The sequence below is a fragment of the Rhinoderma darwinii genome, chromosome 7, assembly GCF_050947455.1.
Source record: "Rhinoderma darwinii isolate aRhiDar2 chromosome 7, aRhiDar2.hap1, whole genome shotgun sequence".
Lineage (NCBI taxonomy): Eukaryota > Metazoa > Chordata > Amphibia > Anura > Rhinodermatidae > Rhinoderma > Rhinoderma darwinii.
Window position 1 is genome coordinate 61165976 of NC_134693.1, and position 72089 is coordinate 61238064.

At 41.8% G+C, this 72089-nt stretch overlaps 1 protein-coding gene across 2 annotated transcripts; it reads right to left on the reverse strand.

Moving 5' to 3' along the window:
- Positions 1-16907: 16907 nt before the first annotated feature.
- LOC142657204 (beta-1,3-galactosyltransferase 2-like) lies at positions 16908-59753 on the reverse strand. 2 transcript variants are annotated; one of them, XM_075832253.1, is made up of 4 exons: positions 59692-59753; positions 45461-45539; positions 30522-30643; positions 16908-18093 (listed from the first exon to the last, which is right to left on the reverse strand). In XM_075832253.1, the coding sequence occupies exon 4, from the start codon at positions 18027-18029 to the stop codon at positions 16908-16910; it is 1122 nt and encodes a 373-aa protein (XP_075688368.1). In that variant the 5' UTR covers positions 18030-18093; positions 30522-30643; positions 45461-45539; positions 59692-59753. The 2 variants fall into 2 exon arrangements, with proteins under 2 accessions (XP_075688368.1, XP_075688367.1); XM_075832252.1 differs by lacking the exon at positions 59692-59753 and adding an exon at positions 59456-59529.
- Between the last annotated feature and the right edge of the window lie 12336 nt (positions 59754-72089).

A 72089-nucleotide genomic window follows, 5' to 3' on the forward strand; every position in this document is an offset into this window, starting at 1 on the left:
GCACAGGCATTTAATTAGTAACAACGCATATAATCACATAGCATACATGGTGCAGTAGTACTGGCAGCTGAAGAACATTAATTAATCCCGGGTAACTGATCAATCTGCACACCTGCAGCCCCTATCTAGGGCGAAAGAACAAGCATAACTGGGTATTATAAGACACACATCAGACCTTCGCCTCCCAAGATATAAGCAATAACAATAGAGCTTAACCGGCCTAAGCCAACTGCTGGCTGACCAAGAAACCTCTATACAGAATCACAGCGGATCAGCACGTCGCCCCCCAGGACGACGCATAGGAGAAGCGGGAGAACGACCACGCCGGCGCGGCCTTGAGCGCTGTGGTGGAAGAGGGACATACGGCCAATCACGCAGGGAAACTCACGGCACCTGGAGGGCAGCACAGAAGTCCGGGACATCCCCTGGGTCTCGAACACTCAGCAATGTCCCATCTCTGCGGACCTGTAGCTGGAAGGGGTGACCCCAGGAATAGGAGATCTCATGCTCTCTCAGCACATCTAGCAAGGGACGAAGCACTCGGCGTTTGTCCAGGGTCATCTTGGACAGGTCGGATAACAACTGGATCTTGACCCCTTGTAATAAGACTTCTCCTTTATCTCGGGCCTTCCTCATGATCTGCTCCTTCAGAGAGAAAAAATGGACACGGCATAGCACATCTCTAGGCCTATCAGGATCCGGGTTACGAGGGCCAAGAGTCCTGTGAGCCCTATCCAGTTCCAGTGGATCTTCAGCAGGACGCTCCAGCAGAGAGTTAAACAAAGACTGTAAGACAGGTATGAGTTGCCCCGAAGATATATCCTCAGGAATGCCCCGGAGCCGAATGTTGTTACGGCGATTCCGATTCTCATGATCTTCAGCCAGGTTAAATAAAGCATGAATCTGCTGGGAGTGATGATCCAGCCGTTCTGCATGAGAAACTTGCTGCTGTGTAACAGAGGAAACATCGCCTTCTATGCGCTGAACATGATCGGACAATTGAGAGACATTAGTCGTAAGAGCCTGTATCTCTGATTTATAAGTCATCTCAAGACGATTCACATAACGCTCCATGTCCTGTTTAGTGGGCAATGTGGCGAGCTGTTGTCTCAGGCCCTGTAAATCATCGCCCATGCTAGCAGAGCCATTAATGTGAGGGGAGAAATGAGGATCCAGATCCCGAGGAGACGCAGGCATTGATGCAGACCCCAGCATGCCAGAGGATGAGGAATGAGAGACCCGGGCGCCATGACTGACCCCACGTGGCAAGCAGGACGGAGCGGGAAGCGCCATGACAGTTCCAGAAGGGCCCATCTCCACCCCCGCCAGCAGGGAAGGAAACGAACCCTGGGAGCCAAAGACCGGAGAGGGGGTACTGTCGGTACCTGATGCTGCAGCCGCAGTAGCAACTCCCGAAGTAGACTCCTCTGCAAGCAGGAATCCTGGTACAGTTCGTCTCCCCTCCAACGGCGCCATCTTGGGGGACGGCCCGGCAGCAGCGTCGGTGAGAAATCGCTGAATGGAGCCGGCTGAAGACATCTGCCTCGTACAGTATGGAGTCCCCGTGGTTGCCTTAGATTTCCTGACCATTTAGGAAGGTTCAAGTGTGTCTTATAGTATGCTTATGAGCGGGTTATGAAAGTGCAGGAACGGAGCTCTCAAGCAGCACGTCTGGTCAGCGCCATGTCCAAGCCACGCCCCAAATGGATGAGATTTTAACACAGAGATTAGCGCAGAAATTGACCTGCAGTGTTTTTTTAAAATCCGCATCATGTCAATTTTAATCACGGAATGAGCACAGATTTGATGCGGATTATAAAACTTCCATAATCAAATTCTGGTGTTGCGAATTTCCTGCAGAGCCACAGCAAAATGGATAACTTTTTTTTCTTCTTCTTCGGCCAGGTTCCCACTTAGCGTAAACGCCACAAAATTTCTGCAACAGAATTCTGTGCGGAAATTTTGCAGCATTTACAGTAGCAGCAAAGTGAATGCGATTTAGAAAATCTCATTCCAACGCTGCGGAAAACGATCATAAATTGACCTGCGGTGTAGATTTTTAATTTATTTTCTGTTGTGGGTTTTCCCCATTGAATTCAATGGGGAATCGATTCCGCTGCAATAATTGCAATTTAGAAAAAAAAAGCTAATACCTACAACCGAGCGTTGTCATAACAACGCTTTTTTCTGTTCGTCTTCCAGGCCGGCTTCCTGGGTTGACGGTCCATCCCATGTGACTTCTGCAGCCAATCACAGGTTGCAGCAGTTACATGTGCTGCAGCATCATCCTGGGAAGCCAGACTGCACTTCAAGAGAGGGACACGTCGCCATGACAATGGCCGGGGTAAGTATGCCATTTTTTCTAGCGCTGCTTTCCACCACAGAAATTCTGTGGTAAGTTTTTTGGACATAATGTGCTGCTGGTTCTAGGTCGGATACGCTGCATAGTTATACGCAGTTTATCCGACTCATGGGAGCCCGACTTTAGGAAATCTGCAGCTGCAAATCCGCACAATTTGTCAAATTTATTTGAATTAGTGTGTGAAGATGAAAATTTACTTAATTTCAGAAAAATTTTAGAAATGTTTTATTTTTACAAGGAACAATCAGAAAAAGAACCCCAACATTTATAAAGCAATTTCTACAGATTACGGCAGTACCCCATATGTGGTAATATACTGGTGTTTGGACCTACAGTAGGGCTCAGAAGAAAAGGAGCGTCATTTGGATTTTGGAGCGCGGATTTTGCTGGAATAGTTTTCAGTGCCATGTCGCATTTGCAATGCACTGGAGGGACCAAAACAGTGGAAAACCCCCCCCCCCCCAAGTGACTCTATTTTGGAAACTACGCCCCTTAAGGAATTTTTCTAGGGTTGTGATCACTTTTTTAACACCATAGTTTTTTTTGCATAATCTTGTGGAAATCTGGCGTAAAAAAGAAAATGTTAAATTTTTTCACAAATGCTTCATTTATTGGGCAAATTGTTCAGAGCATGCAAGTGAAGAAAAGCACCTCAATATTTATCAGGCTATTTCTTCTGAGTTTAGAAATACCCTCAAATTGGCCCTAATCTGCTGTTGCTGGACAAATGGCAGGGCCAGAAAGTATTGGAACACCACAAGGATTTTGAGGCCTTATTTTACTTGGATAATTTTTGGGCACATGTTATGTTTGCATAGGCCTAAAAAATTGTGCAGATACAACACGATATTACAAATCCTAGGTATTCATCTAGGGGTATAATGAGTATTTTTAGTTTTCTTATGGGGGATCTTCAATTTTTAAATGGTGAAATGGTTATGGTAAATCAAAGGGACAGTGATTGTAAATGATAGGGACTATAATTATAAATGAAAGGGACAGATGAAAAGAAAATTTAGAATTCCAGAGAGGTGTGATATATCTGGAAGCACTCCTTTATACACAGTCCAGGGTGGGTGGGACAGGCGTTGCACTGGTATGACGTGTCTTTTCTTATGCCTCATCTGGCACAGACACGACACACTTTCTGGGGGCGCCTTCTTTTTTCTGTGGAAAGTGCTGCCCTGGAACTATCCTGGGGACATCAGTACTTGCAGAGGTAAAACTTTCTCCTACCTCTGCCACATTCCCAAAGGGAAGGGATTTAATCACCTTCTCCTGGTACTCCAGGTATGTCCCCTCCTGACCAGTGCTCCTGTAAGTTACAAAGGAATTGTACAATGCCATTTGGACAAAGGAAACCGCAAGTTTTTTATACCAAGTTTTGGATTTCTGCATGGCATTGTTCGGCTTGAGCATCTGGTCAGAAAGGTCCACTCACCCCATGAATTTATTATAGGCCTGGATGCAGACAAGCTGCGACATGGTGAGTGTTGCACCACGCACCGGGACAAGAGAGCAGTTGGCATCATGGATTAATGTTAGCATTAGGACATCCTTCTTGTCCCTGAATTTCAAAAATAGGACCCCTTCGCTTTGGAGCGCCCTGCTCTCCCCACGCTGCAAGGGTTGGCCGAGAAGGGTTTTTGGGAGCTGTCTCTGTTTTTTGCGGACCGTCCCACACGCCACTATTTTTTGCTCCGCCAGGCATTTGAACAGGGGTACGCTTGTATACCAGTTGCCTATATACAAGTGGTACCCCTGATTAAACAGTTAGTGCAGGAGTTCCCAGACAATCTTCCCTGTTGTGGTCAGGACGGGTGGACAGTTTGGGGGCTCAATCTGACTGTCCTTTCCCTCATATATTTTAAACGTGTGTGTTGCCCGACTCTGACTCACACAACTTGTATATCTTTATGCCATACCTGGCTCGTTTGTTGGGCAAATACTGCCTGAACTTCACCCTTCCCTTAAAATGCACCAGGGACTCGTCAATAGCAATTTCTCTTCCAGGGGTATAAGACGATGACAATTTTTGGGCCAAATGGGAAATAATGGATCTAATTTTGTCATTCAAAATTGGGGTTCATCGGGGCGGGGGGGGGGGCACTGGGAATTATCATTATAGTAAATTAACTTTTGTATTGCCTCAAAACAAGGCCTGGGCATTGTGGTGCGGTATAAGGGACAAGGGTACAGAGTATCTGTGGACCAATAGGACCTCGCTGATGCCTTCTTTGTTTGGCCCATATTCAGTACCAATCCCCAGGGCTGCAGCATTTCTGTATTGTCGGTGAGATGCCACCTGTATGGCCGGGCATAAAAACTACTGGGATTGACAGCAATAAATTGTTGAGCACAGAGATTTGTCTGCTCAACAATATTTTCCACAAGGCTGTCCGAAAATAAGAGCTGGAAAAACTCAATCTCGGACAGCCCTGCTGTCTGGACTTGGACTTGGACCCGTGCAGCAGCAGTAAAGTCAGTTACTTGGGGGGTGTAGGAGGTTGGGAGCAACCAATTAGGTTCAGGTTCAGGTGTAACTTTAACACTAACCCTTCGGCGACTGTGAGGAGGTTCCTCGGTGTCGCTTGAGGAGGGCAGAGCAAAAGCGGACCCAGCATCACTCGCAGTATCTGTGTCTGATGCGAGCATCTCCTCTGAGGTAAATGTTTTGCGGGCCATTTTTATTGTTTATGTAGAGTGAATGTATATGTTGTAGCAGTGTGGCTACTAAAGGGCAGGAGTTGGGCCCAGAATGTTATATTCAAAAGGAAAGTTACAAGAAAAAGTGTCCTTTCTCCTTATTTATTAGGCAAGAAACCTGGAAAAAGTTCTGGGTTGCTGAAGTGGAAGAGAAGTTCCACTCGATCTTCAGTACAGTCCAGGGTTTGGGCTGCCTTAGGAGTCTCATTAGCTGCCAGCTGTGAAGGCTGCTTTAACCCCTTAGTGACCAGCCCATTTTAGGCCTTAATGACCAAGCTATTTTATTCGTTTTTCTATAGTCGCATTCAAAGAGTTATAACGTTTTTATTTTTTCGTCTACATAGCTCTATGAGGACTTGTTTTTTGCGGGATTAGTTGTGCTTTTTAATGGCACCATTTTTGGGTACATATAATTTTTATATTAACTTTTATTAACCTTTTTGGGGGGGATTATAAAAAAAAACTGAAATTCCGCCATTGTTCTATGCGTTTTTAAATTGACGCCATTCACTGTGCGACGTAATTAACATGTGACCTTTATTCTATGGGTCGGTACGATTATGGCGATACCACATATGTGGAGGTTTTTTTATGTTTTACGACTTTTGCACAATAAAAACACTTTTGAACTAAAAGTATTTGTTTTTGCATCGTCGCTTTCCAAGAGCCGTAATTTTTTTATTTTTCGATCAATGTAGTGATTTTTTGGGCTTGTTTTCTGCGGGACAAGACGTAGTTTTGAATGGTACTGTTTTGGGGTACATGGGACTTATTGATTCATTTTTATTATGACTTTTTTGGGGGGCAATGGAAAAAAATTGCAATTTCGCCATAGTTTTTTGAGTTTTTTTTTTACGGTGTTCACTTTGCGGTTTAAATTACATATTAACTTTATTAATGGAGTCATTACGGTCGCGGCGATACCACATATGTGTACTTTTTTTTTTTTTTTACACTTTTACTAAATAAAACCACTTTTTATGGAAAAAAATGGTTTTATTTATTTTTTTACTGTACTTTTTATTAATAATCTTTATTTCACTTTGATGACTGATTTTATTAGTCCCACTAGGGGACTTTACTGTGCGATGTTCCGATCGCTGCTATAATGCTCTGGTATACTTCGTATACCAGAGCATTATTGCCTGTCAGTGTAAATCTGACAGGCAATTTCCCTCTGACAGGCATATGTCCAGGGCAGACCTGGGGGCTTTTATCAGTCCCCCGGCTGCCATGACACCCCATCGGAGACCCGCGATTGCATTCGCGGGCCGCCGATGGGTGACAGAGGGAGCGCACTCCCTCTGTAAACAAAGTTAAATGCCGCGGTCGCTATTGACGGCGGCATTTAACGGGTTAAATGGCCGCGATCGAAGTAAACTTCGATCGCGGGCGTTGGAGCAGGAGCTCAGCTGTCATCAGACAGCAGAGCCCCGGCTCCTGCCTGCACGGGAGACCCGTGCAGGACTTAGACTAGGCTGACGTGAAAAGGCGTCAGCCTAGCCTAAAGCCCATTAGTGAATCACGTAAAAAGGCGTATTAGTGGTCACTAAGGGGTTAAGAAAGTTGTGATCTATTCACACAATGCTCCCAGTCTGAGGAAGACAGGCATTGCCAGCCTGTGGCAGTCAGAAGTTCTGGTAAGATCGCGTTTATAGTGAGGTACTGGGCAGAAGGCCTTTCACCCTGATAGTTAGGCTCGATATGTAGAAAAAACAAAAGAGAGAGATGGCGCTCCTCTAAGGTGATAACGTACTTTGAAAGAATAGATATGTACAAGTGGATCTAGATAGACTCACCTGATGATGTTGTGCGGGATCGTCAGCACAGCTCAACTTTGATGCTTATTGGGTGAGTTTACCCTGGTCTCATCACACTGAGCAGACCCACGGTGTATAGCTCCAAAATTGGGGTTTTCTGCCGTGGTCAAATAAAATGAGGAACGTAGAAAAAATACTCCTTGTATCGGGCACTCTTGTGTGTATGGTTCAGTAAGTCCACAGGACCATTGGATGGAATTAAAACATTTATTAGTGAACATTCTAAAAAAGTTTAAAATACAACTGATGCAACACGTTTTAACCTCGCAACGAGCTCTTCATCAGGCATATAAAATGTAAACAAACATCACATTAAATAGTCATGTTGTTAACGCCCAGGTCAAATAGTCAAGGTGAAGGTTCATTATGGGAATGTGCAAGAGGTAGGTGTGGGTTACATAATGTCACTTGAAAGCTTTATTATTTTTTCTATAAATACTTCACTTTACTGGGAGTAGCCATTTATTTATTCTAAACTGTATCTATAGTTAAATGAAAGAAAGAATGGGGCGGGCTGAATGTTGTGTCATTTGTTTCACTTTCTTTTGTTTACATCTACTCTTACCACGTCCACATTACGCTGATATATAGAGATTTGATAGGTGGTTTGGTACTCACACATCTACGTCAGAGGTTTATTGGACTTGGATTGGAAGTTAATTTTCCCATGCCTACGTCACTATTGCGATGATTCTTTCTCTCATATTTCTGGCTGTCTCTTTTTTCGGGATTACTTGAATTGCCGGGTATCTATACACTCCGGAATGATCGGAAGAAGAAAAGATAATCTAAGGTATTGTTAATGATCTATTGTTACTTTTGCAGTTACCTTTTATTCTCTATATTTGAAGGGAATGTGTTGCCAGAAAAACATGTTTTGTTTTTTTTAATTAAACATTTAGTGTGTGGGTGATTAAACATTGTTCAAATTTTTTTTATTTTTTTCACGAGTCAGGAAATATTATAAATTAATTCTAATTTATAATATTTCCCATTTCTGGTCACTAGATGGAGCTATTCCCAAAATTGCAGCATTGCAAAATTGGGTAAAAAGCCCTCGCTCTAGTGAGCTCTCAGCATCCCCCCCTCCTTTATCCTGGCTAGTGTCGGGATAAACGAGGGGTTTGAACGGTGTAACCTCCTACACTGTGTGTCGCCATTTTTTGAGCTAACACACAGTGTAGTAGGTTTACATACAGTAGTAAACACACACAAACACGAACATACATTGAAATCTCTTACCTGCTCCTGCAGCCGCGGCTCCCTCCGGCCCGTCCGCTCCGTCTGCTGCCGCTGGTCCAAGTGCACAAGTCCGGAAGCCGCGACCGGAAGTAGTAATATTACTGTCCGGCCGCGACTTCCGGTCCACAGGAAAATGGCGCCGGACGGCGCCAATTTCAAATTGGACTGTGTGGGAGCGGCGCATGCGCAGTTCCCACACAGACGCCGTACACACAAGTGAATGGGACGGGAGCCGTTCGCAGTCCCTATGGGACTGTGGCTGCCGTATTCCATGTCTGTATGTGTCGTTAATCGACACATACAGAAATGGAACAAAAAATGGCAGCCCCCATAGGGAAGAAAAAGTGTAAAAATAAGAAAAAGTAAAACACAAACACACAAATAAATATAAACGTTTTTAATAAAGCACTAACATCTTTAACATATAAAAAAATAATTTGTGATGACACTGTTCCTTTAATGATTTCCGAAGGGAGTAATGTGTTATTTTTTAAAAATATATCACGCAAAATCCATTAGTGGATAGTGTGTTTTTTTTTTTTTTTTTTTTTAAAAATCACAAGTTGATGCTGGTATATTGTATCTTTATTTGGATTATATATTTTTGCTTTCTGTTAAATTAAACAGATTCTAAGTTCTCATTAAGTCCATTTGGGCTCAGAGACTCAAATTTAAAAATCCAATAGGATTCACGCTTGTTTAATGCTGATGTTCTATTGTATGTTTTTGGGTCTATTTGTTCAATCGAGGAAATTTTTATATTTTTAAAATTGGATTGGTGATTTTGCAACAGGTGTCTCGATAGGCTATGTTTGAGGAATCCTTTTTTAGCATTAAAACGATGACCATTAAGCCTACTTCGTAATGTTTGTGTTGTTCTCCCTATGTATTGCAACCCACATTCACATTCAATCATATACAGTTAGGTCCAGAATTATTTGGACAGTGACACAATCTTCATGATTTGGGCTCTGCATGCCACCACATTGGATTTGAAATGAAACAACTGAGATGCAATTGAAGTGTAGACTTTCAGGTTTAATTCAAGGGGTTGAACAAAAATATCCTGTGAATCATTTAGGAATTGCAACCATTTTACTACACAGCCTCCTCATTTCAGGGGCTCATGAGTAATTAGACAAATTAACATTACCATAAATAAAGTGTTTTTTTTAAAAACTTTGTAGAAAATCCTTTGCAGGCAATGACTGCTTGAAGTCTTGGACATCACCAAACGCTGGGTTTCCTCCTTTGTGATGCTTTGCCAGACCTTTACTGCAGCTGTCTTCAGTTGTTGCTTGTTTGTGGATCTTTCCGCCTTAAGTTTTGTCTTAAGCAAGTGAAATGCATGCTCGATCGGGTTGAGATCTAGAGATTGACTTGGCTATTGTAAATATTCCACTTCTTTGCCTGAAAAAACTCCTGGGTTGCTTTCGCAGTATGTTTTGGGTCATTGTCCATCTGTACTGTGAAGCGACGTTTAATCAACCTTGCTGTATTTGGTTGAATCTGAGCAGAAAGTATAACCCTAGACACCTCAGAATTCATCCAGCTGCTTCTGTCTCCAGTCACATCATCAATAAACACTAGTGACCCAGTGCCTTTGGCAGCCAGGCATGCCCATGCCATCACACTGGCTCCACCATGTTTTACAGAAAATGTAGTGTGCTTTGGATCATGAGCCGTTCCAAGCCTTCTCCATACTTTCTTCCTTCCATCATTCCGGTACAGGTTGATCTTAGTTCCATCTGTCCATAGAATGCTGTTCCAGAACTGGGCTGGCTTCTTTACATGTTATTTGGCAAAGTCTAATCTGGCCTTTCCATTTTTGGGGCTGATTAATGGTTTGCACCTTGTGGTGAACCTTCTGTATTTGCTCTTATGAAGTCTTCTCTTTATAATAGACTTAGATACTGATACACCTACTTCCAGGAGAGTGTTCTTCACTTGGGTAGATGTTGTGAAAGGGTTTTTATTCACCATGAAAAGTTTTCTGTGATCATCCACCACTGTATTCAATATTCATGATTCATTATATATGATTCAAGATTCATGATACATGATTCATTATTCAATATTCATGATTAATGATTCATGATAGATGGTTAATGATTCAAGGTTCAAGGTTCATGATTCATGATTCAAGATTGATGATTCAAGTTTAATGATTCATGATACATGATTCAAGTTTCATGAATTATGATTTAAGATTTATGATTCATGATTAATGATTCAAGATTCAAGTTTCATGATTCATGAATTAAGATTCATGATTAATGATTCAAGATTCAAGTTTCATGATTCATGATTTAAGATTCATGATTAATGATTCAAGATTCAAGTTTCATGATTTAAGATTCATGATTAATGATTCAAGATTCAAGTTTCATGATTAATGATTAATGATTAATGATAGATGATTAATGATTCAAGATTCATGATTCAAGATTTAAGATTCATTTTAGATTCAATATTCATGATTAATGATTCATGATTTAAGATTCATGATTCAAGATTCATAATTCAAGATTCATGATTCAAGTTTCACGATTCATAATTCAAGATTCAATATTTTATGATTGATGATTCAAGATTGATGATTCAATATTCATGATTAATGATTCATGATAGATGATTAATGATTCAAGATTTAAGATTCATTTTAGATTCAATATTCATGATTAATGATTCATTATTTAAAATTCATGATTCAAGATTCATAATTCAAGATTCAAGATTCATGATTCAAGTTTCACGATTCATAATTCAAGATTCAATATTTTATGATTGATGATTCAAGATTGATGATTCAAGATTCAAGTTTCATGATTTAAGATTCATAATTCAAGATTCAAGATTGATGATTCAAGTTTCACGATTCATAATTCAAGATTCAATATTTTATGATTGATGATTCAAGATTGATGATTCAATATTCATGATTAATGATTCATGATAGATGATTAATGATTCAAGATTCATGATTCAAGATTTAAGATTCAATATTCATGATTAATGATTCATGATTTAAGATTCATGATTCAAGATTCATAATTCAAGATTCAAGATTCATGATTCAAGTTTCACGATTCATAATTCAAGATTCAATATTTTATGATTGATGATTCAAGATTGATGATTCAAGATTCCTGATTAATGATTTATGATTAATCATACATGATTAATAATTTAAGATTCAAGATTCAATATTCATGATTCAAGTTACAAGATTCATGATACATGATTAATCATTCATGATTCAAGATACATGATTCATAATTCAAGATTAAAGATTCATGATTCAAGATTAAATGATTCATGATTCAAGATTCAAAAATTCAAGATTCAGGATTCAAGATTGAAGATTAAATGATTAATGATTCATTAAACAAGATTCAAGATTAATGATTCATGATTCAAGGATTAAGATTCAAGATTAATGATTTATGATTAAATGTTCAAGATTCAATATACATGATTAATGATTCATAATTCATGATACATGATTCAAGATTAAAGATTCATGGTTCATGATTAAATATTTAAGATTCATGATTAATGATTCAAGATACATGATTCAAGATTCAAGAATCACGATTCAAGATTTAAGATTCATGATTCATTATACATGATTCATGATTCAATATTCATGATTCATGATAGATTATTAATGATTCAAGATTCATGATTCAAGATTTAAGATTCATTTTAGATTCAATATTCATGATTAATGATTCATGATTTAAGATTCATCATTCAAGATTCATCATTCAAGATTCATCATTCAAGTTTCATGATTCATAATTCATGATTCAAGATTCAATATTTTATGATTCATGATTCAAGATTGATGATTCAAGATTCCTGATTAATGATTTATGATTCATGATACATGATTAATCATTCATGATTCAAGATACATGATTCATAATTCAAGATTCAAGATTCATGATTCATGCTACATGATTCATGATACATGATTCAAGATTCAATAATTCAAAATTCAGGATTCAAGATTGAAGATTAAATGATTAATGATTCATTAAACAAGATTCAAGATTAATGATTCATGATTCAAGGATTAAGATTCAAGATTAATGATTCATGATTAAATGTTCAAGATTCAATATACATGATTAATGATTCATAATTCATGATTCAAGATTAAAGATTCATGGTTCATGATTAAATATTTAAGATTCATGATTAATGATACATGATTCAAGATTCAAGATTCAAGATACATGATTAATGATTAATGATTCATGATTAAAGATTCAAGATTCATGATTCAAGAATCACGATTCAAGATTTAAGATTCATGATTCATCATACATGATTCATGATTAATGATTCATGATAGATTATTAAGGATTCAAGATTCAAGATTTAAGAACTAAGATTCATGAGTCATGATGCAAGATTCATGATTCATGATACATGATTAATGATACAGTGAAGGAAATAAGTATTTGATCCCTTGCTGATTTTGTAAGTTTGCCCACTGTCAAAGACATGAACAGTCTAGAATTTTTAGGCTAGGTTAATTTTACCAGTGAGAGATAGATTATATAAAAAAAAAAAAGAAAAAGAAAATCACATTGTCAAAATTATATATATTTATTTGCATTGTGCACAGAGAAATAAGTATTTGATCCCTTTGGCAAACAAGACTTAATACTTGGTGGCAAAACCCTTGTTGGCAAGCACAGCAGTCAGATGTTTTTTGTAGTTGATGATGAGGTTTGCACACATGTTAGATGGAATTTTGGCCCACTCCTCTTTGCAGATCATCTGTAAATCATCAAGATTTCGAGGCTGTCGCTTGGCAACTCGGATCTTCAGCTCCCTCCATAAGTTTTCGATGGGATTAAGGTCTGGAGACTGGCTAGGCCACTCCATGACCTTAATGTGCTTCTTTTTGAGCCACTCCTTTGTTGCCTTGGCTGTATGTTTTGGGTCATTGTCGTGCTGGAAGACCCAGCCACGAGCCATTTTTAATGTCCTGGTGGAGGGAAGGAGGTTGTCACTCAGGATTTGACGGTACATGGCTCCATCCATTCTCCCATTGATGCAGTAAAGTAGTCCTGTGCCCTTAGTAGAGAAACACCCCCAAAACATAATGTTTCCACCTCCATGCTTGACAGTGGGGACGGTGTTCTTTGGGTCATAGGCAGCATTTCTCTTCCTCCAAACATGGCGAGTTGAGTTAATGCCAAAGAGCTCAATTTTAGTCTCATCTGACCACAGCACCTTCTCCCAATCACTCTCAGAATCATCCAGATGTTCATTTGCAAACTTCAGACGGGCCTGTACATGTGCCTTCTTGAACAGGGGGACCTTGCGGGCACTGCAGGATTTTAATCCATTACGGCGTTATGTGTTACCAATGGTTTTCTTGGTGACTGTGGTCCCAGCTGTCTTGAGATCATTAACAAGTTCCCCCCGTGTAGTTCTCGGCTGAGCTCTCACCTTCCTCAGGATCAAGGATACCCCACGAGGTGAGATTTTGCATGGAGCCCCAGATCGATGTCGATTGACAGTCATTTTGTATGTCTTCCATTTTCTTACTATTGCACCAACAGTTGTCACCTTCTCACCCAGCGTCTTACTTATGGTTTTGTAGCCCATTCCAGCCTTGTGCAGGTCTATGATCTTGTCCCTGACATCCTTAGAAAGCTCTTTGGTCTTGCCCATGTTGTAGAGGTTAGAGTCAGACTGATTAATTGAGTCTGTGGACAGGAGTCTTTTATACAGGTGACAATTTAAGACAGCTGTCTTTAATGCAGGCACCAAGTTGATTTGGCGCGTGTAACTGGTCTGGAGGAGGCTGAACTCTTAATGGTTGGTAGGGGATCAAATACTTATTTCTCTGTGCACAATGCAAATAAATATATATAATTTTGACTATGTGATTTTCTTTTTTTTTTTAATATAATCTATCTCTCACTGGTAAAATTAACCTAGCCTAAAAATTCTAGACTGTTCATGACTTTGACAGTGGGCAAACTTACAAAATCAGCAAGGGATCAAATACTTATTTCCTTCACTGTAGATACAGTTCAAGTTTACAGTTCATGCTTGGCTTTATTGCATTCCAAAAATAAACAACGGCTTATCCGGCATACAAGACTTGCAGCATATAAAACAAACACCTGGCCAACCTGGGAACTAACTAAACAGCAGGTTCCTCACCTATTATAAAAGCATGAATACAGTGTTTCTTGGATCAGGATTCTCAAACTATCCTTATGTGGTTTTCCAGGCTCTGACACTGGACTAAATTCATTGCAGCTCTAAATAGCCCAGTGAGAACACCTGTACTGATTTGGGGAGGGAATGGCAAGTCCCCCTACAAATACTACCTGCCATTCGATTTTTGCATACTTTCCTGGAATTCTCATCTCACCCATCTTAGGCTGTGTTCACATCACCATCTGTGTTCCGCTGAGGGCTTCCGTCGGGTAAACCCCTCATCGGAAAGGCAAACGTAAATCTCAGCTTGTTTCCCTCACCATTTAACTCAACAGTGACAGAAACCTAGCTAATGGTTTCCGTCTGTCACCATTGTGACAGGGTTCTGTAGTTTTGACGGAATCAATAGCGCAGGTTTCCCTTTCCGTTGAGGGGTTAACCCGATGGAAAACTGCGACAGAACCCCTCAACGTAAGGGCAACGATGATGTGAACAGGCCCTTAACCAGCTAGGTGAGTAAAACATCCCCTCCAGCAGTTTTCTAGCCATAGGCTTACATTCTTCTCCAGACTGGAGGGCTGGGCACTTGCATCAGGCAATGCACTTTTGAGGGTGTATCATCATTAGCTTGTAGTTTACCCAGTCTGTGTTACAAAATTTGTGTAGCAACAAGAACTACCTAGTCACCCTAGCATTTTTCTACTTGTTTTCCTTTATCCATAACAGACAGCATGGTCTGAAAGTAGTCTAAACTTTCTACCAAGGAGGTAATACTTTAGTGATTCAAGTGCCCTCTTGACTGCCAAACATTCACGCTCAACAATTGCATATTTTTTTCAACAGCAGTCAACTACCTACTCAAGTACATGACCGGGTGTTCCTCCCCATTCACCACTTGTGACATTACCGCACCCAAACCTGTACCAGAAACTCCTTACTAAAATATGGACAACTTGCAGTTGGCATAGTTGGGTCCACGCCACCATTACTGACTTCCCATGTTTTGTCAAGTCAGCCAATGAAGCTGCAATTGATGCACAATTTGCCCAAAAATCTACGATAGTAGCCAGTGATGTCGAGAAAAGCTCTAACCTGTTGCTTTGTCAAAGGCCCAGGTTAGTTCTATACTGCCTCAATTTTGTTAACATGTGGCTTGATTAACCCTCTGCCAATGATGTACCCAAGGTATCTGGCTTCCTTTAAGCCCAATGCACATTTCTCAAGGTTTATTGTTAGGCCTGCATCACTTATGGAATCCAGTATGGCCTGAACTTTAGTGGTGACTTTTCAGTCCAAGCTAAAAATTACCACATCTTGGTAGGCCGCTGCATAGTAACAATGCGACTGCTAGATCAAAACATCAAACTCTGAAAAGTAGCAGGGGCTCCATGCAACCCTAACAGTATCACTACATACTGGAAGAACCTATCCAGGTTTGAAAAGGCAGTTGTAATGATGGGGGTAGGGAAACAGACAATGTGAGCCCTAATCTACCCGCCACTCAGTCCCTGCCTACTTGCAACGACCCGCCCTAGGCGACGGGGTACAACTGGGCGACGGTCCCTACGCTCAATAAGTGCACGACAGACAAACAGACAAGGGTACACAGAAGCAAGGGAAAAGGGGCAGTTGCCCACGGCAACACCGTGAGCTACAAGAGTGGTGAACGAGCCGAGTCAAACCAGGAGTGTACGAGGTACCAAACGCAGAGCAGGAGAGTAGTGAACAAGCCGAGTCAAACCAGGAGTGTACGAGGTACCAAACGCAGAGCAGAAGAGTAGTCAGTAAGCCAGGGTCAATATGAAGCAGGGTCAAATAGTTCAAGAAGCTGCAGCAGGGCCAGGAAACCAAACGAGAAGAATCACAAGCAAGGAGGAACAGGAAAGGCAGGTATAAATAGACAGAGGGCGGGAGCTAGCTCCGTCTGGCCAGGCTGTGATAGACTCTCCCACTCCTAAGCCTGCCATCCTGAGTGGTGGAAGATGGAGTCAGTCTCACAGACATAGAAGCAGGTGCAGACTGATTACCTATGGGCGTAGACACAGAAGCTGAGCCTGGCAGATCCTTAACAGCTGTTTTTTTTTATAAAGAGTGAATTTTTTTTAAAACCCATCCAGTTTTCTAAAGTCATTACAAAACTTCCATGTAACATTGAGCTTTGGAATTAGGACAATTGGGCTTGAACGGTGGGGTAGACAACATTAATTTACTTTAGCAGAGTGATGGCTAACAGGGGACAGAGTGGTGGCATACAGGTGGCAGAGTGATGATATATTAGGAGGCAGACTTTTCTAGAGCCAGTTGTATTTTTTCACACAACTGTCTTTATTGCTAGCTACACAATAATAGCTAGTTGTATTGAATCTTTTCCCACAAAACTATTTATCGATCTGCTTAGCTCCTCGAACTCTATAACATGCTGCCTGTAAATTGGACTGCATTTTCAAGATGACAGGTACCCTTTAGAAAACACCTGTATTTATTTATATCATTGTAAGCCTTATTGCACACAAAATATACAAAAAACAACAACAATGTGTTTAGTACATATTAGCATAAAAATTTTACTTTTCAACAAGTTATTAGACACAGGTTTGTTTATTTTTCTGTAAACTCTCCCAGCATCTGATCAGTTCACTGGGCTCGAATTGGTGGGAAGTAACTATTTGGTTGTATAGGCAGTGAGAATATGAAACTTTCCAGTGGTTGAAATCAGATTCTTTAGGCGGTGGTACAGGTGAAATCCCAAGTTTGTCTAGACATATCCCAACAAATACATCTTCTAAGTGAAGCAATTTGATACTTGCAGACACCTTTAAAATCTTCTCGGCCAGGTCCCCAGAGAACACATAGCCAGTTCCTGAGCAAAACCAAGGGTAATGTTCACCTGGGTACAATTCTGGGGACATGTACCATTTACTCTCTGTGTTACGATTGGGTTCAAAGTCTTTCATTAAATAACCAGTAAGGAAATTTTTTCGAGGTTTTTGGTCCGGTAGAAGCAGTTTATATATTAAATACTCTGTATTAACAAACATGTCACTGTCGGTCTTCATGACATAAGGAATTTTTGGACAGTATCTTGCTACCCATTTCAAACCCATCAAAGTCTTTAGTGTTAAGTTGTTGTAGGAGTCCATATAATCCTGCTGTATAATGTCATGATATTTTTGACTTTCATCCACAAGTACTTGCTCTGCATCATTAGTAGTTGTATTATCTTTCCCTAATAAAAATAACCTCAGTGTTTGAACACCAGCCAAAAGATCTTCCCTTCCCCATGTTTGCCTGATTGCTTGGCGAGCCTCAGTCTGCCATGTTTGCACTGCTATTAGCAGAATAAGAAAAGGTCTGCCCTCCTGGCATTTATTAGGTTCATTAATAATATATTTGAAGTGGTATACGTCAGGAAACACTGGGTCAACTTCTCCAGCTTGTTCTGATATTGGAGACATTTCAGAGTTCTCATCCTGTCCTGAATCATTTCTTTGACCTTTTAGGTAATTCAGGTTAAACAAATTGCCTTCTTGAAGTATATCTGTATTAGCAAATCTCTTTGGAAACCAGCTATTATTGTTTACAGTCAACAACATGAAGAACAGAAATGCCACGGTGACAAATCCGGACAGAATTCCATGGAATACTAAGCGTTTGGTGTTCAGCCTCAGCCACGCGGAGCAGCACTGACGCTTCCTAAGAAACATTTCGGAAATGTCAAGTATTTCTTTCCGGTTTTCACAGCAATGTCTTTATGTTTGGAGACACATACTGAAAAAAAACAAAGGAAAATTTAAATCTTGCACATTGACCAAACCGATATTTTTCAGATAAATGTTTATCTAATTGTAAAAAAAACAACATTCAAATCTATGGGTTCTTACTAAAACCATATAATGTAACTGCACATGTATTTCTTTCTATTTTCGTTTTTTTAATATTATTAGATGACATACATACTGTAACTTTTTATGGCTCTAATTTCATGCGGAAACAAACAGATTTTTTTCTTATGGATTTATAAGTGATCCATGAGCAAAAAAAACCAAACATGGCATGTTCCATCGTATTATGGAGATGACCTATTATGCCACAGGTATCTTGGTGCGATGTAGAGGCTCTGATCACATAGATGTGCATGATACCCAAGTCATAGGGTTAGATTTACACATTTTTAGACTGTGTAAACTTAGACCAGGCAGCCAGAAGATGAACCAAATCACAGTGGTGCATGCTGTATGATAAATTTGGTGTACCTAGCTAGGTTTGCTAGACACTTTTCTCCTTATACCACCTTTATATTTAGCTTAATTTGCGATTAAGCCAGATCTATAATACATTTAAGACATGCCCCTTCGTTAGGCCACACCTCTTTTCAGAACTTTTTTTCAAACAGGTATAGAGGTGCTAACATCTGTTCTATAATTTAATGCACCAAATTGTGGTTTATTTTTCAACACATTCTAAGCGCAGACACATTAGTAAATCTGCCCTATAGTGTCCATCCACTGCAGACATATTCTTATCTGTTAGGCCTAATTCACACGAATGTGTAATACATCCGTGTGACGGCTGTTAAAACAACAGCTGTCACACGGACCTATGTGATTCAATGGGGCCGTTCACACGGCCTTGTTTCAACGGACCATCCGTGAGAAAATAGGACATGTCCTAATTTTTCATGTTTCACGCATCCCTCCATAGACTATAGTCTATGGAGGGATGCGTGATAACACGTCCTGCAGCGCAGAGCATGGATGCCGTTCTTCACGTCCGAGATGCGCAACGCTCGTGTGAATCCGGCCTTGATTTGGAAGCAGAATGGGTTTTTCTAGTGAAGTCACTGCTTTTATTCATGAAAATATTTGAAAAAGTTCCTGAACTTTGGTAAAACTTGCTATAATTCCCATTGTATTGATGACCAGTTAGGAAGTCTGGTTTGTGCATTAAAATATCTACACCTGTCATGCCGGAACAATAGTTGGACAAATGACCACTGTTTAATAGAACACCCCCAACACTGTGCATCTTTTTTTTTCTTTTAAATTGTTTTTATTAACATTTTCAATAAGGGGTACAAAAAGTAAAAAGGGGATCATGGGGAATGAGAAGCATCCAAGGTAGTAATAAAGATAAAATAAGGGGATAAAATAAAAAACAAAACAAAAAGGGGGGGAGGGGAACAAAAACATAACAGTCATAACCATTACTATTAAGCTCGCTATATCCATAGATTCAATAGGTCAGGTGAGGGGATCTACATATCAGGCAAGTAACAGGCTCCCCCTTCCTCGCCGGGTTTTCAACCCCAGTGTGAATGAAAGCATGGGTATGGAACCAGCCAAATACCCTGTGCCAGTCCCACCGATATGTTATCCAAAAGTTTTCTCCGAGGAAGGAGATCGCCATTAAACAGATCAGAGGCGTGACCCCCGCAGGCATCATAAGAATCCGAATCCCTGACAACTCATAGTAAACACACATTACAATATAGGTGTATTCCCCAAGGGTAACTGTTCTTGAAACCATATAGTGGAGTCAAAGCAGTGTTTTATTTTCATTTGCAAATTCCGCGGGAGAAGTGAAATAAAGGATTCCCAGGTATCAAAAAATTGTTTGACCTTTTGCTCTTTATGGAGAGATGCTTCTATCCAATCCATCTTTAACCCCTTAGTGACCAGCCCATTTTAGGCCTTAATGACCAAGCTATTTTATTCGTTTTTCTATAATCGCATTCAAAGAGCTATAAAGTTTTTATTTTTTCGTCTACATAGCTGAGGACTTGTTTTTTGCGGGACTAGTTGTGCTTTTTAATGGCACCATTTTTGGGTACATATAATTTTTATATTAACTTTTATTAACCTTTTTGGGGGGGATTATAACAAAAACCTGAAATTCCGCCATTGTTCTATGCGTTTTTAAATTGACGCCGTTCACTGTGCGACGTAATTAACATGTTACCTTTATTCTATGGGTCGGTACGATTACGGCGATACCACATATGTAGAGTTTTTTTTATGTTTTACGACTTTTGCACAATAAAAACACTTTTGAACTAAAATTATTTGTTTTTGCATCATCGCTTTGCAAGAGCCGTAATTTTTTTATTTTTCCATCAATGTAGTGATTTTTTGGGCTTGTTTTTTGCGGGACGAGACGTAGTTTTGATTGGTACTGTTTTGGGGTGCATGGGATTCATTTTTATTATGACTTTTTTGGGGGGCAATGGAAAAAAATTGCAATTTCGCCATGGTTTTTTGCGGTTTTTTTTTACGGTGTTCACCTTGCGTTTTAAATGACATATTAACTTTATTAATGGAGTCATTACGGTCGCGGCGATACCACATATGTGTACTTTTTTTTTTTTTTTACACTTTTACTAAATAAAACCACTTTTTATGGAAAAAAATGATTTTATTTATTTTTTTACTGTACTTTTTATTAATAATCTTTATTTCACTTTGATTACTTATTTTATTAGTCCCACTAGGGGACTTTACTGTGCGATGTTCCGATCGCTGCTATAATGCTCTGGTATACTTCGTATACCAGAGCATTATTGCCTGTCAGTGTAAATCTGACGGGCAATCTGTTAGGACGTGCCTCCGGCGCGTCCTAACAGGAATATGTCCAGGGCAGACCTGGGGGCTTTTATCAAGCCCCCGGCTGCCATGACACCCCATCGGAGACCCGCGATTGCATTCGCGGGCCGCCGATGGGTGACAGAGGGAGCACATTCCCTTTGTAAAGAAAGTTAAATGCCGCGGTCGCTATTGACGGCGGCATTTAACGGGTTAAACGGCCGCGATCTAAGTAAACTTCGATCGCGGGCGTTGGAGCAGGAGCTCAGCTGTCATCAGACAGCAGAGCCCCGGCTCCTGCCTGCACGGGAGACCCGTGCAGGACTTAGACTAGGCTGACGTGAAAAGGCGTCAGCCTAGCCTAAAGCCCATTAGTGACTCACGTGAAAAGGCGTATTGGTGGTCACTAAGGGGTTAACAGATAAGAGAGTTTGTCAAGAAACATTTTGAAAGGCGGGGCCTGATCGTGAAGCCAGGTTTGTAGGATAGCCTTTACCCCTGCTGCTGCCACATAGTGCAGTAGTCTGTGTGCCCCGGGGGAACAGTGGTGTGTATCAGGGTCCAGGTACCCAAAGATTGCCCACAACACTGTATTAGGAACAAAGTTTGTGAGGTGTTCAGAGTTGAATAATTGTATTCTGAACCAAAAAGTTTGGATACTTGGGCATGACCATAGACAGTGATATAGGTTAGCTTCCGGCGTATAACATTTGAAGCAATGCGAGGTGTGATAGATGCCAATTTTGTGCCCTATATTCGGTGTTAGGTATGACCTATGAGGGACCTTCAATCGCATTTCCAGGAAACGTGCCGAAGGGAGACATTTATGTGCCTGTACTGTGCATCTCTTTTATCTGAGACAAAGTGAAAGTTCCCTGAAAAGCGAAGAAATAGAAAATCTTTATAGCAAAAACGTCAAAAGTTAATGTCAACTTGGTGAAAAAAAGAAGCATAAACTTGTGTCATTTATTTATACAGGACAGGAAGACAAAGAGAGAGAACATACAAAAGCCAATAGGAAACACACACGATTACAAGTATACCCTCATTGCAAAGGTAGATTTACCAATTAGGTTTAAGATCACTTATGGTATATGCATAAATTACAGAAACAGCAAGCATATCTATAGATGGCATCGGAAATGCTCTGTGCCCCCACCTTTGGAAATCAATTAACACAAGTAATAAATTGGACCTTGAATGTTCTCGTTATATTCAAGGTCTTCTAGGCTGTTGCACGAACAATAATTAACTTCTTATTCTACTCTCATAGCAAAAAACTTAAACGGTTAAAAGTATATAAATCACTGAACCACTTTCTGTTCCATCTAATATAAATTATGTTTAATGAATTGAAATACTCTGAGTCTATAAATATGCTTCATTTAACCTTTACAATTGGAGTTAATAATTAGAAAGCAAATGGGAAGATGTTCATTATCTATGACAACGTGCACAAAGTATTCCTGCTCTACTAACTAGGTCTAATATAGAACTCCTTTTGTAACTTACCCTGCGTGCAGACCTATCTGGATTTATTTGCAATGTCTCGAGTTTTCTATAACAAGATATTAAGCTATTATTAACTTGAGGTGATACATTCCCACACAGAACATTTTGATCAGAAAATGTTTAATACCCCTTTATTTTAGACGTTACCACATTTAAAGGGGTTTTCAAAATTGTTTGTTTTTTGCTGCTCTCTTATTCATAAAGAATAAACATTACATGTTTTCAAAAATATATCCTTCTTGTCTCGCTGTGACGCCCACTGTAAAAATGTCAGCGATGCTCAGGTTTGTGCATACCCTCCCCATCTCTGTGCAATGTACAGGACATCCGTACATTGCACACTGAGTGTGTAGTGTGTCCCTGCTGTAGCCGTGTCACATACTGTGAGAGTGAACTGTACGGACCTGAGTGTCACTGCAATGTTTAAATAAAGTGGCGGTCAGGTCAGCGGGCACCATAGGGAGGGAGGCCTGGCATATTTCTTTTGAAATATTATGTGATGAAATGCAAACCTGGCTTTGCTAACAATATTTAAGCTTTATTTCACATTCCTAAAATAGACATTTGACTTAAATGGGATATTTCATCTGGAAAACCCTTGTCAATATGCCCAGTAAACATAAGTCCCGTTTCCATATCAGTTTATGGGAAAGCTAGATAACAATCAAAATTGCCAACCTCAGGTTTTGTTTTTTTCTGGACAACAGCCAAAATGTGTTTGTAAGTTTGTCCAAGGAGCCCGTAGAGATAGGCCACAGAACCAACAATCGATGGGTGCGGACCCTCTATGTTGCCAACAGATTTGACGTGGGGCCAAAATGTGGAGTGGAGTCCAAGGGGATGCTAGGTTTCCACCATTTATCCTCTGTATGGATATGGGGACTTGGCCGCTAGAATCCCCAGGTTGCGACCCCCAGAGTAGTCCTCACTGGCAACAGCTGACGTGGACAGGCTAGGTATCAATGACAGATAACTAGGTGCTGGGTACGTACAAACTAAAGTCAGGGTAGGCGGCAACTCACAGTTAGCGAAGTCAGAGGTCAGGGCCGGCAACAGTCAGTCGTCACGGTAATCAGGTGATAGGCACACTGGCTTTTAAGGGAGTATGAGTTAGCGAGTGCAAACTCATGACTGGCCGAGGACCAGGAGGAGAGCAGTGGGGAGATAGACTGTGAGTAGGGTAGCCAGGTGAACGGTGTGGGACAGGTTTGTGCCGGGTGGGAGTGGAATGGGCAGGGACTCGGCCATGTCAAAGTTGTGCAAAGTAATGCATGTATATAATTCAGAATAATATTTTGAACATGTTAGCAAGGCCAGAATTACCTGAAGACTATTTAATTTAAGCAAATAAGAATGGACAAGAAGGCAGCAATTCCAAAAATATAACAGCCTTTAATTACCCATGCAACGTTTCAGTCCACCAGGACCTTTCTCAAGCATGAGAAAGGTCCTGGTGGACTGAAATATTGCATGGGTGATTAAAGGCTGTTATATTTTTGGAAGTGCTGCCTCCTTGTCTATTTTTGTTTGCCTGATATTGAGGACCGTGGACCAGGTTCTGTGGAGGAGTGCACCCTTCTGGTGGTCCAGTGCCATGGTAACTCTCTACTTTCTATTTAATTTAAGCGTCACTTAGATGAGAAAAGACATGAGAACTACTACATCAGCGGATAAATGCGTCTTAGATGTGAGAAGATATATAAAAACTACTCTAAGGCTGGGTTCACACGAGCATGTTACGTCTGTAAAGGACGGAATGTATTTCGGCCGCAAGTCCCGGACCGAACACACTTCAGGGAGCCGGGCTCCTAGCGTCATACTTATGTACGACGCTAGGAGTCCCTGCCTCTCCGTGGAACTACTGTCCCGTACTGAAAACATGATTACAGGCCGGCCCCTTGGGGTGATGTTTCATCCCAGGAGACCGCTGCAGCCTGTGATTAGCTGCAGTCACATGGAATGAAATGTTATCCCAGGAGGCCAGTCCTCTGACGACATCCAGGCCGGCCTCCTGGGATGACGTTTCATCCCATATGACCACCGCTACAGCCTGTGATTGGCTGCAGCGGTCACATAGGATGAAACGTCATCCCAGGAGGCCGGCCTGGAGGAAGAAACACAGACTTATGGGTAAGTATAAGATTCCGCCGCAAAAACGCAACAAATGCTATTTGTTGCTTGTTTTACCTCCCTATTGAATCCAATGGGGAAAACCTGCAACAAATAAGCAGCATTTACGCAAATACAGTTGACATGCTGCAGAATAAAATTCTGCACCGCAGGTCAATTTCTGAGCGTTTTTTCCGCTCAGTATTTACGCAGCGTGTGGATGAGATTTGTTCTATCTCATCCAATTTGCTGCTACTGTATTATGCTGCAGATTTTCCGCAGTGCATTCCATTGCGGAAAGTCCGCAGTATTTACACAATGTGTGAACTGACCCGAACAGCGAGCGCATGTGCCATTGTTTGAAAACGACATTTAGATGTAACAACTATGGCTAATACCACATGAGACTAGGATAGCACATCACTAAACAGCAGCAAGAGCAAACATTGGACAATGAAATTGTCAATCAGATTAAGAGGAGGCACGACTGAGAAGACATTCTCTGATTGGTCTAAGTCTAGGCAATCCGATCTATGAGGCAAACGGAGGTTATAAATACCCTTTATCAAGAACATTGTCATTAGCCCAGTTACCCCTGAGGACGCCGATGTACTGGCAAAAGATGTCGGACATATAGGGACTCATTCATTTTAAATAGTGAAACAACTCCTAAGCAAATCTATGGGTTCACACGTCGCGTAAATAATGTGAATTTTCCTCAATTAATTTAGTTGCGGATAATCCGCAGCATAATACAGTAGCAGCAAAGTGGAAGAGATTTGAACAAATCCCATCCACATGCTGCGTAGATGCTGAGCGTAAACAACACTCAGAAATGTACCTGCGATGCGTTTTTTTTAATCCACGGCATGTCAATTGTATTTGCAGAATCGCTGCGTATTTGTTGCGGATTTTCCCCATTGAATTCAATGGGGAGGTAATAGCCGCAACAAATAGCAGGTGTTTTTTTTTTACGGATAAGCAGTGATTCCGCCGCAAAAAAACACAACTCAGAGTAAATTTTTTTTATACTTACCCAGAATTCTGTGTTTCTTCGTCCAGGCCACCTCCTGGGATGACGTTTCATCCCATGTGACTGCTGCAGTTTGTAATTGGTCAAATGGGATGAAAAGTCATCCCAGGAGAAGGCGCGGACGAAGGAGCATAGAGATCTGGGTTAGGTTAGTGTTTTTTTTTTTCTGAGTTGCAATTTTTGCGGTGTAATCGTAGCGGGATTAAACGTCATCCCAGAAGGCCAGCCTGAAGGATGCCAGATGGACGCGTAACCATTGCTACGTAAGTATCAAACTTTTTTTTTATGTGCAATTTTCTGCAGGGGACATTCCGGACGAAAAACTGTATCATAATTTGGTGCGGTTTTTCGGACGGAATTACCTGCGGCGTCCAGGGCGGATACGCTGTGTGCTTTTATGCAGCGTATTCGCCCTGTGTGAAGATACCCAATATGTTACAATGTTACAATATGAGATGCAGCCCACATATCTATTCCTACAACTGCATGACAGTTGGCATTAGCACTATTGGATCTCGGCTGAGACCTAAATGAATTAAGCTAGAAATCGATGATTGTGTTTTTTTTATAAAATGTTGAATTCATATATTTAAGTTAAAATATTAATAAAACTTATATTTCAGTGGATGGGTATGTATTGCCTTTTGGCAAATTGTGAAGAAATTACTTGTAGACAAAGTAGAACTGCCCCTGTAAGTGGTCCTGGGGAAGTGGCGTCTGCTCTAGGGAAAAATGTACATATGAATACAACGTGTTCCAAATTATTATGCACATTGGATTTAAGTGTCATAAACATTTAATTATTAGTTTTTCAATTAAACTCATGGATGGTATTGTGTCTTAGGGCTCTTTGGATCGTTGTAATCAATCTCAGACACCTGTGATAATTAGTTTGCCAGGTGTGCCCAATCAAAGGAAAACTACTTAAGAACGACCTTCCACATTATTAAGCAGGCCACAGGTTTCATGCAATATGGGAAAGAAAAAGGATCTCTCTGCTGACGAAGAGCGTGAAATAGTGCAATACCTTGGACACGGTATGAAAACATTGGATATTTCAAGAAAACTTAAGCGTGATCATCGTACTGTGAAAAGATTTGTGGCTGATTCAGAGCACAGACGGGTTTGTTCAGATAAAGGCATAATGAGGAAGGTTTCTGCCAGACAAATTAATTGGATTAGGAGAGCAGCTGCTAAAATGCCATTGCAAAGCAGCATACAGGTATTTGAAGCCGCTGGTGCCTCTGGAGTCCCGCAAACCTCAAGTTGTAGGATCCTCCAGAGGTTTGCAAGTGTGCATAAAGCTATTATTCGGCCACCCCTAAACAATGCTCACAAGCAGAAACGGTTGCAGTGGGCTCAGAAATACATGTAGACTAATTTTCAAACCGTGTTGTTTACTGATGAGTGCCGTGCAACCCTGGATGGTCCAGATGGATGGAGTAGTGGATGGTTGGTAAATGACCACCATGTCCCAACAAGGCTGCGACGTCAGCAAGGAGGTGGCGGAGTCATGTTTTGGGCTGGAATCATGGGGAGAGAGCTGGTAGGCCCCTTTAGGGTACCTGACGGTGTGAAAATGACCTCTGCAAAGTACGTAGACTTTATGACTGACCACTTTCTTTTCCGTGGTACAAAAAGAAGAATCGTGCCTTCCGTAGCAAAATTATCTTCATGCATGACAATGCACCATCTCATGCTGCAAAGAATACCCCTGTGTCATTGGCTGATATGGGCATAAAAGGAGAGAAACTCATGGTGTGGCCCCTGACCTCAACCCTATTGAGAAACTTTGGAGCATCCTCAAGCAAAATATCTATGAGGGTGGGAGGCAGTTTACATCAGAACAGAAGCTCTGGGAGGCTATTCTGACATCCTGCAAAGATATTCAAGCAGAAACTGTCCAAATACTCACAAATTCAATGGATGCAAGAATTGTGAAGGTGATATCAAAGAAGGGGTCCTATGTTAACATGTAACTTGGCCTGTTAAGTTTTTTTTGATTGAAAGAGCTTTTGATTTCTGTAAATATGACCTCCTGATGCTGCAAATTCAACAAATGAAGTAATGAGGGAAATGGGGCAGCAACAAGCACTGCTTTGGTGGCGGCAGCAGGATAGACATTTGTGTAAAGAGTGAGGAGTAGGTTTGAGAAGTTGATGGAAAAGCAAGGAATCAAAGATGTATGGGAAGCAAACGCTACAGAGACAATTCATGGCTGTACGAAGTCTTCAAGGTATTAAGGGCGAGCGAGAGAAGAAACAGGAGAGTAAACTACTACATTAAAGAGAAGACGTCACCTGTAAGTAAAAACCTTTCTTATTAATGCATCTAAAAAAATGCAAATCTTAATGTTTTCATGAGGTTTAATTAACTGTGTAGAGATTGTAATATAATTAACAATGTTCAGGAGAAGGGGGGCACTAATAAAACCTTTGCACTGGGCCCACTAATGTGCTAAAATGGCCCTAAAGCTCCTAAGATCTAAATATAGTACTGTTAAAGTGGTTTTACATGGGAGGATATCGCCTGTGTTTAGCGCCTTTAATACATTTTGTAGACTGGCGCACATTTACTCCCTTCAAATGGAGCAACGACCATTTACTATGGGGATGAACGATCGTTACTACGACTGTTTGCCCCCATGTATTTGCATTATGTTTGCAGCACATCTCCCACCTAGAATGGCTTTAAAAGGAAGCGTCAGTGACATAACTGTTCATATATATCACTGGAGCTTTCAGACATATACGTTTAACATATATTGCCTAACACTGGCATCCCCCATAGGCTTGCATGTTGAAAAGACGTATACAGGCAGTATCCATTTTTTTGTGGGATCCTTCAAGCGTGAAATAGCATAGTTTAATACGCTATTCCATCCTTCAAAAAAAGGTATACCAGCCTGATGGAGACTAAAAGCCCACCCTTTTGGCCTTTGACGGGCTAATGGAGCCCTATGGACACGTTTATCATGTCCGTCGTGAGCTCTCCCGACAAACATGATAAATGTAGTTTATAAACGTGATGTTAAGAAAGCCTAACCTGTGAGAACTGTAATTGCGGCCATATTATTTGCCATTGAGCTTTCCAGTAACAGATATATTTGATGAATTGTTAAATAACATTTAAATAAAACTTGCCGGAAGGGGACATTTCAAGGACTTTATTTATTTATTATATATTTGCATTATGCTATTTAACATATTCAAGAGATAATGTCTATTTAATTTGTGTTTCGAAAGTAGCATATATGGAAGGACTGTATTATAACCATCGCTAACTGTTGTTTCTTGACACAAGTAATTAATCGGCTAAATGGACCGAATGCTGAACGTTGTCTTTTGCCTTATGTTAGTAAAATTATATGGCTGTTGTATAGTAATTATTTATTAATAGCATACAACGGCCATATCATTTTACCAAAATTAGGTAGAAGACAAGGTTCAACATTGGGTCCATTTATTTGGCCCTTACTGCTGAGCCCACTAATTACTGCTGAGCCCACTAATTACTTGTGTAATTCTATTTCCCATTTCCCATTTCTCAGTGTTAGACTATAAAGATGCTTTCATTAGGTGGTGTACGCTGTATATAGTCTCTCCTAGAATGGAGCATGCCACAATTTGTTTGGTAGGAAATTGGAGGCATACAGAGGTACAGTAAGGCCCCACGCACCTCTATGGCTGCCCAGTTACTACACAGATTTGTAATATGGCCATTCCTTTGAATGCGCTGAAAGTCAAATATGATCCTCAAGTCTGCATGTGCCCATGGTAGTCATCATGTTTACCTAAATGCAACCTAATACAATGTCTCATACAAAAGGATTAAAAAATCAGGATTCTTTTATTTGGCAGTAATGATGTCTCAAAGAATGATAGAGCTATACAATAAAATACTTCATTCATAAAGAGTGCTATTCTTACTGACTATACACAGTGTGCAATGCCAGTAAAGGTGATTTTGTTGCTAGGTGCAATGTTTATGGAAATTTGAAGATAATCCATAGTTTCCAGTAAACCAATCAATAAACTGCCCTATTTCAGTCAAGTATTTTGTAAACCTGACTATTGCATTAATATTACCAACATCTAATTATGGCAGCCATCTTCAGTAGGTTATAATTCCGACAACGGGCACAGATCACTAAATTCTAAGATAATGTTAATTTCGAATAGTGATTTAGTCTTGTATTAACAATGCTTTGTATTTTCCTTCTACAAAAGAAGAAGTATGCTTTTTCTAAACACGTAAAAGGGGAACCATCACATTGCCTTATTCTAAGTATTGTGCATGAGTTAACTATTTCCTTTCAAAATGTTTAAAACATTACACTTAATAGTTACAATATGCACAATACAAGGTAGGATTACACAGATGACTTACAATAAGGACCAAGAACAAAAGGTAAGTAATACCAAAGAAATTATTCAGAAGTCAGTATAACATTTCAAACTTTTTCTGCATTGTAATACCATAGCACATGGTGTTTGATGTCTATAGTTGTAGCTGGTATGGGAGAGGCTCTGAAAAGACAATTTCTGTGAATAGACAAATGGTTGACACAATAGAGAAGACCGGACAGGCGCTGGTTAGAAATTACTTTTACCTAAGCCATGGCAGATTTTAAAACTATATTATATGAGATTTGCTACTTCTAATTCTTAGTACTCAAGTTTAAGACATTTAAAAAGTTTTTTTTACTATTATTTTGCAGGAGCTCATTCACATTGATGTCTTTATCTACATTTAGGTGAACTGCATGCAGACATATGTAAGATTCACTGCTGTGTTTGGCTTAAAAAAAATAAAAAGTGTGAACTTACAGCTCTGTGCAGAAACCATATAAACCATAAATTTGGGAAGCGAATATTTTTTGAAAAAAGATGGGACAGAGCACTTCCTTGGATAATATTTCAGTATAGAGATGATCAAATAAAATATACATCAAGGGTGCTCACCTTGTTCTGTTGTGTAAAGACACAACCGATATAACATACACGTAGCTCATTTAAGCTATAGGTGCTGCATAGACTGGAGAACAAGACCGCTGGATTCAGAGTTGGAAATTAGGACGTTGATGCTAAATGTGAGATAATAAATGTGAGTTAATTATAAAGTTGCTACTAAAAAAAAAGTATGTTATAATATTATACAGAATTGTGTACTGCGTGGTATACTCAGAGGAAATAGAAAGATCTGCTTTTACGGTTTTAATTGTTTTTTAATTCATTTTTACAGCTTAATGCCCCATGCACACGACCATAAAAAATCCCCGTAATTGCGAAAGGTCCGCAACTACGGACCCATTAAGCACTATTGCCTGCGGATACCTTTCCGTATCACTACGGATAGGTGTCCGTGCCGTAGAACTGTACCGCAAAAGATAGAACATGTCCTATCTTTTGCGTTTTACGGGCCGTGCCCCCATACTTTGTATGTGAAAACGGGCCAAAAATGCAGGCTGCGGCCTGCGGCCAGCCGTGCCCGCAATCGCGGGCCATAATTACGGGCACGGCCAAGTGCATGAGGCCTTACCTATGTTGTTGGATAGAAAGCACAGATAAGTGGGTGGACCGGCCTTGATTGTAGGAGAGTGGTTATCACCATATGATTGCTCGTTTTATATACCTTTCTTGGTCTACCCTGTTCAGCTTGGCAAAAGCCATTTGGATTAAATGTCATTGCTATCTTTTAGCTTTTACACATGCAATAAAAAAGTCTTGAAGGAACCTGGTCTTTTTTTTGAGAGGTGGGAAGATACTTCATAAAAATCCCGGCTAATGCGCTACTTCGTAGAATGGTATAATCACGTCAAGTAGTGAAGAATATAAAATATAGCAAGGTTGCTATATCACTGATCATATCATTGAAATGTCCGGAGATAACGCATTTCAAGGTCAAAATCCCTTCATCAAATCAGAGAAAACAATACAAAAACATGAAGCAATAAATAGAAATGCAAAAACCCAACAATTTCTCAGGGTTGAAGGGTCAGAGGTCACAATACAAACATCATCGGTATTACAGCATACGTGCATCTGTAATTGCAATCCATTATAATACAGTACATTCAAAAGTTACAACAAATATACATTTCTTTAAAAAAAAAAAGGTTTAACATAAAAACTGACATGTCGTGGGGACAGTTGTTTAATGTAGAAATGCCATAAACAAACTGTCGCTAGAATGTGCGCATTAGGGATACGGCCTCTCCATCACACGTCGTTTTCGAGACGTATATACTCAAAGGCTATTGGCTCCCACACGGTCTACTGAATAGGAAGGCGCTGAGTTGCCGAGGTGACAGTGAAGTGACGGTGACATCGGCGTGTGTAACTATTCCTATGATCAGATCCAGTTCAGGGATGCTATGATACATGAGGTGCCAAGCACATTCGTACCAGCTAGGAATAGGGTTTGCTGTGACTATTCGATGCGAACAGCTGTACTAATGAACTGTTTGATAAACATGATTGTAACAAACTGTGAACTAAGAACAGACAGTATATAGAATTTTGTCAGATTGCATCTGGATGCTAAGAATGATTAAAAAATACCCTGCACACATCAGTGTTGTGTCTTATAGGTGAGCATAACAATTTGCTACCTTCTTATACTGTCTATCAGTTTTACCTGCACTATGTGGCGCCGTGCATTCTATTCTTTTTCTACAATATTGATTATCACAATAATGTTTATCCTCCTGGAGGGGTTGTCCGGGCACAGACTGTTATGACCTATCCACAGGATAGGTCATCAGTACATGATCGGTGGGGGTTTCGACACCCAGACCCCACACAGATCAGCTGTTTCGGCTGCCTCCGGGCCCTGGATGTTATGCAGTGTTCTGTGCCGGAAGCAGATGGCTCCTTACACTAAATAGCGTCCGTGCTTCATAACTGCAACTTTGCTACTATTTACTTCAATAGGAGAAGAGCTGAAGTGCTGCAACTCGGCTGCTATATTGTGACCAGCGCCATCTGCTTCCGGCATGGGCATCCGGTGACAAGAGGCACTGATCGGTGTGGGGTCCGGATGTCGGACCTCCACCGATCATATACTGATGGCCTATCCTGTGGATGGGTCATCAGTTTGAAAAACCGGTCTGTGCCCGGACAACCCCCTTAAGTGTGCAACCTCCAGTATACACTGCCACAGCCATATATTACTAGCTCAAATTTGCATGGTTACACCAGACCATTTATGATTAATAATGAGCTTCCAGGGAACTCTGCTTCGCTGTCAACATATCCCACAGGAGATTTTGACATTAAAGAGGACCTTTCACCAGGTCTTAACATCCAATTTACATATATCACCTTTAGATTGCAACTCCCTGTTTCCAGCGCTGTTTTTCTTTTTGTTCTGCTCCCCTCCCACCCGTTCCTGAGTAATGATGCTCAATACTTTAGGTGCCCGATATGATGATTCACAGTAGTTAACCAACTGGGCGTGAACTACAGTAAATTTCCCTGGGTGAAGAATCTTCACTGCCTCTGACACTGTCTAATCAGCGTGAGGCAGCTTATGACATACGTGTTGTATTAGAGGTCTTGACCAGCATGGTCTTGCTGGGAAAAGCTTTTCATATGCTCCAACACGCTGATTGGACAGCGACAGAGGCATATATAATTCCAGTACTTCAATTGGACAAACCACTTCCAATTTTTTCTGTGGATGGAAAACGGTTATCTGTAATTGTCCACCAAGACACCGAACCTATCTAAATGCAAGTGGGAGCACTTCACCATGAAATGACTTCATTCTATGTGCTAAAAAATTATGTCAGTCCTCTTCTCCTGGGTCTGCCCTTGCTTCAGAAACATTCTCCTGTCATTGTTCGGGCTCTGCTACGATTACCTGACAGGGTGATACCTGTCATCTGCTATGTCTGCCTGTCATTCGTTCCCCTACGCCTCAAGTTATGGAAACTTTCCTGGATGGATTACCTAAACCCTTTGCCTGTTATTCAGATGTGTACTGCAAACGTCAAGCAGAGACTCTTCCACCTCATAGAACGTATTATTGTGCCATTTATTGACTTGTTACCTAATTCTACTCCTCTTCGGGGTATGGTATACACCTTGTCTGTCTCAGAGACAGTGGCTATGTTCTCAAGAAAAACCTGGAGAAGGGATTCATCTGCAAGTCTTTTTCTCCTGCTGGAAATGTTTTTTCTTTGTTGAGAAAAAAGACAGAAACTTAAGGCCTTATATTGATTATCGTGGCATAAATTTAATCATGGTAAACAACAAATATCCTCTTCCGTTAATTTCTGAGCTCTTTGACCGTTTACAAGGGGCTAAGATTTTCACTAAGTTAGATTTACGGGGTACTTACAACTTAAGTCATATCCGGGAAAGAAATTGATGGAAAACCGCATTTAACACGAGACCCTTGGGCCTTCGTAATGTTCCAGCGGTCTTTCAAGAATTAGTTAATTACATTTTCTGTGACCTTTTATATGGCTATGTTGTCGTTTATTTGGATGATATTCTTGTTTTCTCCCCAGATCTCCATACCCATCGGAAGCAAGTACGTCTGCTTCTGTAACGTTTAAGGGAGAATCATCTTTATGCCAAGCTTGAAAAATATATCGAGAGATCCTGTCTGACATTCCTCGGATATATTATCTCTGATCAGGGACTCCAAATGGATCCAGTTAAACAGTCTGCAGTACTTAAAGGGAATGTGTTGTTAGCAAAAAATGTTTTTTTTTTTTTAGTTAAACAATTAGTGTGTGGGTGATTAAACATTGTTCTAATTTTTTTTATTTTTTTCACGAGCCAGGAAATATTATAAATTGGATTCAATTGGATTCTAATTTATAATATTTCCCATTGCTGGTCACTAGATGGAGCAATTCCCAAAATTGCAGCATTGCATGTGGTAAAGCAACCACATTGCTTTATGCTGCAAAATTGGGAAAAAATCCCTCGCTCTAGTGAGCTCTCAGAATCCCCCCCTCCTTTATCCTGGCTAGTGCCGGGAGAAACGAGGGGATTGAACGGTCTAACCTCCTACACTGTGTGTCGCCATTTTTTGAGCTAACACACAGTGTAGTAGGTTAACATACACTAGTAAACACACAGTAAAACACGAACATACATAGAAATCACTTACCTGCTCCAGTCGCCGCCGCTCCCTCCGGTCCGTCCGCTCCGTCTGCTGCCGCTGCTCCATGTGCACAAGTCCGGAAGCCGCGACCGGAAGTAGTAATCTTACTGTCCGGCCGCGACTTCCGGTCCACAGGAAAATGGCGCCGGACGGCGCGCATTTCAAATTGGACTGTGTGGGAGCGGCGCATGCACCGTTCCCACACAGACGGCGTACACCATAGTGGATGGAACGGGCCCCGTTCGCATTCCCTATGGGACTGGAGCTGCCGTATTCCATGTCTGTATGTGTCGTTAATCGACACATACAGAAATGGAAAAAAAAATGGCAGCCCCCATAGGGAAGAAAAAGTGTAAAAATAAAAAAAAGTAACACACAAACACCAAATAAATACAAACGTTTTTAATAAAACACTAACATCAAACTGATATAAAAATTTTTTTTTTGGTGACACTGTTCCTTTAAGTGGCCACGTCCACAAGGACTCAAAGCCATTCAATGTTTTCTGGGATTTTCCAACTACTATCGACAGTTCATATCTCATTTCTCTTCTTTAGTAGCACCTATCTCAGCCCTCACCAAAAAGGGGGTCAATGCAAAAACTTGGACACCTGAATCAGCATTTCACATACTTAAACATCCCTTCCAAATAACAATAAAATTTTAATCATGTACCCCAAAATGGTAGCAATGAAGTCCCGCATAAAGCAAGCCCTCATATAGCGACATTGATGGAAAAATGAAAAAGTTGGCTCTTGGAAAGCTGTGATGCAAAAGAAAATTATTTTAGTTCAAAAGTATTTTTATTCTGCAAAAGTAATAAAACATAAAAAAAACCTCTACATATTTGCCGTAATCATACCGACCCATAGAATAAAGGTAGCATGTTATTTTATGCCGCACACTAAGCAACGTAAATGTAAAATGCATAGAAAAAGGGCTAAATTGCTTGTTTTTTTTTAGATCCCCCCAAAAAAAAAGTTAATAAAAGTTACAAAAAAAATTCTATATATCCCAAAACGGTGCCATTGAAAAACAGAACTCATCCCGCAAAAAACACGTCCTCATACAGCAATGTAGACGCAAAAATAAAAAAATTATAGCTCTTTGAATGTGACGATGGAAAAACTAAAACAATTGCTTGGTCATTAGGGCCCAGAATGGAAGGGGTTAAATTGGCTCCGGAAAAATGGAGACATTTACTGTAAGGAGCACATCATCCCATCACTATTTATACTGACCACAGAAACTTTTTGTACTTGCAGACGGCACATCGTCTCAACCCTCGTCAAGCTGGCTGGGCCTTGTTCTTCTCACAATTTAAAGGAACCTGTGACCAGCATTTCACCTATTGAACTGTACTCACCCCTCACTGGTCGCTGCTGTCAAAAGTTCATTGCCGTTATTCCCCCACCTAAACTCCTCCTCCAACCGTAAGTAACGGCCTGCAAACATTTTGCACGTTTTATGCTTATAATCCGATGCCCCTTTGTGCGCACACAGTAGAAGAGGACGTCAATGCGCAAGCGCAGGATTTCGTGTGTGTGGGGGGACGAGGAGCTGTCAATCAAAAGTAAGAAGGCGGAGTTAACTCGGAAAGGCTTAAATGAAGATATGACTCTTTCATGCTCATTAGCATATGGAACACTAAAAAACAGAATACTAAAGGTACAGAGACTACTTCGAAGATAATTACAGGCTACATAAAAATACTTTTTCACCCACTTCCACCAGGTATTGCTGGTTTAATAGGTGAAATCCTGGTGACAGGTTCCCTTTAACTTCTTCCTCCACTATTGTCCTGCTGACAAAGACATGAAGGCTGCTTTATCTTGTCCTTTTTATTCAGATGATCAAGATTCAAAACCTCGAATTATCAATGATCCCAGTTGAATTTTATCAGTGGCACCTGCGGAAATTATCAACATTCCTCCTAGAAAATCTTTTGTTCCTCCCAGCCTACCACAACAAATTATTAATGAGGGATCATTTTATCCAAGTTCTCCGGACATCCTATCACCCGGAAAAAAATTGATCTTGTGTCTCGTCATTACTGGTGGCCTTCGCTGTCCGAGGACATTAAAGATTATGTCAATGCATGCAATGTCTGAGCACAAAATAAATTTTCCCAGCAAAGACCTGCTGGATTACTTCATCCATTGCCAGTACCAGATTCTCCTTTAACTCATATTGCTATGAAGTTTATTACTCATCGTTTCTATAACAGACTCGGGATGTCGTTTCATCAACGTGCTCTATATGGATTTAGCCTGACTAACAGTATTGTTGAGGAGTACATTCTGAGATAGAAGGAGAGCAAGGAATTTCATAATTTTCTGATTAAATGGAACTGTATGTTCCAGTCTTGACGTTTTTTTTCAGGGGACCTGCCTGTCACTCTGTGGCTGATCTACTTATCTATTATGTGATGTTATGTATGGCGATTATTGGAAAGGTGTCTTCCGTGTTTTTGGACTGGCATTTACATCTTTATATTTACATTGTGTGATATGCCTCAATTCATACGTCAGCTTTATTGGGGGATTATGGGTTCACTGGGCTATTGTTATAGTAATTCACGTATTTAGTTGTTTGCATGACTTATTTTTGCACAATTTGAGCACGCTTTTCATTAAAAAAATTTAACCCAACATTTGAGTATTTGGGTAATGACACTTATGGAACATATAACTGCCACATTTTATAATTTTGTCAATGGGGCGTTTCTATCTAACTAAATGGCAAGGGGGCGTGATATCTTCGCTCTGACACTGTCCAATCAGCTACGGACAAGGTCAGGGCGGCTTGCGCTGTGTTCCCTCCCGCGAGAACACACACAGACTGAGAGATCGCTCTCTGCAGAACCACCAGCCTGCCTGTGTATGTTCTCGCGGGAGGGAGCAAAGCGCAAGCCGCCCTGACACTGTCCGTATCTGATTGGACAGTGTCAGAGTAAAGAGATCACGCCCCCTTGCCATTTAGTTAGATAGAAATGACTCATTGACAGTTCAGGGGCTTATTTACGTATCGGGCGCCAAATATAACGGCACTGATATGTAAATAACGGAGGAAGATAGGAAAATAATTTAAAGTGAGACAGTGTTTGTGAAGCCCTGACTATTACATGCTGCACTCAGCTGCACATATATGGACAGGTGAAAGGTTCTCTTGCATTGTTCTACTGAGTGTATACCTGTTGCTGCTGATAAGTAACCTGATCTATTACTTGTGATTGTTATATACACTTGTGACATTGAACACTATTTTGCATATTGTGGTTCCCTGACCACCAACATATGTTTTTAAAGTGTGTATATCTTAGTTTTAGGTCTTGATGGGCAAATGATTTTTAGCTTTTTCTCTATAAAAGCAAAGTTTTGTTTAGTACACATGGTGTGCTTTAGGTTTTGAACAATACACGCAAGTGTCTATACATGCATTGATAGGTACTATATAGATTTTATTATAGAACCATTTCGGTCGTAATTGACCACTTCTCGAAGATAACACACTTCCTACCTCTTAGGGTATGTTCACACGCAGTGTTTTCAGACGTAATTCGGCCGTTTTACGCCTCAAATTACGCCTAAAAAAACGGCTCCATTACGCCTACAAACATCTGCCCATTGCTTGCAATGGGATTTACGGTGTTCTGTTCCCACGAGGTGTAATTTTATGCGTCGCTGTCAAAATATGGTGAGTAAAAAGACGCCCGCGAAATAGAAGTGCATGTCACTTCTCGGGATGTTTTTGGAGCCGTTTTTCATTGACTCCATTGAAAAAGAGCTCCAATAACGGCCGTAAAATATACAGCGAAAAAGCGAGTTGCTACAAAAACGTCTGAAAATCAGGAGCTGTTTTCGCCTGAAAACAGCTCCGTATTTTCAGACGTTTTTGGTCACTGTGTGTGAACATACCCTAACTGGACTCTCTTCAGCTAAATATCTGGCCACTGTTTATCAAACATATTTCCCGCTTTCATGGACTTTTTATGCATGTAGTATCCAACAGTATAGTTCACTTCAAGATTAAGTTGGACTTTTCTTCTGCCTATCATCCTCAATCTAACGGACAAGTGAATGGATAAATCAGGTATTAGAAAACTTTCTCATGAATTTTGCTTCTCCTCTGCAAGATGACTGGACCAATCTCCTTCAGTGGGTAGAATTTGAATATAATAATCATACTGGAGAATCTACACAATCTTCACCGTACTTCCTGGTTTATGGGCAACATCCGAGAGTTCCTCTACCAGTTCCATTGTGTGAGGTTCCAGTGGCTAATCTTTCCCATGCCCATTATTTAAACAACTGGCAGGAGGCCAAAGACTACTACCAAAGTAGTTGCTGTTTTAAGAAAAATCCAGACAAGAAGTGCAGAATTCCTCCTCAATTTCGTACTGGAGGTAAGGTCTGGCAGGCTTCTAAACACATGCATTTGAGAACTCCATGTTTTAAGTTTACTCCTCGCTTCTTAGGTCATTATGTCATTCTGAGACAAATCAATCCAGTCTCTTATAAACTTTGTCTACTTGAGTCTATGAAGATCCCCAATTATTTTCATGTGTCTCTCCTCAAACTGCTGATCTGGAATCGCTTCTCTAAGAAGTCTCTTTCTTCTGCTGTTACTTTTTGTCCGGACTCTGAATATGAGGTCAATAAAATTTTGGATGCCTAAAGCATACCTCCCAACCATCCCGGATCCGGCGGGAGAATCCCGGTTTCTCACCGGGGTCCCGGGCGGTCTGCAAAATGTCCCGCTGGGCACTGCAGCTGTATCAAAAAGCTGATCGCTGCTGACAGGCGCCCTGCCTGCCAGACGACTGCAGCAGCGATCAGAAGAAGGCAGGACTCTTGCATCGGCGTTCTCACTGGCATCTATGCCGGCACATGAGTGGACCAGTCCAGTCACCTGACTTGTCATCTGTCAGGTGACAGGTCAGGTGACTGGACTGGTCCACTCCCGGGCCGGCATCAACACCAATGAGAACGGTGCTGCAAGACTCCTGCCTTCTTCTGAGGGTGAGTGATGTCAAAGCAGAGAGGAGAGTGGCAGCAGTAGGCTACCTCTACTGCTCTCCGCTCTGGCGGCATTGTTGCACAAATTATAAGGGGGTTGTGTTGTGCTACCTACAGGGGGCTGTGTGTGGAGCTATGTACAGGGGGGCTGTGTGTGGAGCTATCTACAGGCGGCTGTGTGTGGAGCTATCTACAAGGGGGCTGTGTGTGGAGCTATGTACAGGGAGGCTGTGTGTGGCGCTATCTACAGGGGTGTTGTGTCTGGCGCTATCTACAGGGGGGCTGTGTGTGGCGTTATCTACAGGGGGACTGTGTGTGGCGCTATCTACAGGAGGGCTGTGTCTGGCGTTATCTAAAGGTGGGCTGTGTGTGGCGCTATCTACAGGGGGACTGTGGGGTGGTATTTACAGGGGGGCTGTGTGTGGAGCTATCTACAGGGGGGCTATGTGTGGAGCTATGCACAGGGGGGCTGTGTCTGGCGCTATGTACAGGGGGGCTGTGTGTGGAGCAATCTACAGGGGGGCTGTGTCTGCAGCTATCTACAGGGGGGCTGTATCTGGAGCTATCTACAGGGGGCTGTACTGGCACTATGTACGGGGGGCTGGGTGTGGAGCAATCTACAGGGGGGCTCTGCTGGATGAGTTTTCCATTGACCGGTAGCAGAGTTACACAACTGGAAAAAAAAAATCCCCATCATGTAACTCTGCTACCTGTCAATTGACAAGTCATCAACCACAGGGTCTCCCTCTTGACTTTCATTGTTCTCAGCCTTTCGGTTTGTCCTGCAGCTGCTGCTGCCGTGATGAGCAAATGTTATACCCAAGTTAGGAAAAGTAACATAGAGATGACATAACCAGATCCATAATATCTGTGATATCCAGACAGTCTAGAGATCCGCAGTGAGAATGTGCGCTTGTTATTTGCAGAAGGATCTGGCCGTGATTTAATTTGTTTATGTGGGATATTGGGCGTGGTTAGGGCGTGGCTTAAAAATGTCCCCCTTTTCCAAATTCAAAAGTTGGGAGGTATGCCTAAAGGGTGAGAGAGACATTATTGTACCTTGTGGATTGTAAAAATTTTGGTCCTGAGGAGAGATCCTGGGAACCTGTGGACAATATTCACGCTCCATCTCTCCTTAGGGAATTTGATTGCTTATTTTCCAACATGCCTAAAAAGAGGGGGTGTTGGGGGCGTAATATAACATTCCCTGTCGCCATGTACTTACCTGTCCCTGGCATCCTTGTACACGCTGCTTTCCTCCTTGGCATCTGGCACCTCTCTCCGCTGGCGCTCCACGATGTGTCAAAGTGCGCGTGCCAAAATTAAAATTATTAGATGTCCCGATTATAAAAGCCCTTCTCTCTCTGGACTCATTGCCAGAGAAATTTGTTCATCTAGTGATCTGGTTATTTCATCTATTGACTTCTTGAGTTTGACATTTGCCTGTTTCTTAGACCATCCATGCCTGCCCTGATCATTTGCTACCATACCCGTGACGAACCTTTGCCGCCTGTCCTGACCATTTGCTACCTTATTCGTTACGAACCTCTGCCTCCTGCCTAGACCTTTTGTCTAACCATTATTTTTTATCATAGGTCCTTAAGGGTTTAACGTAACTGTTTAAAACATTAGACCTATGTTTATTTATCCGAGTTCTCTAAATTCATCATGGTTCTCTTGATATACTGGAGTCCGCAACTACACTCCAGATATATCTCCAATACAAATATGTGAGCAAATCTGAAGAGCAATTCAGAAAGGAGGAGATGGCAAATTCAGTTCTGTTGTAACGTTCCTTTTTTATTCCTCTTAGAAATGTATGAATAAATTGGTCATTACCATTCCCCTTGTCAATAAGGTATGCCCCTATTTAGTCTGAACTACTACTCGGTCTATCAGCACTGACTGCACAATATCAAAGTATGTAGGGACACACCCTATTGCCAAGGTGAATGGTAACACCCATTTGTTAATTTATTCATACATTCCACCACAGATTACAGAAAATAGCACAATGCAGAGTTCTAAGATTAAAGATCGTGAATTAAGTTGGTATGTTACTGTTATTACACTCTTAAAACTGAAACATGCAAAACCATGAATTTAGATAGTGATTCCTAGCCCCAGAGACCTGGACTAATTCTTTGACTTTCTCCCAGAATGTCACTATCCTTGGACAAGACCAAAAACTATTGCATCAAGTCTGCTTTGACATCTTACATTCCTGTCTGTATTCTTGAAAATATTTTTCCAGGGTAATATGGAACACATAAAAGGCACAATTCATAATCTTAAATTGAATCTCCCTCCACTTCTCCGAATAACATCGCATTAATTCGTCTTAGACCTTTCCATATCGTTCTCCCCACTTATATCGTAAAGGGGTCTGATTAAAAATATTTTTTCATTTATCCATATGCCCATCTGTCATGTCCGTGGCTGCGGGTCATCAGGTTCACTCTCCCCCTGACGGCCGCAGCCATGGGTCGGCGAGAGCTGGCCCCAGTCTCCTCCTCAGGAGACGCTAGCGCTCGCTTCCACTCACCTCGGCCGGATTCCGTAGGTGATGAACTATAAATATAATATTAATGAACTATCAGCCCATGAGTGCCCTGGACTATAAGAGGGGTTCAGCGCCTTGCTTCTATGCCTGAGCGTTGTTGTTGTACCCTAAGTTTGTCTATGCGATGGTCTCCTAGTGTTTTCCAGTGTTCCTGTTACCTGTATCCTGTGCTATCCTGGTCGAGTGGCGTGCTGAGCCAAAGTCATGCTGTGCTGCATACCACGCCTGTCCTGCTTCACCACGCCTGATGTCTGTCTGCTGCCTAGTCCCAGCCGAGCCTGCCTTGCTACTGTCCGAGCTGCCACAGGTACCCTATACAAACTATAGACTTTAACCTGCGCCCTGTTGGCCAGCTGCCAGACCGCCAAGGCGGTACGGCCCAGTGGGTCCACGAACCCTATGTGACACCATACAAATTTAAATTTCCTTCTATTTGCCTAAGCATTGTATATCTTTAAGCTATTGATATCTTATCTATCCCAAAGAGATACTGTAATCCTCCCAGCTCTGCTCCCAATCAGGGATGTGAAGCTTTGATGCAATTAAAAAAAGGAAAATGTGTTTATCTGGTGACCCATAACAGCTTTGAACCTTCTTGAAACCCATCACCGATGCATCCCCTTTCTTGAGTAGTTGGTCAATTTGATTAAAGAATTTAATTTCCAAACTTTAAAAATCCAAGAGTCTATAATAGCGTTCAAACTAGGAAGTAGTGAAAGTAGTGTTTTATAATCCCCAATACTTTCCTGGTGTCCCCAAAATAACATCATTTTCTTTACAACGGATATTTCACTTTCTCTAAGGCTGGGTTCACACGACCTATTTTCAGACGTGAACGAGGCATATTATGCCTCGTTTTACGTCTGAAAATACGGCTACAGCACGTCGGCAAACATCTGCCAATTCATTTGAATGGGTTTGCCGACGTACTGTGCCGACTACCTGTAATTTACGCGTCGTCGTTTGACAGCTGTCAAACGACAACGCGTAAATTGACTGCCTCGGCAAAGAAGTGCAGGACACTTATTTGCAACGTAATTTGAGCCGTTCTTCATTGAATTCAATGAAGAGCAGCTCAAGATTACGGGCGTCAAAGACGCCTCTCATAATGCGAGGAGGAGCTTTTACGTCTGAAACGACGCAGCTGTTTTCTCCTGTAAAACAGTCTGTCTTTTCAGACGTAAAAGACAGTTCTCGTGTGCACATACCCTATCATATAAATATCCCTTCAAGGTTTGGGGTGATTCCAATTGTAGATTTACATAATCCTCCCTATCTCCCAGCAAGTTTACATATATCTGGCTAAGCAGGCTAAATTATAATTTTTAATATCCCTTTAAAGCCAGACCGCCTTCCCATACCTGTCTATGAAGCTAAGCAAAAGCTATTCTTACTCTTCTGTAACTGTACATAATTAGGGCTTTAGGCAAGGAAAACCGTACAATGTATGGTCTAGTCCGGGTGCGCCATCTGGTGAGGTTAGACAGGGCCTCTCTCTTTAAGATATTATAGGCTTAGTTGCATGCCTAAAAGGGATAGCTATGTATTTGGTCTGATTTGAGCCTGGAACTTTAAGCAATCATCTCAACAAAGAAGAAGTATTTAATTTCAGTTGTTCTACGGGTGGAGCACTGGTAAAACTCGTTGGTGTATTGTTTCTAACAATATCGTCTATTACGCAGAATGTATATGCATTCAATCTGCTTGACCTGCTAATTTAACACTTGATATAGTATATGATAAAACAGAATATAAATACAAGATAAGATACGACTCACTGCTTAGAGAGTGTCACGTATTGTAAGACTCGTAATGTAATAAAAACCTAAAATATCCAGAAAACACACAAGGGACACTGAAAACAGATAAGGGTGAGGAGAAATATGCAGACATAAATAGACCATACACAGTGGTAGTAAGAATGTCATATATACTTGATTCCATGTGGCCCCTGTATATAGTCACAGGAGTTCACCGCACTATACTCTGTTCAGGTTTTTGAACCATAATCTGTTTGATGTCATTGTCATTGCGTGACTAGAACATCTAATAATGCAACATTTAATCTCTGTAAAATCATGGGTTTTGCCCATTTTGAACTCGAAGTGAACGGAAATAGAGAACATTCTGGTAGACTTTTTGTGTTAAATTTATTTGTAACTATCGTTGTGAGCAGAATGAATGGCAATAACATTTTCTACACACTAGATTAATGTTGCAGAATGCGCTGGATCGGGCAGTATTCTAATGCATATGGGGCAGCCGGACAGAAGAAGGTTTTTTGGATTTCAAGATGCCTGATCCTTTATTCCCTGGTGTTTAGCAGGACATTATTTCCCTCTCCCCTTTGATATGAACATCCACGTTCAGCCGAGCACCTAGATGGTTGTTATGATCATAGATCCGGTTTAGGGATTGGCCTGACCTACTGATGCTTACAAAAAGCAGGGGACCAATGGGAGTATTACTGCAGGATCAGACTATACAGATTTCTACAACCATGCAGACAGATAGGTCTGCAAAAGAGCTGTATACACAAAACAGTGGGATATTTTTAATCAAGACTATTTGAAAATATGCATAATTTTTTATTTCAGATGTATTGGAGCAATAAAAAAATGGTTCCAAAATGGTTAAAAATGGCAGCGTAAAAAAAAAAGCCTCGTAAAAAGAAGTGCATGTCACTTTTTGAGCCGTTTTGGAGCCGTTTTTTAATTGACTCAACAGAAAAACAGCTCCAAAAACAGCCATAAAAAAAGCTGCAGAAAATGCAAGTTGCTTAAAAAACTGCTGAAAATAAGAGGCTGTTTTTCCTTGAAAACAGCTCCGTATTTTCAGCGTTTTTTTGTTAAGTGTGTGAACATAGCCTCAGACTGTCATCAGATCGTGCTTAAATCAGCATTTTATTTTTTTATTTCTTACGGCTCGGTTCACACTGTGTGTTTTGGTTGCACTTAACATGCATATTTTTGGGGGGGTAAACTGCTATGACTCTCAATGGAAGTTCAACAACCAAAACCAGAAAATTTATGGTAAAAACCTACCAAAAATGCAAAGTGTGAACCCAGCTTAAAATGGCTATAGATTTATACCTAGTGTAGAATGTAGTGCAGATGCACGTACAGGGCCATAGCCGAGGGACAATATTGATTATGACATGTGACTACAAGAACATCAGGACAAAAGGACAATACTTCACCTTTGAACAATGAGACGCGGGGGACGAATCCTCATGGGGTATATATTGGTATCTTCTTTTTTTAAATTGATGCTGGTTTCTGGAAAAAAATATATTTAAGTTACATCATGTTAAGGGAAGTGCTTCTTTTATGGTAATTAACCCCTTAACGCTCAGTGACGTACTATTCCGTCATGGAAACCGCCCCGTTCACGCTCCATGACGGAATAGTACGTCACGGGAGTAACGGCCATTTCGGCCGTCCTCCCGACACATACAGGAGCTGTGACAGCTGCTGTCTCGTACAGCAGCTGCCGCAGCTCCTACAGCGGGGACCGATCGCTGTATCCCCACTGATTAACCCCTTAAAAGCCGCGTTCAATAGAGATCGCGGCTTTTTAGGGGTTAAGCTAGCATCGCCGGCCTGCTACACGATAGCGGCCGGCGATGGTGACTATGGCAACCGGACATCAAACAATGGCGTCCGGCTATGCCATCGACGGAAGCCTAGTGGGTCCTGACGAAGTCAGGACCCACTATGCTTGCCGTCAGTGAGTAGCCTACAGTTCTAATACACTGCACTACGCATGTAGTGCAGTGTATTAGAATAGCGATCAGGACCTCCTGCCCTCAAGTCCCCTAGTGGGACAAAGTAATAAAGTAAAAAAAAAGTTAAAAAAAGATGTGTAAAAATAAGAAAATAAAAGTTTTTAAAAGTGATCAAAGTCCCCCTTTTTCCCTTATCAGTCCTTTATTATTAATAAAAATATATAAACAAACAAATAAACTATGCATAATTGGTATCGCCACGTCCATAACGGCCTGAACTACAAAATTATTTCGTTATTTATCCCGCGCGGTGAACGCCGTAAAAGAAAATAATAATAAACCGTACCAGAATCACAATTGTTTGGTCACTTCACCTCCCAAAAAATGGAATAAAATGAGATCAAAAAGTCGCATGTACCTAAAAATGGTCCTGATCGAAACTACAGTTCGTTACACAAAAAAATAAGTCCTCGCACGGCTTTATTGATTGAAAAATAAAAAAGTTCTGGCTCTTAGAATAAGGTAACACAAAAAGTAAATGACTTTTTACAAAATTTATTTTATTGTGCAAACGCCATAAGACATAAAAAAAAACTATAAACATCCGGTATCGCCGTAATCGTATCGCCCCGCAGAATAAAGTGAATGTGTCATTTATAGCACACGGTGAACGCTGTAAAAAAATAGAATAAAAAAACAATAGTAGAATTGCTGTTTTTTAGTCACCACGCCACTTAAAAATAGAATAAAAACGGATCAAAAAGTCGCATGCACCCCATGAAAAGTACAATGAATTCCTCAAGGGGTCTAGTTTCCAAAATGGGGTCACTGTTGGGGGGTTTCCACAGTATTGGCACCACAAGACCTCTTCAAACCGGACATGGTGCCTAATAAAAAGGAGGTCTCATAATCCGCTAGGTGCTCCTTTGCTTCGGAGGCCGGTGCTTCAGTCCATTACCGCACTAGGGCCACGTTTGGGATATTTCTCAAAACTGCAGAATCTGGGCAGTAAGTATTAAGTTGCGTTTCTCTGGTAAAACCTTTTCTGTTATAGAAAAAAATGGTATAAAAAGGATTTTCTGACCAAAAAAATTGTACATTTCACCTTTACTTTGCTCTAAGTTCCTGTGAAACACCTAAAGGGTTCATAAACTTTCTAAATGCTGTTGCAAAAACTTTGAGGGGTCTAGTTTCTAAAATTGGGTGTTTCATAGCGGTGTCTAATATATATGCTCCTCAAAGCAACTTCGGAACTGAACTGGAACCTAAAAAAAACTAAATTAGGCAATACTTTGCTTCTTACATTATACTGATAATGAGCAGTGCCCACCCCCAAGATGGCCCCAGTTTTGACCGTTTGTATAAACGGAGACCCCTATCAGACCGTTTCAGTGCCCGGTTTTCCCAAGCATACACCCCAAGAAGTGTATTTCTATTGATGAGTCCTTGGTAGATTTTAAAGGGAGGGTTCAATTTCGCCAGTACCTGCCGAGTAAGAGGGCAATGTAAGCTGTGGGAGAGTGCATCAGGGTATACCTACAAATTTAGGATATATGAAGGGAACGACAGTAGTATTCAGCCCCCAGAATGCCCCCCCCCCCCTTACTGGGAGTTAATGCAAAACTTGTGTGGGATTTGGTGCACCCACGGCTGGACCAGGGTTACCACCTCTACCTGGATAATTTTTATACCAACGTCCCACTCTTCAACTGCCTCGCTTCCAGTCCTGCGGCATGCGGCACGGCTAGAAGAAATCTGAGAGGCCTCCCTAAGACACTGCTTGGGCAAACAAGAAGGGGGGAGAGCAGGGCACAATCTAGCAGCAACATATTGTGTGTCAAGTACAAGACAAGAGAGATGTCCTTGTATTGACAACAATACATGCCCACACCAGTACCCATGTACCTGTACGAGGTACCAGTACAGAGACCCCCAAACCAGAGTGCATCCTGGACTACAATAGGTACATGGGAGGGGTGGACTTGTCAGATCAAGTCCTGAAGCCCTACAGTGCCATGCGGTGTGGTATAAGAAGCTGGCTGTGTACATCATTATCAAGAGCCTAATCTTTAGGGACCAAGAAGGGGGCATCCAGTACTTCTGGAAGCGAGGCCACACGCATCGTACCAGGGCAACACTTTCCAGAAGAAGTTCCCCAAACTGGCAAGAAGGGAAAAAGTCAAAAGAGGTGCAAAGTCTGCTATAAGAGGGGGATAAGGGAGGACACAATATATCAATGTGACACGTGTCCCGAAAAACCAGGGCTCTGTATGAAAGTGTTTTAAAATTTATCATACATCCCTTCGATTTTTAATCTACCCTGACGCACTCCGCACAGCTTATCCCCCTCATCTTTCCCTTCTGAGCCCTGCTGTGTGCCCAGGCAGCTGAGAACCCACATTACAGTTTATGGGGTGTATATCTCCGGTGGCGCATGCTGGGCACAATATATTGGACACTGAAATGGCATAGATATATAGAAAATTGTAAATCTCACACTGCACCATCTGCTGCACATTACCTTTTACACAATACCTGTGGGGTCAAAATGCTCACTGCACCTCCAGATGAATGTCTTAAGGGGTGTAGTTTTTAAAATGGGGTCACTTCTCGGGTTTTCAACTGTACTGGTACCCCAGGGGCTTCTGCATACATGACTTAGCACCAGAAAAGCTCCAGTAGGCCAAATGGTGGTCCTTTAATTCTGAGCCCTCCCATGGGCCCAAACTGCAGTTTATCACCACAAATGGGGTATTGCCGCACTCAGGACAAATTGGGAAACAAAATTTTGTTCCCTGTGAAAATAAGAAATTTTGATCAAAAATAACATCTTATTGGAAAAAATGAATTTTTTTACATTTCACAGCCCAATCCAAATACGTGCTGTGAAAAAACTGTGCGCATAAAATGGTAACAACAACCATAAATCAATTCCTTGAGGGGTGTAGTTTCCAAAATGGGGTCACTTCTGGTGGGTTTCCATTGCTTTGATACCTCTGGGGCTCTGCAAATGCGACATGGCACCCGAAAACCAATCCAGCAAAATCTGGACTCCAACAAACACATAGCGCTGCTTTCATTCTGAGCCCTCCCATGGGCCCAAAAGGCAGTTTATCACCACAAATGCCGCACTCAGGACAAATTGGGCAACAAAATGGGGTATTTTATTTCTTGTGAAAATAAGAAATTTTATCAAAAATTACATCTTATTGAAAAAATTTCATATTTTAAATTTCACAGCCCAATTCAAATACGTGCTGTGAAAAAAATGTGTAGTCAAAATGGTAACAACAACCATACATGAATTCCTTGAGGGCTGTAGTTTCCAAAATGGGGTCATTTTTTTGGGATTCCTACTGTTTTGGCACCTCAACACCTCTTCAAACCTGGCATGCTGCCTAAAATATATTCTAATAAAAAAGTGCCCCCAAAATGCACTAGGTGCTTCTTTGCTTCTGGGGCTTGTGTTTTAGTCCACGAGCACACTAGAGCCACATGTGAGACATTTCTAAAAACTGTAGAATCTGGACAATACATATTTAGTAGTGTTTCGCTGGTAAACCCTTCTGTGTTACAGAAAAAAATTGAAATTCAGCAAGAAAAATGAAATTTGCAAATTTCACCTCCAATTTGCTTTAATTCCTGTGAAATGCCTAAAGCGTTAAAAAACTTTCTAAATGCTGTTTTGAATACGTTGAGGGGTCTAGTTTTTAAAATGGGATGTTTTATGGGGGTCCGAATCCGTTAGGTCAGTGGGACTGACAGCTTCGGTGACAGCGGGTCCTGATTGGCTCTGACACAAAGAATCCAGCTGTTATTGATCACATCTAAATAATGAACATTTTGTACCTATTGCAACTATGCCAAACATAAACAATAAACATGTCCATAGGGCTCCATTAGCACGACGGAGGCTGAAAACAGGTAATTTTGGCCTCCGTCGGGCTGGTATACGTCGATATATATATATACTAATATATATATATATATATATATATATATATATATATATATATATATATATATATATACATTCCAAAGGCAAATGAACACAGCACTCCAACATACCTATATATAAGGCCATGTGCTCGTTACTAGAGGATGAATCAGTTCCCCAACTTGAATGTAGAAAAACCATAGAACAGAGTAACGGCACCAGGACTTCAGAATAGATTAAACAGGGTGGATTTATTCACCTCAAGTGAGCGACGTTTCGGTTCGTCACAGAACCTTTCTCAAGCTTGAGAAAGGTTCTGTGATGAACCGAAATGAGAAAGGTTCTGTGACGAACCTTGTTTGTTTTTTGAATGTATTAAATAGAGGTAATTGATCTCATAGATACAATTTTTGCAATTAAGCTAAACAGGGAGCCTTTACTTTGTATGTGTGAAGGATTTGCCTGACACAGCTTCTGTTTCGACGCCCGTGGTTAATCAGCCTGCATCTGTTCCTAGGTCTGCTAGAGTGACTCGATCTGCTACCACTCAGGCTGGTAGACTGAGGAGTGGGAGAGCCTAACGCAGCATGGCCAGACGGTTCTAGCTCCCGACCCTGGTCCACTTATACCTTCATTTGCTGCTTGTCCTTTGCCTGTGACTCTCCTGTTTCCTGGCTCTGCTGTTCCTGCTGTTACTATTGACCTCTGCTTCATGTTGACCCTGGCTTGACTGACTATTCTCCTGCTCTGCATTTGTTACCACGTACACTCCTGTTTTGACTCGGCTCGTCCACTACTCTGTTGCTCACGGTGTTGCCGTGGGCAACTGCCCCACTTTCCTTTGCTTTTGTGTTCCCTTGTCTTGTTTGTCTGTCGTGCACATATTGAGCGTAGGGACCGTCGCCCAGTTGTACGCCGTCGCCTAGGACGGGCTGTGCAAGTAGGCAGGAACTGAGTGGCGTGTAGATTAGGGCTCACCTGTCTGTCTCCCTATCCTGACATTACAGTATGCTTGGGGTGGTGTCGGGAATACCTGTACAAGATGTACAACACCTGTACATCGCCTAGCCATTATCCGGTTGCTATACACCTGGCTCAGAAACTGATTGCATACCATTGGAAACCACAAGGCCCACCTTTTCTGGCAGAATTCATAGAGTAAATTTACATCGCCATCTGGAAAAATTTGTGTACTTGAAACAAAACTGTGTTAAGAAATATGCTGAAATCTGGGGAGCCTGGTTGGATTCACCTGGTCTGGTGCCTCTCACACTAGTTTGAGATCGGAATCTGGCATGATCATAGATGTATTTGGACAAATGGCGGTGTATGACTCTCCTATCCTCTTCATCTTGTTGCTATGTATCATCCTGGTCTGAGGGATGTTTTTGATTTTGATATATACTCTGCTGCTATACTGATGGGATGTTGGGGGGGTTTACAGATTTTTGTATTCTTATAGTATTTTCTTGTACTATTTGTCACTTTGTGTGACATCAGGAGCCTCCCCAGAGCTAGAACTTTCCCAGGGCAAGAACACCCGAGCGACATATCCCACTGTATTCCAAACTGTGGAATATGTTTCAGTCTTCGGACATTTAGCTCTAACGGAAGGCCTAAACGCAATGTGTATAGGTCCTTACTGTCTGTAAGTTAGCAAGAGAAGGGGGCGGATGGAAGAGACTATAAGTAGAATATTGTCTTGTTTCACAGCAATTTACAGTAATGTGTATGATGGCCTCCCAAATGAAATAAGGATTAGACAAGTTGGATTTCAATATGTCAAATCCTTTTGCTCAGCCTGGAAATAAGCTGCAAAGCGCCTAGCCGTTTGTCTCCCTCTTCCCACTTAGTGGCACATGAGTGTAGACACTAAGCCGTTCCTCATGACAGTTTTAATGTGCAGTTTTGATGTATGGGGGTTTGTTTTTTTTAGCCAAGAGCAATTATTTCCTTTAAATGTGTCTTTTATGATCCACTCCTGTTTTTTGGCTACAAGAAAATGCATCGAACGGCATTGTGTGAACCTGGCCTTAGGAGGGAAATGCATGGTCACTGGTGTTCATGTCTATGCAGGGGCAGACACAGACAACTTTGGACCCCTGTGCAAAAACTGTATATGGGCCACGTTCCGCCAGCATACCTGCAATTTACATAATCTCATCTTAAAAACAAATAATGATTTTTGCTGTTATTTCTATTGAAAACAACAGGATGGGTACCATCCCTGGTGGCATAGAGCAGTTAAGAGGGTTAATGATAACATCCCTGGTTAGATGGGGCAATGAAGGGGTTAATGGTAATAACTCTGGTGGCCTAGGCCAGTGAAGGGGTTAATGATGACATTCCCGGTGGTTTCGATTTGTGCAGTCAATGGGTTAACTACCCTTACTGAAGGTTGCACAACACCTTCTTATACTCCATCTGTGACTGTAGACTCAAAATATTAAATAGACATTAGTCCATCAACAAACAAGAGTCTCCTGGGTGCAGCAATCAGTATAAAAGACGTGTCCTTGTTCCTCAAAGATATCATAATATTATAAACAATAGTTGCACTCAACCACTGTCTATATGATGCAACGGATAGAGGATAAAGCCTTTCTTTTCTGATTCCAGGAATAATAGGCAGATTAGATAGTTGCCTCCGAGCCAAACCACACCAAATTCCTTGCACAGATACTATAACATACTACTGAAGAAACAGACATCAACTTATATCAACATGTGTATGTCACGCTGTATCTAACCATGTATCGCCCGACTGACGTTGTTTATTACCCTGTGGGTATGTTCACACGGCTTATTTTCAGACGTTTTCTGGGCCGTAAACGGCCAATAAACGGCCGAAAAATCGGAAGCAGAACGCCTCCAAACATCTGCCCATTGATTTCAATGGGAAAAACAGCGTTCTGTTCCGACGGGGCGCGAAAAAGTAGTGCATGTCACTTCTTGAGACATTTTTGGAGTCGTATATTCAGATGTTTTTTATTAAGCATGTGAACATACACTTAAGGTATGTTCACACAACCTATTTTCAGCCGTTTTTCGGGCTGTAAACGTCCCGAAAAACAGCTGAAACTTTAAGGTATGTTCACACGCTTAATAAAAAACGTCTGAAAATAGTTCCTGATTTTCAGCCGATTTTTAGGCAACTCGTGTTTTTCCGGGAGTTTTTTAACGCGGCCATTTTGAAAAACGTTAAAAACCTTTTAAAAAAATATCCCATCGAAACAGAATGCTGTTTTTCCCATTGAACTCAATGGGCAGATGTTTGGAGGCGTTCTGCTTCCGATTTTTCGGCCATTTACGGCCTGAAAAACGGCCGAAAATAAGCCGTGTGAACATACCCTCATAAACACATGTCGGTCTATATATTTTTCCTTTAGGGGATGTTCACACGCTTACTAAAAAACGTCTGAAAATACAGAGCTGTTTTCAAGGGAAAACAGCTCCTGATTTTCAGCAGTTTTTTTAGCAACTCACGTTTTTCGCAGCCATTTTTGGAGCAGTTTTCCTATAGGGTCAATGAAAAAACGGCTCCAAAAATGGCTCAAGAAGTGTCATGCACTTCTTTATCGCGGGCGTTTTTTAACGCGGCCGGTTTTCAAAACGGCCGCGTAGAAAAACGGCCCGTCGGAGAAGAACGCCGTTTTTCCCACTGAAATCAATGGGCAGATGTTTGGAGGCGTTCTGCTTCCAATTTTTTGGAAAATAAGCCATGTGAACATACCCTTAATAGTAAGAGAATATTATACCATCCGTGCAAGGAATTTGTTTGTAGGCAGCTGATCTAATCTGCATATTATTCCTGGAATCAGAAGAGAAATGTGATATCCTCTATCCATTGCATCATATAGACGCTGGTTGAGCGCAGGTATTTTTTATAATATTGTGACTGTAGACTGTTCGGAGTCTATTATTTTATGAACTTCAGACATACAGATTATCAGTCAACAGGGCTGACTTGGATAACGCCATCTGTGTAATCTATGAGAGTTTTATGAAGAGTGTAAGCAGGGGGGGAAGGGATGAGAGAAGTAGGATTCTTGGTTTAAAACCCACTTGTAGCCCAGTGCATTTGAACAGGCTGCACAGGCTATATATCCATGGCCTCACCTGTATATTGCACCTGGAATGTAGCAGTATTTCACATTTTTGATAGCTTTATAAGTGTATTATAACGTACTGTCCAATATAAGTTTCCAATCAATAGAAAAGGTGCACCTAACTGTATGCCACCCCGCTTTTTAGCACATTTAGCTTGATATAGAGCTTCACCTTTGCTGCAGTCCACAACTTTGACAAATAGATGTAAGAATATTACCTTGTGTGGAATAGGAAATAAAATACCGTCACCCAGGACTAATAAAGTACTCGTAGTCATCCAGAACTAATAAAGTACTCATAGTCATTCAGGACTAATAAAGTACTCATAGTCATTCAGGACTAATAAAGTACTCATAGTCATCCAGGACTAATAAAGTACTCTCATCCAGGACTAATAAAGTACTCATAGTCATCCAAGACTAATAAAGTACTCATAGTCATCCAGGACTAATAAAGTACTCGTAGTCATCCAGGACTAATAAAGTACTCATAGTCATCCAGGACTAATAAAGTACTCTCATCCAGGACTAATAAAGTACTCGTAGTCATCCAAGACTAATAAAGTACTCATAGTCATCCAGGACTAATAAAGTACTCTCATCCAGGACTAATAAAGTACTCGTAGTCATCCAGGACTAATAAAGTACTCATAGTCATCCAGGATTAATAAAGTACTCTCATCCAGGACTAATAAAGTACTCGTAGTCATCCAGGACTAATAAAGTACTCATAGTCATCCAGGACTAATAAAGTACTCTCATCCAGGACTAATAAAGTACTCGTAGTCATCCAGGACTGATAAAGTACTCGTAGTCATCCAGGACTAATAAAGTACTCGTAGTCATCCAGGACTAATAAAGTACTCGTAGTCATCCAGGACTTTGTCCCCTTTTAATTATTTAACTTCATATTTACATTTTTTCACACAACCAGAGAACTCTGATGTCTCATTCACAGAGGTCGTGTATCACGCTACGTTTCGGGGACACACCCTTCCTCATAGTAAAAAAGGGACAAAGTCCTGAATGACTACTGGAAAGTATATTCCACACAAGGTGAATAGCCTTCTACATCTATTTGTGAAACTTTGTGCAATATAAATCACAGAATTGCAAATATGAGAACTGTACTGCAAATAGAATCCAGAAGATTACTATTCTTTTTAAAATACATTTTTTGCATACTATGAAAATCCAAGCAAACACAGCTCAGTGAATGTACCATGATGCTATTCTCCATAGCTTATGCAAAGGATTTATAGAGGGTTGTTGATATAAGAGATAGATTGATTTGAATGGCTTGATAAACAAATATTGGACATACAAAGGCATTGTTCCACCAGTTTATAGGTAAGGCCTCCTTCACACACAGAATTTTTCAGGCAATTCAAACTGCATCAAAAACGCTTCTAAAAACGCGTAAAACAGCGTTATTTAAATGTGAGATGCGTTTTTTAAGAAGTTTTCAATGCCATTTTTGAAGGCGATTTTCATTTGGTGGCATTTTGAACCGGCTTTTTTATGGCATTTTTGAAGTCCTATAGAGAAGTCTATGGTAAAAACACATGAAAAAAACTCCATACACAGAGCATGCTGCATTTAAAAAAAACGCCACTGACCACAAAATTGCCTCAAAAATGCCAGAAACAAAAACGCAGTGGTATGTAGCGCATTTGATATTTCACTATAGACTTTAATGTAACATCCGTCTGCACTAAAAATGCAACAACAGAAATGGCATTAAAAACGCCATAAAAAATGCATAAAAACGCAGCAAAATCTAGCCATAGGCCTCCTTCACACACAGAAATATTCTGGCAATTTCAACTTCATAAAAAAATGTTTCTAAAAAAGCTAGCGTAATTAAAATGTATAGCTAAGATATAGCTATATCGCTATGTGCAGCCACATACACACACTATAACGTTACTGCAGTGTCCTGACAATGAATATACATTACCTCCAGCCAGGACGTGATGTGTATTCAAAATCCTGACCACTTCGCTAACACAATCCCGACACTACAGCACAGCAAGCGTAATCTCGCGAGATTACGCTGTAAACTGTCATTTCAAACGAGATTACGCTTGCTGTGCTGTAGTGTCGGGATTGTGTTAGCGAATACACTTCTCTCCACAACGCCCACTTGGTCAAAAAGTAAAACACGCACAATTGTCCATTAAGAAACTCATTAGCATAAAGCTAATATAGGTCATAACTACGTCAAAAATGATCGTTTTTCTAAATAAAAAACACTGCTGTGATCTACATTACATCGCCGATCACATCATGAACAATATAGGCCACTTATAATGTGGTGACAGGGCCTCTTTAAATTCCGCACTGCAAGCTATTTTCCGCACAGTTGTTTTCCACAAGGTCTGCAGGAAGTTAACTAAACAGCTATAGAAACCAGAGAAAAAAAAGTCTGCTGTGGAATTCTGCAGCAAATTTGCCACGTCCGAACGAGGCCTTACTGCTTGAGCTGTCCAGCCCACTCCTATTGCCGAGCTGAAATGAACATAAACTCCCCTGTCCTCAGGAAAGTTCTCGGTGCTGGTTGAAAATCCTGACTCAATTATCAGTAATTACTGATTTTATTTTATCCATGGAAACATTTCTATTGTTATTATTGTAATGAAAGGTTTTTTATTATTTTGACATTTATCTAAAAGCCGCTCATATACTCAATCTCGGTGGTGATAGTTGTGGGCTAACAACTATCTTATGTTTATGACCAGCTCTATATAAACGAGCCACAAGCGCAGAGATTGAAGATGAACATTACAATATCATAATGTTTGTCTTTAACCCCATAAAAAAAAGTTACTTTATTATGATCAGTATAGCTAGATCTTTAGATCTGGTTTAAGAAGACCGTAAAATTGTCGCTTTTAAGCGTCTGAAATACGGCCGCAATACCTGGACCTTCAGTAGTTCTGCGGTACTGAACTAGGGTTCTATGGTGATGTAAGTTCAGTAGAACCACTGGAGTTTCAGGAATTGCAGCTGTAAGGGTATGTTCACACGCTGTCTGTATGAAGCAGAAAAACACGGGCTGTTTTTTTAGACAGATTTGCCAAACGCTTTTGAAGTGTTTAAAGCATTTTTGGCATTGTCCACAGGAAAAGGTCAAAATCTGCCTCAAAAAGTGACATGCAATCAAAGAGGGGAGTCCTCTTTTAAACTCGCCGCAGTTACGGACAGGAGGTGTCAGTAACAGCTTCTGCTTAGAGCATGAGCGCTCGCTGGAGCCACCTTTAATACAGCGATGCCAAAATTAGACGTCACTGTAGACTAGGGACCTGCACCACCCACCGTCAAAAGACAGTGGGTGGTCAGTAAGGGGTTAAAATGAAAAACAATACCATACTCATCAACCTTGGTGCTCCAGTTGCGACACGTCTCTGCTCCCATTGGCTAGTCTCTTTTTTGCCGGCCCCCTGCTTTTGACCATTTGTCCCTTGTGACCGCTGCAAACGATCACAGCTTACAGCGTGACATAGGATGAGATGTCATCCCAAGGGGCCGGCTCAACAGAGACCAGCCAATAGGAGTAGAGACGCGTTGCTATAGGAGCACCAGGGGAGATGAGTATGTGAGTATGGTCTATTTATCAATTAATTACTTCTTCTCCCCACAGCAGCAAATTTACTGAAAATCTGCACCGAATCCAATGTAACCTATGTGAAGTTACACTAAGGGCGGATTTACACGAGCGTGTGCCTTTTGCGCACGCAAAAAACGCGGCAAAATGTACTTAACAGCTCCGTGTGTCAGCTGCGTATGATGCGTGGCTGCGTTATTTTCGCGCAGCCGCCATCATTATGACACTCTGTTTGTATGTTTGTAAACAGAAAAGCACGTGGTGCTTTTCTGTTTTCATTCATACTTTTTACTGCTGTTGCGCGAATCACGCGCGTCCCACGGAAGTGCTTCCATGTGCTGCGCGTGATCTTCACACACCCATGACTTCAATGGGTGCGTGATGCGCGAACAACGCACAAATATCGGACATGTCGTGAGTTTTACGCAGCGGACACACGCTGCGTGAAACTCACGGACAGTCTGCATGGCCCCATAGACTAACAAAGGTCCGTGCGAGGCGCGTGAAATTCACGTGCGTTGCACGGACGTATTACACGTTCGTCTAAATAAGCCCTAAGGGTATGTGCACACGTAGAGTTTTCGTAAACGTCCCAAAAAACGGCTGAAAAATCGGAAGAGGAACGCCTACAAACATCTGCCCATTGATTTCAATGGGAAATACGACGTTCCGTTCCGACAGGGCGTTTTTTTTACGCCTTGTTTTCCAAAAACGGCATGAAAAAAAGACGCCTGCGAAAATAAGTGCATGTTACTTCCTGGGACGTTTTTGGAGCCGTATTTCATTGACTCCATAGAAAAACAGCTCCAAAAACGGCCGTAAAAAACGCTGTGAAAAACGCAAGTTGATACAAATACTGCTGAAAATCAGGAGCTGTTTTCCCTTCAAAACAGCTCCGTATTTTCAGAAGTTTTTTCCTGAGCGTGTGAACATACCCTACACTGAATCCGTCAGTCCCGTGAACCTGACGGGTTCAGTGTTGGCGGGTCCTGTGTGTGTGTGACACGTAGGATCCATCTGTAAACGATCACATCTAAGTTCATCGATTACAGGTGGATCCTGCGTGTCTCCGCTGTTCTGTATAGAGAATACACACCAGCTGTATCTCCAAAAGTAAAAGGAATTTTTTATAAAAACTAATTACAAAGTTACACTAAACACACTGACTAACCTAGTTATTTTTTATTTATTTTTTTAAAACAATGCCCTCAAAGGTCTACATACCCTTCAAAGTCTATAGTAAAATATGAGAACGCCTACATACAAAGCGTGTTGGTTTGTGGCGTTTTTTTTTTTTAAGTTCAGTATTCTCTGCCATCCCCTGCAGTCAGTAAAATGATAATGAGAAACGCAAGTTTTATTCTGATGAATTTATGAAGAAATTAATGTAATTATTTAGTATCCATGTCCCATAGTAGATCCAGATGTACTGCGGGTACTGGAGATGATCAGACTTTATGCCCTGTCTCCATACATCACATTTACAGCTAAAGTTTCTCAAATATTTATTTCCCCTGCCCCTATATATACAGCACATGAAGAAATGGAACGAGTTACTCACCCCCAGTAAGACGTGCTGCCAACTTCACCCCCAGTAAAACGTGCTGCCAGCGTCACCTCATGCCCACCGCAGCCAGCCAGCTTTTCACTTTTATTGTAAAGTTGTTCTCAATTACGAAGAAATACAGAAAATGCAGCGAGGGCAATGCCCAATGTCAGCTACTACCGCAGCCTGGCTGATACCCACGCAGCCCAGCGCAGATGGCAGCGTCCGTCCCTTCTCCGGAATGTTGTCCCCTGCCTGCGCCACTCACCCGCAGCTGCCATGACGAGCTCTGCGTCGTCTGGTTCACTTCCCTTCTTCTCCCTGGCACTCAGCACTTTCTGCCCCTCATCTGTAGACGACCTCACCCATTCTAACCACTCCCGGCACCATCTCTGCACGCATGTGCTGTGTCCGTCCTCTCTCTCTATGCAGCTGTGTATACAGGTCCCTGCCAGCCGCACTCACGGCTCCCTCATATTGGCAGTAGTACCCACCATCACGTACCATGTATAGCACCGGCGTGGTAGCTTGTCGCCAGGCAATATCCATCGCCACTGAGCTGTCCACATACATGAGGGCACATGTTTCATAACTGTCAGGAAGGCACGCGACAAATGTACACAATGGCGCGGATTTACTTATCTGCCTTTTAGCATACATTTATAGCAGGTCGGAAGATTGTGCCAAAGTTCTCACAGTGGCGCACACTGTATGATAAATTTGGCGCATCTTGCTAGACACGTTTCCTTATACCAAGTCTTTGTTGGCTTCGTTTTCATTTGTCGCATTTTAGGCCATGCCACATTTTTCGACACTTTTTAGACGCAGCCTATGCCAAGTCAGAGCTGTACAGAAACACTCATTCACATACCATAGAATGGCTGTGTATAATCCCCAAGTTGTAAGGTGTCATTAAACGGTGCCCACAGAAGTCTACTGAATCTTCATATGTCCGCAGTTTCATATGAAGGCAAACAAGGAATTTTTCTGTCAGTTTCCATATGAATCCAACATATTGGACGCCATATTCTCCTCATAATACGGCAGCACTTTACTTTTTGGCTATGTTCACACGGAGTATTTTGGGGGAGGAATATCTGCCTCAAAATTCCGTTTGGAACTTTGAGGCAGATATTCCTCTCCCTGCACGCCGATTTTCGCGGCAATTATTGCGCCGTTTTTCGCCCGCGGCCATTGAGCGCCGCGGGCATAAAACAGCGAGAAATACGCTTTCTCCTGCCTCCCATTGAAGTCAATGGGAGGTCAGAGGCGGAAGCGCCCGAAGATAGGGCATGTCGCTTCTTTTTCCCGCGAGGCAGTTTTACTGCTCGCGGGAAAAAGACGCCGGCGCCTCCCATTGAAATCAATGGGAGGCGTTCTCGGGCCGTTTCTGCCGAGTTTTGCGACGCGGTTTCCGCGTCAAAAAACTCGGCAAAATACCCCGTGTGAACATAGCCTTTCTGTGTTTTTTGAAGCGTTTTTTTTTACCCGCGCCTGTTCTAATGCAAGGGAAAAAAATGCAGCAGAAAATGCGCAGACACTAGCACCACAGGTTTTTTTCTACCTTCCCTTGATTTCAATGGGAGGTCAGAGGCGGAAACCACGTGAAGAAAGAAAATGCCGCTTTTTTTCCCCGCAAACTGCCAGAACGCTTCTGCCTCCACTTGAAATCAATGGGCCATTTTTTGGCGCTGACTCCGACGTAGTATTTGCTTCAATATCAGCGCCAAAAAACTTAGTGTGAATTGACCCTTAGCGCACGTTCAGACGTGGCGGAATTTTTCCGCTGCAAATGTTGGTGCCGATTTGGGGCAATTACGCAACGAATCTACATCAACATTTGCATTTTTGACAGGTAATTCAGACGTTGCAGAAAACACAGCGGACTTGCCACAGATTTCAGTTTTTGCATTGCAAAGGCTGAAATCCGCAGTGAAATTCCGCTTCTCCGCAATGGAAAGTACATGCTGCGGAGGGAAAGATCTGCACCGCAGCCTAATTTCTGCACAGCTAATTTTCGCAACGTCTGAACTAACTGTCCTAAAAATGTATATAAACAACAGCAATTCCGCCACGTCTGAATGTGCCCTTACTGTTCTACTGATACATATACACTCTGTATACATACCTAACACTGTTTATGCGGGTAGCTACAGAGCACATTGCCATGTTGTATAAGTGGAAACATTATGCAATAATGATGACACTATTCCCCCAATAACTGATTTTGGTATTGTTACAACATATTTGACTTACTGTTGTTCATTTTGTGTATGTACACCATATGGACAAAAGTATTGGGACACCTACACATTACACCTACAGGAAATTTTATGACATCCCATTCTACATCCATAGGAATTAAGATGGAGTTGCACCCCTCCCCCTTTTGCAGCTAAATTTTTATACACCTCTGGCAATGGGGCTGAATGAAACACCTGAATTCAATTTTAAGAGGGGTGCCCCAATACTTTTGTCAATATAGTGTATATTTTGTATTTTTTTTTATATTTACCTGTGCAGCCAATTCTTTATTCTCTAATATATTTTTAACTGTACTTCGAATGCTTTTTTATATACAATACTTTGCTGCCAACTAATGAAGCTCATGAACTGCGTAGCTTTGAGAATCATACCGCATTAACTACCGCCTATTGAAGTTCAACCTGGACCATATCCTGATTTATTGTGTTACTTTATTCTAAATTATCATGTTTATATATACCTGTCTATAATACCATCCACCTAATTGGTGTATAAGCCTGAACCGAATAAAATATTTATGATTTTTTTAAAAACAACAACTAACCACCATTGTGGTTTATAGGTAGCGCCGACGAAAATTCCCATTTTTCTTCCCTCCACTTACTCTTACCGTCACCGTCACCAAGTGGACTCTAAGTTGAGAGAATGCCGGCTGCAGCCCACCTGTCAGAACAACTACATAGGAGTTCTGCCCTCAAGCACATCCCAAAAAGGTGAGTAAACCGACTACCACCTCACAACTACAAACACCCTAAACTAAACCGTGTTATCCTAAGAAACTCAGTCTTTCGCCATTTCTTCTCTTCTCAATAATGACTTATACGATAAGAAAGAACCATAAACACACCCAATGAACTACGTTTCACTGCCATAAATCATCTTTAGTGAAATACAAAGGTTGACATCCTTCTCGTCCCACAGTGGATTACAAGGGATCTCAAAATTCCCTTCCTTCAATGCACCAGTAGAATTATAAATCCCCAGTAGAGCAGCAAGGATCACAAATTATTCCCATTGATTAACCAGATATTATAACCATTCCACGTGCCCACAAGGTTCTACCAAACCCTACTGGAATTCAGACCACCAGGAATTAAAATTCCCAATGGACTAGACATATCCTTACTGGAGCAATATCAGAAAATAATACCTGAGTGAGTGAGTGAGTGAGTGAGTGAGTGAGTGAGTGAGTGAGTGAGTGAGTGAGTGATATGCCCAGAAAGGCTGAGTAATCAATTAACTTTATTCATTTATTTACATATGAACTATGAAAACTTTATTGAATTAATGTATTTTTTTAAATAAACTTTTAACCCCTTCCCGCACCCAGACATGTGGCACGTCTAGGTGTGGAGGGTGATGTTTGAAGCACATTCATGCGCTGAGCGCGCTCCATATGCTGGGGGTGTCGGCTGTATTTTACAGCATACACCCGAAACTAAGAGCCAGGAGCAGGGATCGCGCTGTTCCTGGCTGTTTAACCCCTCAAAGACGGTGGTCAATTGTGACCGCAGAATCTGACGTTTTGAAAACAGGGGGGTGGCCCCTTCGACAGCTCATCGTCGCCCCCCCCCCCCCCCGCAGTGAGATTGGAGGGTAATGACGGTTGTTATGGCAGCCTTCACTCTGCCTCTGTTAAGCCCTGCCAGGGCTTAACACATGCCTGTAAACATTACGAATATATTGTACTAACGATCACTGGTTCAAGTCCCCTAGGGGGGCTAAGAAAGTGCGTAAAAAAAAAGTTTTTAGTAGTGAAAAGAAAATATTAAAAGTTCAAAAAAGTAATGTAAAAATAAAAAAAAGTAAACAAAATTGGTATCGCTGTGCCCGTAAAAGTCTGAACTATTACAATATAGCGTTATTTAATGTGCACGGTGAACACCGTAAAAAATAAACCACCAAAATTTCAGTTTTTTGGGCAACTTGGCTCTCAAAAAAAATTAATAAGAGGTGATCAAAAAGTTCTATGTACCAAAAAATGGTACCGATAAAAACTACAGCTAGTCCCTCAAAAATAAGCCCTCACACCACTCAATCGGTGAAAAAATAAAAAAGTTATGGCTCTCAGAATGTGGTAACACAAAACATTTTTATTTATTTTTTTAACAAAAAGTTTATTATCAATAAAAGTAGTAAAAAATAAAAAAACCTATATAAATTTGGTATCACCGTAATCGTATTGAACCACAGAATAAAGCTAATTTGTTGTTTTTACCGCAAAGTGAAAGCCATAAAAGCAAAACAAAAAAAACCATTGAGGAATCACAGTTTTTTCCAACTACAGCCCGCAAATAATTTTTTTTTCAGTTTCCCAGTACATTATATGGAACTATAAATGGTACCAATAAAAACTACAACTCCTCACACCACCCTATTGACGGAATAAATACCGCAGTCGACTGCACTTTTGATTCCGTCAAAACAACGGAACCCTTATACAACAGTGACAAACGGAAACCATTTGCACCGGATCCATCACCATTGAAATCAATGGTGATGCAAATGGAAACCTACGGTTTCCGTTTGTTCCAGTTTGGATTGCGTTTATGGGTTCCCCTGACTGAAAGGTCCGATGGAACCCATGAACAGAGTCCCAATGCAGATGTGAAAGCAGCCTTAGGCCTCATGCACACTTCCATCACCGTTTTCACGGCCGTTTCTCACGGATCCGTGTGTCCATTATGGTATCCGTGTGGTTTCCTGTGTACTCCGTGTCCGTTCCGTGTTTCCGTTTTAAACGGACATTGTGCTTTTGTTTGGCTTACGTTTGTCCATTTTTCCATTTGTCCGTTTTTCCTTTTGAACTTGTCACATGTCCCAGGAAACACCCATAGGAAGGTCACATGAAGTTTTTGGTACTGCATATTTCCTGACCCCTGAGGGAGCAGTTCCCTGGCAACAGGACTCTATTGGTGTCGCTCGTTAAACATGTAATTTTCTAGAATGGTTTTAATTGTTATTTACTCAGTTTAAAAATGTATACCTGTTTGGTTGTTAGTGTAGGGACTCGCAAGGCAATGGGGGCCGTTGACGTGGGCTTGTGAGCTTACATATTTTTGAAAATTAAATTTTTTCATTTCGAAAATAAATTTTAGAAATTAACCGAAAATAGTATTTGGTCAAGGCTATGTCTATGCTAAAAATGTAATTTGCAAAAATATAAACAAATACCTCATTATGTGTTGAATGATCCATCTGCAGCTTATCTTACCCAACAATGCCACACAATTTGATCATACAAAGTTTTAGAAATGAATAAAATTTGTAGGTAAACTCAAAACCAACATGGTTCATAATCACCAACATGGTGAATAAAAAAGAACTAGGAGAAAAAGAAGCCATAACATCACCAATGTTTAAAGATAAATTACAAATTTTATTGGGACATACAACATAAAATAACATTAATATAAAATTTAAAGGGATCTAAAAAGAAACAGTATGGTTGCTTCAAAACAATTGATTCCAGGGTGTCTTGCATAACAGATTCTTTAGCGGTTATGTAAGCCTCACAACGACCAACAAAGCGTGTCCAAATCCTATAGAACGGGCGTGTATGTACCCTATGAGTGAAAACACAAAAGTAGTCTTAAGGGAGACACAGGGTTAAATTAACAGTATGTGCTCCAGAGTACCCAAAGTCAGAAGGCTGTATAGCAAATTACGCCAGAGTAAAAAGGATAGTCCACGAGAGGGAGGTCAGAGCCAGGCAAACACAGCCGAACAAAAGTTCAAGTGTTTAAAGCGTTCAAAAAACAGAAAGAGTCTTTTCTTTGAGATTTCCAGCAAGGGAAACAAAATCTCGTTTACCTCCATAATCTCGCGAGATTACGCGTGGCTTGCTGGTATCTCACAGAAAAGAGTCAGAAGTGTCAGGATTCTGAATACACATGACGTCCAGGCTGGATTTCATGTGTATTCATTATCAGGACACTTGATTAATGTTAATATCTGTGTATGTGGCTGCACATCGCTGCTGGGTAAATGAATGGAGAGGAGTGTATGACGCTGACTGGTCACTGATTGGTCAGCGTCATACACGTAAACACGCCCAGTTAAAACCACAATACACTCCCAGTTGGGCATAACGAAAAAAAAACGCCCAATTGTCCATTTCAAAGCTCATTTGCATATATATAAAATAGCTCATAACTTGGCCAAAATGAAAGTTTTAAAAAAAAAAAAAACATTACTGTTATCTACATTGCAGCGCCGATCACATGCAATAGGAGATAGGGATTTGAGAATCTGGTGATAGAGCCTCTTTAAGCAGGCCACAGGTTTCAAGCAATATGGGAAAGGAAAAGGGTCTCTCTGCTGCCGAAAAGCGTGAAATAGTGCAATACCTTGGACAAGGTATGAAAACATTGGATATTTCAAGAAAACGTAAGCGTGATCATCGTACTGTAAAAGGATTTGTGGCTGATTCAGAGCACAGACGGGTTCGTTCAGATAAAGGCATAATGAGAAAGGTTTCTGCCAGACAAATTAATAGGATTCGGAGTGCAGCTGCTAAAATGCCATTGCAAAGAAGCAAACAGGTATTTGAAGCCGCTGGTGCCTCTGGAGTCCCGCGAACCTCAAGGTGTAGGATCCTCCAGAGGTTTGCAAGTGTGCATAAAGCTATTATTTGGCCACCCCTAAACAATGCTCACAAGCAGAAATGGTTGCAGTGGGCTCAGAAATACATGAAGACTAATTTTTAAACCGTGATGTTTACTGATGAGTGCCATGCAACCCTGGATGGTCCAGATGGATGGAGTAGTGGATGGTTGGTGAATGGCCACCATGTCCCAACAAGGCTGCGACGTCAGCAAGGAGTCATGTTTTGGGCTGGAATCATGGGGAGGGAGCTGGTAGGCCCCTTTAGGGTCCCTGACGGTGTGAAAATGACCTCTGCAAAGTACGTAGAGTTTATGACTGACCACTTTCTTCCGTGGTACAAAAAGAAGAACCGTGCCTTCCGTATCAAAATTATCTTCATGCATGACAATGCACCATCTCATGCTACAAAGAATACCTCTGTGTCATTGGCTGCTATGGGCATAAAAGGAGAGAAACTCATGGTGTAGCCCCCATGTTCCCCTGACCTCAACCCTATTGAGAACCTTTGGAGCATCCTCAAGCAAAATATCTAAGAGGGGGGGAGACAGTTCACATCAAAACAGAAGCTCTGGGAAGCTATTCTGACATCCTGCAAAGATATTGAAGCAGAAACTGTCCAAATACTCACAAATTCAATGGATGCAAGAATTGTGAAGGTGATATCAAAGAAGGGGTCCTATTTTAACATGTAACTTGGCCTGTTAAGTTTTTTTTTGATTGAAAGAGCTTTTGATTTCTGTAAATATGACCTCCTGATGCTGCAAATTCAACAAATGACCATTTTAGTTCTCTTTACAACCTTTAAAATGTTTTGATCTCTGTTGTGCATAATAATTTGAAACAGTGCATTTTGAGTTTTTTACTTCTAAAAAAAATCTGTTATCATTAGGAGATTTGTTCAATAAAATTCGCATTATACTCCAACGGTTGATGGCTTGAAGATTATACTGACTGTCATTTGCATCGACTATTTAGGAAAATCAGCGAAAAATAACATTTGCATAATAATTTGGAACGCGGTCTATAAGTTTTTAACAGCCGATTGTGCTCGTTTTGCATCCGTTTTTCACTGACGGTTTTAAAAATGGATGAATTTGAGTTGTCAATTTTTTGGGTCCCAATCCACTAAAAACACCCACAGGACAGTCACATGATCGCCCAGTCACCATTTTCTCTTGCTTTCAGAGTATAGAGAGCTTTGCCTGATCCCTCAGCTTCTTTGCATTGATTTCTGCCTTTTCCTCTGCTATTTTTTACTTGCTACTCACAACCATTGAACCGAGTCCTCCAGCTTTGGCTGATTTCTCTGCAATTCGGACAGCAATCGCAGATGATGATGCCCTCTGAGGCTAGTGCCACTTTACCCCCTGTGGATACTGCCACAGTGCCCCCTGTAGATACTGCCACACAGCCCCCTGTAGATACTGCCACACAGCCCCCTGTAGATACTGCCACACAGCGCCCTGCATATAATGCCACACAGCCCCCTGTAGATAGTGCCACACAGTCCCCTGTAGGTAGTGCCACACAGCCCCCTTGTAGGTAGCGCCACACAGCCCCCTTGTAGGTAGTGCCACAGCCCCCTTGTAGGTAGTGCCACAGCCCCCTTGTAGGTAGTGCCACAGCCCCCTTGTAGATAGCACCCCTGTAGATGGCACGCCCCTGTAGATAGTGCCCTTGTAGCTCCCTGAAGGAGCGCAATGCCTCTGGCCGGGGATTCCGCTTCAGGAGTTGCCCCCGATGTCACTGTCCATATATGGATAGTGATGTCAGGGGCTTCTACTGGAGCGGAATCCTCAGCCAGAGTGTCGGAAACGTTGTAGTCGGGGATTCCATTTCAGGGTTGCCCCTGATGTCACTGTCTGTAAAAGGGTGCATAGAGATACAGACTTATCTCTGGAGGAATATCTGCACTCACATGTACATACATATAAATATATAGAACACTTCCCTTAATACTGTCCATATATGGATAGTGACGTCAGGGACTTCTCCTGGAGCGCAATCAACGCTGTGGACTGGGATTCAGCCTCAGGATTTGCTTCTGATTGTAATGTCCGTGGCTGTGGGCTGTCAGCTCCAACCTCCCCCTGACAGCCACAGCCACGAGTCGGCAAGCGCTGGCCCCAGCCTCCTACTCAGGAGACGCCAGCACTCGCGTCCACTCACCTCAAACGAATCCCGTAGACACGCTCGTGCCCGCTCTTAATGGGGCAGCGCGCGCACCGGACCTCATGGAAGAACTTTGATCCGTGTGTACCCTGGACTATAAGCGAGGTCCAGCCCCCCTTCTATGCCTGAGTGTTGTTGTGTTCCCTAGTTTGTCTGTGTGATGGCCTCCTAGTGTGTTTCCTGTTCCAGTCCCTGTCCCTGTACCTATACCTGTTTCCAGTTCCTGTTCCTAGCAATTCATACATTCCTGGTCTAGCACTGAGCTGTGCCAAAGTCGTGCCGTGCTGCATCCACGTCTGACCTGCTTCACCTCGCCTGACGTCCTCCTGCTACCTAGTCCCAGCCGAGCCTGCCCTGCTGCTGTCTGAGCTGCCACAGGTACCTATAGTACTATAGACATTCACCTGCTCCCTGTTGGCCAGCTGTCTTACCACCAAGGCAGTACGGCCCATTGGGTCCACAGACCCTTTGTGACACTGATGTCATATATATGTATATATATATATGAATAGTGATGTCAGGGGCACCATCTAGCAGCGGAATCCCTGGCCAGAGGGATTCTGCTCCTACAGGGATCCACAAGGGTGCTATCTACAGGGAGGGTGCGATCTACGGTGGGTGCTATTTACAAGGGGGCTGTGGCACAACCTACAGCAAAAAAATCTCCTCCTTTACATGCACTGCGCACTGTGAGGAGGATGAGAGAGTGGGCAGCAGAAAGCATGGCCATCACTTGGATTACATCCAAGTGACGGCCTAGTTTTACACAGCCCCATAGACTTCTATGGGAGCCATGCGGCAGTGAGAATGGCCCAAAATAGCGCATGTTCCATTTTTGACAGCAGGAACGGGAACACTGGGAACTGGAAGACACTTAAGGAACCATTTGCAGATGAACATGGGTAACGACAACAAAGCTCAGGCAAGGCAGGAAGGGGGCAGTGCCCTACTTATAGTCCAGAATCATGGGCTAATTTAGCAACAGATTAAGGTGCGCACGCTGGCCCTTTAGGACCGGGCACGAGCATGCGTGCGCACTCTATGGGACACAGCAAAGAGAAGCGAATGTGAGCGCTGGCATCTCCTGAGGAGGAGGTGCGGACCAGCGCTTATTGAACCATGGCTGCGGCCGTCAGGGGATGAGTAAACCTCACTGTCCGCGGCCATGGGTGTTACAGTATCCCCCTTCTTACGCCCCCTCCTCTTGGGGCCAGAGCGGGAGAGAAACTTCTTCAGGAAAATCGGAGCCTTGAGGTTCTCCTCTGGCTCCCAGGACCTCTCTTCAGGACCAAGCCCCCTTCTATCCACTACTCTCTTGGTGTCCAGAATCTCCTTAACATCGAAGGTATCTGAAGAACCCCCGGCTTCAGGAGGGAGACATGGAAGGAGTTGGGGATCTTGAGGGTAGGAGGCAGCCTAAACTTGTAGGAGACAGGGTTGATCTGCTGTAGGATCTCGAAGGGTCCGAGGAACCTGGGAGCAAACTTGTATGATGGCACTTTCAGTCGGATATTCCTGGAGGACAGCCAGACCTTGGTGCCCGGGAGAAATTGGGGAGGTTCTCTTCTCCTTGTGTCTGCCTTCCGTTTCATGCGGTCGACCACCAGCAGAATGGAGGATCGAGTCTGGTGGCAGATCTGCAGGAAGTCCCTAAAAGCAGAATCAGCTGCTGATGCCACTGACATAACGGACATCGGGAGTGTAATTCGTGGGTGTTTGATGTATACAATGAAGAACGGTGTAGTCCTTGTGGATTCGCTGGTATGATTATTGTACGAGAACTTGGCCCAAGGAAGAAGCTGCACCCAGTCATCATGCTGCTTGGAGATGAAGTGGTATAGGTAGTTCTCCATGATCTGATTGATCCTCTCGACTTGACCATTGGATGGTGGGCTGAGGAAAAGTCCAATCTTACATTGAGGAGTTTACAGAGGGCTCTCCAGAACCTAGTGGTGAACTGGAGCCCCCGATCAAACACAATATGCCGCGGCAAGCCGTGCAGGCAGAAGATGTGTTGGATGAAGAGGTTGGCCAGTCGCAGAGGAGAAGGAAGACCGGTCAGCGGAACGAAGTTAGCCATCTTCGAAAATCGGTCCACCACCACCAAAACAGTACTACATCCCACAGAGGGGGGCAGATCCGCAACAAAGTCCATTGCTATATTCTGCCAGGGAGCATCGGGCACAGACAGCGGTTGGAGCAGGCCAGCAGGTTTGGAGTGAGCGACCTTGTTAGCTGCACACACCGAGCAGGATGAAACAAAGTCCATGATGTCTTTGGGCAGTGTGGGCCACCAGAAATGACAGGCAATCAGGTCTCGGGTCTTTCGGTTACCTGCGTGACCTGCCAGTCTAGAGCTATGTCCCCAGCAGAGGATTCTCCCTCTGTCAGCCAGGCGCACAAAGGTCCTCCCCGGAGGGATGTCTCTAACTTGCAGGGGGTTGACAGAGAGAATGCAAGACGGATCAATAATATTCTGTGGAGACTCCATGGTGTCCTCTGTCTCGAATGACCTGGACAAAGCATCGACCCTCACATTCTTGTCGGCCGGGCGATAGTGGAGCTCAAACTAGAAACGGGCAAAGAACAGTGACCACCTGGCCTGACGAGGGTTCAGCCGTTGGGCTGTCTGGCGATAGGTGAGATTCTTGTGGTCTGTGAATATCAGGATGGGATGAACTGCGCCCTCTAGTAGATGTCTCCACTCCTCCAGAGCCAATTTGATGGCCAGTAACTCCCGATCCCCAATCGAGTAGTTGCATTCTGCAAAAGAGAAGAGTTTGGAGTAATAGCCACATACCTTTGTCTTGCCCTTGGGACCTCTCTGGAACAGTAGTGCACCAGCACTGAGGAGGCGTCCTCCTCCAACGAAAACTGTCTAGATACATCAGGATTATGTACGGTAGAAGCTGACGTGAAGGCACTCTTTAGGCTATTAAATGCGGATTCCGCCTCTGGAGTCCACACTTTGGCGTTCATGCCCTTCTTGGTGAGGGTAGAGATGGGAGCAGTGCCGGCCTTAGGCAACAGGGTGCCCTGTGCGGAATTGCCCTTTGATGCCCCCCATTCCATTTATCATTGTTATGAATTATGGGCATTTAGTGCTTTTGTTTGTGCATTTGTCACACCGAAAAACGTGCTAAAAATGCTTGGTTTAAGCATCCCATTGACATCAATGGTATAGCGCGCCGTTAGTGCATACGACGCGTTTTGTTTAAAAATGTGTCACGTAAAAAAAGAAGCGTCAGGTCAATTCTTTGGCACGTAAAACGTTATGAAAATGCACCAAAAACGCGCATAATTTCTATAGTCAATGGGAGTGATTGAAATGCAAAAAACACGCCGGAGGCGTGCAAAAAACGCGATGAATACGCGTCAAAAGCGCCTGTAGTTTAAAAGGAACTTTACAAAAACACTAGTGTTTTTAACACGTTTACTCATTGTTGCTTTTAACACAGTGTGAACAAGTCCTATGTTTTGTTAAGGCTGTTTTCACATTACGTCCTGTCTGTCCATTTATCATGTGCGGCGGAAAAGCTCCTGGCGCATACATTAAATGGACACAAAAAACGTGCAGTATAATTATTTTTTACTGGACGCCACTGCATAAAATAGCGCAGTCCCACCCGAACTGAGGCTTTTTTTTAACCTCCATCAGGTGTATGGGACTGTTTACCATACGTTCTGGGAGATTTCCTTGTGCTTACATTACATGGATGGGCAGAATGTAATGTGAAATTACCTTTAGGCTGAGTTCACATGGGGTGGAAACGCTGCGTAAAAGAACACAGCATATCCGTCCTGTGCACCGCAGGGAATTTCGGGCGAAAAACCGCACCAAACTGTGGGCCGGTTTA

Excerpts from the sequence above, each read along its gene's own strand:
- LOC142657204 (XM_075832253.1), bottom strand. The coding sequence starts at position 18,029 with ATGTTTCTTAGGAAGCGTCAGTGCTGCTCCGCGTGGCTGAGGCTGAAC.